Below are 72,089 nucleotides of genomic sequence, written 5' to 3'. Positions count from 1 at the left end.
CAGGTCCATGGTGAGGTCACGTCTGGGGTAATCTGTGCAGTATTCAGTTGTACAGATCAGTGTTGAGATCACGTTTGCCGTAATCTTTGCAGTATTCAGTTGCACAGGTCAGTGGTGAGATCAGTCTGCAGTGATCTGTGCAGTATTCAGTTGTACAGGTCAGTGGTGAGATCACATCTGCAGTAATCTGTGCAGTATTCAGTTGTACAGGTCCATGGTGAGGTCACGTCTGAAGTAATCTGTGCAGTATTCAGTTGTGCAGGTCAGTGCTGAGATCATATCTGCAGCAATCTGTGCAGTATTCAGTTGTACAGGTCTGTGGTGTGGTCACGTGTGCAGTATTCAGTTGTACAGGTCAGTGGCGAGGTCACGTCTGCAGTAATCTGTGCAGTATTCAGTTGTACAGGTCAGTGGCGAGGTCACGTCTGCAGTAATCTGTGCAGTATTCAGTTGTACAGGTCAGTGGTGAGCTCACGTCTGCAGTAATCTGTGCAGTATTCAGTTGTACAGGTCAGTGCTGAGGTGACATCTGCTGTAATCTGTGCAGTATTCAGTTGTACAGGTCAGTGGTGAGGTCACGTCTGCAGTAATCTGTGCAGTATTCAGTTGTTCAGGTCAGTGCTGAGGTGACATCTGCAGTAATCTGTGCAGTATTCAGTTGTACTGGTCAGTGGTGAGATCACGTCTGCAGTAATCTGTGCAGTATTCAGTTGTACAGGTCTTTGCTGAGGTCACGTCTGCAGTAATCTGTGCAGGATTCAGTTGCACAGGTCAGTGGCGAGGTCACGTCTGTTGGAATCTGTCCTGTATTCAGTTGCACCGGTCAGTGCTGAGGTCTCGTCTGTTGGAATCTGTCCTGAATTCAGTTGTCCAGGTCTTTGCTGAGGTCACGTCTGCAGTAATCTGTGCAGTATTCAGTTGCACAGGTCAGTGGTGAGATCATGTCTGCAGTAATCTGTGCAGTATTCAGTTGTGCAGGTCCGTGGTGAGACCATAAGACCATAAGACATAGGAGTGGAAGTAAGGCCATTCGGCCCATCGAGTCCACTCCGCCATTCAATCATGTCTGATGGGCATTTGAACTCCACTTACCAGCGTTCTCCCCGTAGCCCTTAATTCCTCGAGACAACAAGAATCTATCAATCTCGGCCTTGAAGACATTTAGCGTCCCGGCCTCCACTGCACTCTGCGGCAACGAATTTCACAGGCCCACCACTCTCTGGCTGAAGAAATGTCTCTGCATTTCTGTTCTGAATTGACCCCCTCTAATTCTAAGGCTGTGTCCACGGGTCCTAGTCTCCTCGCCTAACGGAAACAATTTCCAAGCGTCCACCTTTTCCAAGCCATGTATTATCTTGTACGTCTCTATTAAGTCTCCCCTCAATCTTCTAAACTCCAACGAATACAATCCCAGTATCCTCAGCCATTCCTCATATGTTAGATATGCAGATCACGTCTGCAGTAATCTGTGCAGTATTCAGTTGTGCAGGTCAGTGCTTAGGTCTCGTCTGAGGTAATCTATGCAGCATTCAGTTGTACAGGTCAGTGGTGAGGTCACGTTCTGCAGTAATCTGTGCAGGATTCAATTGTAAAGGTTAGTGGTGAGATCACGTCTGCAGTAATCTGTGCAGTATTCAGTTGTACAGGTCCATGGTGAGGTCACGTCTGAAGTAATCTGTGCAGTATTCAGTTGTGCAGGTCAGTGCTGAGATCATATCTGCAGCAATCTGTGCAGTATTCAGTTGTACAGGTCTGTGGTGTGGTCACGTCTGCAGTAATTTGTGCAGTATTCAGTTGTACAGGTCAGTGGAGAGGTCACGTCTGAAGTAATCTGTGCAGTATTCAGTTGTACAGATCAGTGGTGAGATCACGTCTGCAGTAATCTGTGCAGTAGTCAGTTGCACAGGTCAGTGGTGAGATCAGTCTGCAGTGATCTGTGCAGTATTCAGTTGTGCAGGTCAGTGGTGAGATCACATCTGCAGTAATCTGTGCAGTATTCAGTTGTGCAGGTCAGTGGTGAGATCACGTCTGCATGTAATCTGTGCAGTATTCACTTGTTCAGGTCAGTGTTGAGTTCACATCAGCAGTAATCTGTGCAGTATTCAGTTGTACAGGTCAGTGGCGAGGTCACGTCTGCAGTAATTTGTGCAGTATTCAGTTGTACAGGTCAGTGGCGAGGTCACGTCTGCAGTAATCTGTGCAGTATTCAGTTTTACAGGTCAGTGGTGAGGTCACGTCTGGGGTAATCTGCGCAGTATTCAGTTGTACAGGTCAGTGTTGAGGTCACATCTGCAGTAATATGTGCAGTATTCAGTTGTGCAGGTCCGTGGTGAGGTCACATCTGCAGTTATCTGTGCAGTATTAAGTTGTGCAGGTCCGTGGTGAGGTCACGTTTGGGGTAATCTGTGCAGTATTCAGTTGTACAGGTCAGTGGTGAGATCACGTTTGCCGTAATCTTTGCAGTATTCAGTTGCACAGGTCAGTGGTGTGGTCACGTCTGCAGTAATCTGTGCAGTATTCAGTTATACAGCTCAGTGGTGATGACACATCTGCAGTAGTCTGTCCAGTATTCGGTTATACAGGTCTGTGGTGAGGTCACGTCTGCAGTAATCTGTGCTGTATTCAATTGTGCAGGTCTGTGGTGCGATCATGTCTGCAGTAATCTGTGCAGTATTCAGTTGTACAAGTTTGTGGTGAGATCACGTCTGCAGTTATCTGTGCAGTATTCAGATGTACAGGCCTGTGGTGAGTTCACGACTGCATTTATCTGTGCAGTATTCAGTTGCACAGGTCAGTGGTGAGATGACGTCTGCCGTATTCTGTGCAGTGTTCAGTTGTACAGGTCAGTGCTGAGGTGACATCTGCAGTAATCTGTGCAGTATTCAGTTATACAGGTCTGTGGTGAGGTCACATCTGCAGTAATCTGTGCAGTATTCAGTTCTACAGGTCAGTGCGAGGTCACGTCTGCAGTAATCTGTGCAGTATTCAGTTGTAACGTTCAGTGCTGAGATCACATCTGCTGTAATCTGTGCAGTATTCAGTTGTACAGGTCAGTGGTGTGGTCACGTCTGCAGTAATCTGTGCAGTATTCAGTTATACAGGTCTGTGTTGAGGTCACGTCTGCAGTAATCTGTGCAGTATTCAGTTGCACAGGTCCGTGGTGAGATCAGTCTGCAGTGATCTGTGCAGTATTCAGTTGTACAGCTCAGTGGTGACGACACATCTGCAGTAATCTGTCCAGTATTCAGTTGTACAGGTCTGTGGTGAGACGACGTCTGCCGTATTCTGCGCAGTATTCAGTTATACAGGTCTGTGGGGAGGTCACGTCTGCAGTAATCTGTGCAGTATTCAGTTGTACAGGTCTGTGGTGAGGTCACATCTGCAGTATTCTGTGCAGTGTTCAGTTGTACAGGTCAGTAGTGAGGTCTGATCTGCAGTAATCTGTGCAGTGTTCAGTTGTCCAGGTCAGTGGTGAGATCACGTTTGGGGTAATCTGTGCAGTATTCAGTTGTACAGGTCAGTGGTGAGGTCACGTCTGCAGTAATCTGTGCAGTATTCAGTTGTACAGGTCCGTGGTGAGGTCACGTTTGGGGTAATCTGTGCAGTATTCAGTTGTACAGGTCAGTGGTGAGATCACGTCTGCAGTAATCTTTGCAGTATTCAGTTGTACAGGTCCGTGGTGAGGTCACGTCTGCAGTAATCTGTGCAGTATTCAGCTGCCCAGGTCAGTGGTGAGGTCACGTCTGCAGTAATCTGTGCAGTATTCAGTTGTACAGGTCAGTGGTGAGATCACGTCTGCAGTAATCTTTGCAGTATTCAGTTGTACAGGTCCATGGTGAGGTCATGTCTGCAATAATCTGTGCAGTATTCAGTTGTTCAGGTCAGTGTTGAGGTCACGTTTGCCGTAATCTTTGCAGTATTCAGTTGCACAGGTCAGTGGTGAGATCACGTCTGCAGTAATCTGTGCAGTATTCAGTTGTACAGGTCCGTGGTGAGATCACGTTCTGCAGTAATCTGTGCAGCATTCAGTTGTGCAGGTCTGTGGTGAGATCACGCCTGCAGTAATCTGAGCAGTATTCAGTTGTATACAGGTCAGTGGAGAGGTCACGTCTGAAGTAATCAGTATAGTATTCAGTTGTTCAGGTCTGTGGTGAGGTCACATCTGCAGTTATCTGTGCAGTATTAAGTTGTGCAGGTCCGTGGTGAGGTCACGTTTGGGGTAATCTGTGCAGTGTTCAGTTGTACAGGTCAGTGGTGAGATCACGTTTGCCGTAATCTTTGCAGTATTCAGTTGCACAGGTCAGTGGTGTGGTCACGTCTGCAGTAATCTGTGCAGTATTCAGTTATACAGCTCAGTGGTGACGACACATCTGCAGTAGTCTGTCCAGTATTCGGTTATACAGGTCTGTGGTGAGGTCACGTCTGCAGTAATCTGTGCTGTATTCAATTGTGCAGGTCTGTGGTGCGATCATGTCTGCAGTAATCTGTGCAGTATTCAGTTGTACAAGTTTGTGGTGAGATCACGTCTGCAGTTATCTGTGCAGTATTCAGATGTACAGGCCTGTGGTGAGTTCACGACTGCATTTATCTGTGCAGTATTCAGTTGCACAGGTCAGTGGTGAGATGACGTCTGCCGTATTCTGTGCAGTATTCAGTTGTGTAGGTCAGTGCTGAGGTGACATCTGCAGTAATCTGTGCAGTATTCAGTTATACAGGTCTGTGGTGAGGTCACATCTGCAGTAATCTGTGCAGTATTCAGTTCTACAGGTCAGTGCGAGGTCACGTCTGCAGTAATCTGTGCAGTATTCAGTTGTAACGTTCAGTGCTGAGATCACATCTGCTGTAATCTGTGCAGTATTCAGTTGTACAGGTCAGTGGTGTGGTCACGTCTGCAGTAATCTGTGCAGTATTCAGTTATACAGGTCTGTGTTGAGGTCACGTCTGCAGTAATCTGTGCAGTATTCAGTTGCACAGGTCCGTGGTGAGATCAGTCTGCAGTGATCTGTGCAGTATTCAGTTGTACAGCTCAGTGGTGACGACACATCTGCAGTAATCTGTCCAGTATTCAGTTGTACAGGTCTGTGGTGAGATGACGTCTGCCGTATTCTGCGCAGTATTCAGTTATACAGGTCTGTGGGGAGGTCACGTCTGCAGTAATCTGTGCAGTATTCAGTTGTACAGGTCTGTGGTGAGGTCACATCTGCAGTATTCTGTGCAGTGTTCAGTTGTACAGGTCAGTAGTGAGGTCTGATCTGCAGTAATCTGTGCAGTGTTCAGTTGTCCAGGTCAGTGGTGAGATCACGTTTGGGGTAATCTGTGCAGTATTCAGTTGTACAGGTCAGTGGTGAGGTCACGTCTGCAGTAATCTGTGCAGTATTCAGTTGTACAGGTCCGTGGTGAGGTCACGTTTGGGGTAATCTGTGCAGTATTCAGTTGTACAGGTCAGTGGTGAGATCACGTCTGCAGTAATCTTTGCAGTATTCAGCTGCCCAGGTCAGTGGTGAGGTCACGTCTGCAGTAATCTGTGCAGTATTCAGTTGTACAGGTCAGTGGTGAGATCACGTCTGCAGTAATCTTTGCAGTATTCAGTTGTACAGGTCCATGGTGAGGTCATGTCTGCAATAATCTGTGCAGTATTCAGTTGTTCAGGTCAGTGTTGAGGTCACGTTTGCCGTAATCTTTGCAGTATTCAGTTGCACAGGTCAGTGGTGAGATCACGTCTGCAGTAATCTGTGCAGTATTCAGTTGTACAGGTCCGTGGTGAGATCACGCCTGCAGTAATCTGAGCAGTATTCAGTTGTATACAGGTCAGTGGAGAGGTCACGTCTGAAGTAATCAGTATAGTATTCAGTTGTTCAGGTCTGTGGTGAGGTCACATCTGCAGTAATCTGTGCAGTATTCAGTTGTACAGGTCAGTGGCGTGGTCACGTCTGCAGTAATCTGTGCAGTATTCAGTTGTACAGGTCAGTGGCGTGGTCACGTCGGCAGTAATCTGTGCAGTATTCAGTTGTGCAGGTCCGTGGTGAGGTCACGTCTGCAGTTATCTGTGCAGTATTCAGTTGTGCAGGTCCGTGGTGAGGTCACGTCTACAGTTATCTGTGCAGTATTCAGTTGTGCAGGTCTGTGGTGAGGTCACGTCTGCAGTAATCTGTGCAGTATTCAGTTGTACAGGTCAGTGGCGTGGTCACGTCTGCAGTAATCTGTGCAGTATTCAGTTGTGCAGGTCCGTGGTGAGGTCACGTCTGCAGTTATCTGTGCAGTATTCAGTTGTGCAGGTCCGTGGTGAGGTCACGTCTACAGTTATCTGTGCAGTATTCAGTTGTGCAGGTCAGTGGTGAGGTCACGTCTGGGGCATTCTGTGCAGTATTCAGTTCTACAGGTCAGTGCGAGGTCACGTCTGCAGTAATCTGTGCAGTATTCAGTTGTACAGGTCAGTGGTGAGGTCACGTCTGCAGTAATCTGTGCCGTATTCAGTTGTACAGGTCCGTGGTGAGGTCACGTCTGCAGTAATCTGTGCAGTATTCAGTTGTACAGGTCCGTGGTGAGGTCACGTCTGCAGTAATCTGTGCAGTATTCAGTTGTACAGGTCAGTGGTGAGGTCACGTCTGCAGTAATCTGTGCAGTATTCAGTTGTACAGGTCAGTGGTGTGGTCACGTCTGCAGTAATCTGTGCAGTATTCAGTTGTACAGGTCAGTGGTGAGATCACGTCTGCAGTAATCTGTGCAGTATTCAGTTCTACAGGTCAGTGCGAGGTCACGTCTGCAGTAATCTGTGCAGTATTCAGTTGTACAGGTCCGTGGTGAGGTCACGTCTGCAGTAATCTATGCAGTATTCAGTTGTACAGGTCCGTGGTGAGGTCATGTCTGCAGTAATCTGTGCAGTATTCAGTTGTACAGGTCCGTGGTGAGGTCACATCTGCAGTAATCTGTGCAGCATTGTTTGCCTGATTTAAACAAGAATATAAATACATTGGAAGCAGTTCAGATAAACTTCATTAGATAAAGGATCTGATTTGTCGATTGTGGTGTTTTCTGTCTATGACTTGCAGTTGATGTTGCTCGCCATGCAGATAGTCCTGTTTGGTCGGTTCGTCAAATAGACGCCTCAGTTTCAGGCATTTCTGATGCTGCTCCTAGCATTCCCTCCTGCACTCTCCGTTGGACCCGGGTTGATCCACCGACGTGATAATAATGGAAGTGTGGAGGATGGGCTGATGCATTTGTTGATAGATTAGAGTTTAGTGCAATTCCGCTTCTACCCAAGATCCGAACCCTTCCTGGATGACCAGTATGTGGTTGCTCAATCAAAATCTATTCCATTTGGCAAGGTGATCATATCTGAACAAGGACTGGGCGGTGTAGTGTCTTCTTGATACCGAGATGGACAGATGAATCTGTGATCAGCAGATTGATGAGGACATGGTCCTCCTGTTCATTTCCTCACCAGTTGGCCACAGATCCCAGTTTGCAGTTGTATCCTTTCGGGCCAGACCAGCTCGGTCAGTAATGGTGCTACCGAGCTGGTCTTATTGCTGGGTATTGATGTTCCTCACTTGGAGAACATTGGTTCCAAAGGTGTTCTCATTGCCTTGGTCTCAGTCGTCTCCTCATTAAAATGTTAAGCCCTGGCTGCAGTCATGAGTGAAAGGGATTGCAAGTTTCTTTCCAAAACTTGTTGGGGAGAATACACCATCAGATTGCCTAGAGTGGGGCTAGGGAGGGTAGCACTATTGCCACAGCAGACATTACCAGTTCCAGTCCCCAAACAGTTAATCACAGCCATGGGGGAGAACCTAGCAACTGCAGGGCTACCTGTCTGAAGTAACATTCCTCGCTGATTAGATCCTGTCAGCCAGTATCAGACTGCACCATTGAGAACTCATGACTAATAAAGGAACCGGTAACTGTCGAACGGTGTGAATTGCGCTATCGGAGTACATGATTGTTAAAGCATCTGTTAATGTACCTACTAGAATGGATTCCCATCGAAACCCATGATAAATAATAATGATTGTTAATTCGCTTGCGGAAAACCATTGACTCTGTCAGACACATAGTAATGAGATCGATACTCTGAACAATGGACTATTGATTACAGGGTCGGAACTGCCGACCCCAGGATGGCTGGACCATTGTCCGGCACAGCGGGAGCTGGACAGGCACCTCGATATGGCCAATAGAGGCGCAGACCCCCTCGCTCTCAGGTGTACCGACCAATGAGGGGACGAACGAGGGAGAACGGACCGGGAACTCCTGGCGGCGCGAAGTATAATTGAGCCAGGTCCGAAGGGGAGGACAGAACGCCTTCTCCAATGAATTGCATGCTGTAGAATTCGTTGTATAGTTTGCCAGTTTTGATTCTGTAAAATAAACGGTGCTCTGCTCCAAACTAAAGAAGCTGGTGCGGTCTCTCCTTCCAAAGAACTCGCAAAGACCGGAATCCCGAGGTTCCGGCCTAACATCTGGTGAGCCTGACGCGGGAAGGGAAGAGACAACGGCAAGTTGGCCACGTTGGCAGGTCAGGGGGCAGACAACCTTCGGCAGAAACCTTCTAAGGTGAGGAAGCGCCTGTTAAACCTAAGGCTTCCAGCAGTTAAATTTCTTTAGTTAGTCTCTTGTCTGCTCTCTGACCCTCACCAACCCAAAAAACTGATCAGTTTGGCAGCAGCATCGCAGAATCCTGACTGGTAAGCTACTACTAACCTTTTAACTAAGTACCGGTTCGATTTCGCGTTGCTTTCGGAGCTGAGCGCGTCCCTAGTTGCCTGTTTAATCCGCGTTGCTTTCGGAGCTGAGCGCGTCCCTTGTTGCCTGTTTAATCCGCGTTGCTTTCGGAGCTGAGCGCGCCCCTGTTGTTCGATTTCGTGTTGCTTTCGGAGCTGAGCGCGTCCCTTGTTGCCTGTTTAATCTGCGTTGCTTTCGGAGCTGAGCGCGCCCCTGTTGTTCGATTTCGCGTTGCTTTCGGAGCCGAGCGCGTCCCTGAGATTACCTATTGCAGCGCTGACCGTACTTGACTGCTTGGATCCACGTTACAAAGCACTGAAGACCGACGAATCTTGCTATACACACTTGCTGCTAGCATCTACCAAACCCTGGGGTGACAGAGGTCGGATCTCATCTTCTGGACAGGGTTTGCCCGCACAGACGTCTGCCTTAGACCGGTTGTTAAGAGAAGAGATCTGCCACGCGAAGGTCAGGCTTTGAAAAGACGCTCTGTATTTACAGCGGCACCCACCAGGGGAGATCTGGCATGGGGGACTTGAATTTTGGACCACCAAAACTGACTCACCTCAGGATGGCACATCCCGGAGTGCCCTGGTGGCACCTCAGGGTGGGTACAGACCTAACTCTGCATGGTCGATAACTGTTGGACAGTGTAGCCGTACAGAAAGCAAGCCTAGACCAGGTGTTTAACCAAGCACCAGGTCAAAAAGAACTTATACCAACAAGACTGAAGGAGACCTTCACAAATACCGCATTAATGGTCAAAATACTAAACGGTCTCCATGGGTCACCACAATATTCGGTCCGTCAAACAATTGCGCTAGGGAAGCCCCCTATTGGCTGGGCGCCCCCGAGCACCGACAACTCCCTAGGGTGGAAAACCAAACTGCTCGTGACCCTTACCCCGCACTGGCAAGGCGGCCAGTTCGCCTCCCCCACTGGCACAGCCGTCTCGGACACCCCCACCCGAGACCTGCATAATCTAACTGCAACTATCACCATCCCGCCTGACGCATCTACCACCGAGTACACCCCAGTCCCAAAGGCACCAGAAGCACCACCACTTACTGGGAAGGTTTTAGAGGAGATTAGGGCTCAGTTTAGGGAGAATAACACTGCCAAAGAGGCTCAGAGAAAACTCCGCAACCTGGACAGCAGTCTCAAGCTGTGGTGGAGCAGGGACTGGTTCCCTCAGGATGACCAACCCTACTTTGCAGCCGGGGATTTCGAAAAATTCCGGACCAACATTCAGTCCTGTCTAAAAGAAAGAAAGGACGCGGCAAAGAAAGGGGTTTTCAATCTGTCCAAGCCGTTCACTAAAATAGAAGACGAAACCGTTTACCTACGGGAGCTCTTAGTAAGGTTCCAAACCCATTTGCCAACCCCGCCTGCTGACACACCAGTTACAGGTCAACAGGATCCCCTCCCAGAATACGAACCCAAATGGGTGCTCAACCAGACTCCCATCCACCCCCCTTCCCACTATACACCTCCTATTCCAGAGCTGATCCAAAACGACAGCCACAAGGGAAGCCCGCCGCCCCCCTACACCAGTCCACTGTCAGGGACACCTGGTCCCGAAGTACCCCCTATGACCCTGCCTGCAGTGAGCACCGCACCAGCGGCTCCATTTTCACCACGTTACGGGGGGCCGACTCTACAAGCCCCTGTCGTTAAGGTATTAGAAGGGAATTTCACATACGAGGACCCGGCCGCCGACCGCATGACGGAACGGTTAGAGAGCGTACTCAACAACCATGGACAGAAATTAAATGCCCTCACCAGAATGGTTGCAGCCGGGACAGGGATAGTACAGCCAGGTGCCGACCTGTGTGACCTTGGCCAGGCAGATACCTTGCCACAAAAGTGGGAAGTCCAGCCAGTGAAAGTCCAGGGGGATGGGTACACTCCTACCCCAGGTCATGGCGGCCCCCCGGCGTCCCAATTTCCTTCTTTAGGAAGACATGACGAACTGACCATCATGAAAGATCACTCCATCAGGCCCGAACTGCTGCCCCGTAGAGTTCACAAACCCCGACGGGGGGCCCCCCCCTCACTGCAGAGGACGACACTTTAATTGTCACAGGAGCCCACCTCCAGGGCAAACTTGTGAAGGGGGAAAGTAACCTCGCCTCCCCACCCAACACTACCTCCTCGGAGGATGAGGGTGAGATCCTGGGGGATTTCAATGAAGGGACCTACACCTCACTCCCACGCGCACACTGTAGCCCATTGCCAACAACCGCTGACACTGCCCCACTCCTCCAGGCGCCCCTCCTCGCCACTAGTGTGGGGGTAGAGAAGTACGTCCCTTGGTCACGAACAGACCTAGACGCCTTGGTCAGAAGGCTTCCCCCGATTACTAACGGAGCGTCTGCTTGGATAGCCACTTTCGAAAGGGAAACCTGTCACAAGAAACTGGCTCTAGCCAATTTCAGAACCATCATGGTGCGCATCCGTGCCGAAGAGGCGCTGATAAGGGCAGAGAGATTAGCCAGGTGCGCTAGGTCAGACGAGACTGCCTCTTTCGACCTTTTCCGAAACATAATATGGCGGTCCCTGCGGGACAGCTTCCCCACTACTTTCTCCCTCGATGCGCTCGGGACCCTCAGGCTAAAGGACGATGAGGACGTGCATGAATACCTAACAAGGGCCTGGGACCTGTGGGAGACGGACCGGTGAAAGGCCAGATAGCTCTCCGTTGGCCACAGCGCACTTTCGGAAGGGTGTCACCGAGGGACTCCCTGCCCCAGTTCAAAGCAAATTGCGGGACCTGGTAGGGGTGGACTCAATGAAAGACGACTTATGGAGGAAACAAGTCCATCATTTCCTGACAAGACACCGTACGTCTGAAAAAATGAAAGCCGAGGTTCAAGCCTCCAAGATGACGGGGCAGCTCATAGAACAACTTGGAAAGATTTTAGAGCAGGTGGGGGCAAAGACCGCGGCGCGAGACCTCGTCTCGCCCGCCACCCAGATGTACAGCTCTCAGCGACCTAGTTCACAAAGGGCCCTGCCACATACCACTCCTGACAAGGCAGATTTAGGGGCCTACGATATGTTACCCCATGATAGGCAAGCGCAGCTACCTCCAGGTGCACCTAGGAGATCCCGGGGAGGCCAGCAGCATGATCGTTGCTGGATATGTAAAGAAACTGACCATCACTCCAATGACTGCGATCATAGGGTGAGGTGCTGGTCCTGTAACAAACCTGGACATTTTGCCCGAGAGTGTCGTACGCACGGGGGGAACCACAGTATGACCCGATACCCGGCACGTCCCTCTGGAGAAAGAGACAGACGTGACCATGGTGACGGACTCAGGGACACAGGTAGAAGGGGGGGCTGGGTTCAGACCAGAGACAGAAGGATGCAAGGGGTAGCACAGGGCGTATTGGCAAGGCACGACGGGGGGTACGGCTACACCCAGTGGGATGGGGAAGACTACTGACGGTGCCCACGAGAATCTTGCAGTCCCCTGGCCTCCGAACCAACACCTCCCAATATGCCCCCTATGATTCGAGTATTGGTGTGTAGGGAGACCTTCCAATTTCTAGCTGACACAGGGGCATCTGCGTCCACGATTAATAAATCGCCGAAGGGCCTGACCCTGTCAGGCAGGGTGCAGGAGACTGTGGGATTCTTGGGGACGATTGAGCGACAGCCTTATACGGTGCCAGCCACAATAACCATAGGGGGACAAAAGATCACCCTGCCCCTACTCCTAGCCCCAAAATGCCCAGTGAACCTGCTGGCGCGAGATGCTCTCACTAAATTAGGGGTCTACATCCACTGTTCAACCGAGGGGTTGCGACTCCTCTGGCCTGGGGACCACTCCCCGGATCTGGGGGGAGTGGGACAATTTTTGCTCACCCCCACATCAGAGGACTCGCGTTCCACATCAGTAGACATATATTGGATTCGCCTGCTCTACGCTTCGCAGGGCAAAGGCATAATTGCAGAATTTGAGGACTGGCTCCTGTCCATCCCAGCCTCCCAGGCTTACCACCCCCCCAAAGACCCCTACCACGTTACGTTAAATTATGTCACCCATTATGACCTTGAGTATGACGATCGTTTCAATGCCCACCTGAAGGATAGAAGGGACATGGTTAATGTCACATATCTCATTGCCGGCAAGGAGGGGATTGCCGCTGCGGTCCGTTTGCATCCGGACCAGGCGGAATGGTATCAGCTAGGAGAGCGGGCCGCCCCACATATCACACTCGCAATAGCACCCACGTCCGAGGCCCCCAACCTGGGACCTATGGTCCTTGCCTCACTACAGAGTGAATACCAAAAGATAGGGGAAGGCCCCGATGAAGTGTCCCTTGACGGACGGTTTCAGAGATGACCTGTTGATATGTCAGAGGAAGGCATTTATGAGAAGATAGCTGTAGACAGGTCCCTCCTGTTAGACAACACCGACCACTGGAAAGCAGCACAACTGCTGCAGGATACGGACCCCGCCCTCTGGACAGTACACCCACAGGACACTGGTCGGTTGAAAGGGGCAGTTCATCTACAACTAAAGCCATCTGTGCAACACTGCATTTGGATAACACAATACCCCCTCACCGCTGACCAGAGAGAAGGGATTCGCCCAACAATCAAGGGGCTGCTAGAGGTGGGGGTTCTCAGGAAGATCAAGGGGGGAGGCTGGAACACCCCAATCCTCCCCGTCTCTAAGGGAATAGGCAAAGGCTGACGTATGGTCCATGACCTCCGCAAAATAAACGAGGCCATTGAAACTCTAAACTTGAAACTTCCAGACCCCTATGTTGCGCTACACGCGCTCACGCCCACCTACCGGTTTTTCTCAGTTATAGACCTGGCCAACGCTTTCTTTTGCCTCCCGCTCCACCCAGACTGTCAGGAATGGTTTGCCTTTACCTTTGACGGGGAGCGATATACATACAATCGCCTCCCACAAGGCTACAAAGACTCCCCGGGCCTGTTCAGTGCAGCTCTAACCCCCATACTTCAACAAATGTTGCTTCCTAACTGCACTACCATTATCCAGTACGTGGATGACTTACTAGTGGCCAGTGAGACAGACACCAAAATCTAGATGCAGTCCGCACCTTGTTGGATACCCTCGTTGTGGCAGGTTTCAAAGTCAAACGCGAGAAATGCCAAATAGCCCATAGGTCAGTATCCTTCATGGGGCGGTTAATAGGGAAAGGGGGCACCACCCTTTCAACAGCGCATAGGGAGGCGATCCTCTCCTATGGCACCCCTACCACTGTACAGGACATGATGGCCTTCCTGGGCCTTTGTGGCTACTCCCGGACTTACGCCCCAGATTTCGTGACTATAACTTCTCCACTCAGGGAAATGATCACAGAGGTTGGAGCTAAAAGGCTCAAGAGTCAATTACGCTGGAATAGGGAGAGAGAGCAATCATTCAGAGAAGTGAAGCAAGCGTTGGCAGCTGCGGCCACTCTGGCGCACCCAGACTATCAAAAAGATTTCCACTTAGATGTCGCTGAGACCAAGGGGATAGTGAATGCTGTCCTATACCAAAAGGACCGGGGCTGTAGAAGGGTGTTAGGGTATTACAGCTGCAGGTTGGAGCCAATTGAACAAGGACAGCCAGGCTGCGCCAGGTTTGTGGCAGCCGTAACGAAAGCAGTTACCAATACCACCCACTTGGTACTCTGCCATCCATTGACCATTAACACTGATCACAACATAGGTGCTTTCCTCGCCTCCAACTCGTTCAGCTTCTCGGCTGGCCGGCAGGTCAAGATTGAGGATGCCCTCTTAGCACCCCACATTACCTTTAAACCCGGAAGGGGCAGTACTAGAAATATGATGGTGGGAGTAAATGGGGGGTCCTTGGTACCTCACGACTGTGTAGCCAGAGTAGCCGAGGAACGAAGGATACGCAGCGGCTTGCACACAGAGCCTCTAGCTGACGCAGACTGGGACCTCTACACCGATGGCAGTAGCCGTCGGGAAACAGATGGCGTGTGAGCTTCGTATGCCGTGGTCAGGGACACAGGGGGTGCCTACGACACTGTAGAATCTGGGGAAATCCCACAGCCTGCGTCTGCACAGTTAGCGGAGATCACAGCCCTAACTAGAGCATTAGAACTTAGTGAGGGACACCGTGTTAACATCTACACCGATTCCAACTATGCATGGGCCGCGGTCCACATAGAGGGCACAGCGTGGATCAGGCGCGATTTTAAAACAACCACTGGCTGGCCAGTGAAGCATGACCAGAGTCTGCGGAGGTTACTCCGCGCGGTCCATCGCCCAGCGGAGGTAGCAGTGATGAAGGTGCAGGGACACTCTACCTTACGTACCAGGGAGGCGCTGGGAAACAATGCGGCTGATAGGGCAGCCAAGCTCGCAGTGCAGATGGTCACCCTCAGGTCAGGACGAAACACGCAACCGCAACCGGACACGGCTGAGCGGTCCAGTGACTCCCCCGGGGAGGTGGCTAGGGTCGATGCCCTGAGACACCTCTGTGAAATGCAGGAGCGGGCGACCAGCGCCGAGGTTAGGGAATGGGAGAACAAAGGCGCAGTCCGACAGTATTTAGAGATAGACGGGTCTAAACGGCCCCTTTGGCGATCCCCGAGGGGAGAGGTAGTGGCCCCACGGGCACTCCTGCCTGTCCTTTTCGCAGAGACACATGGGCCAACACACGTGGGGGTGGCCCAAGTCGTTAAGACCATCCAAAGACACTGGTGGGCACCCCGACTCCGGGAACACATCGAGAATCTAAGAGCTGAATGCAGGGTGTGCAACGAGTACAACACCAGGAAAGTTCTCCCCCACCCGATGCTAAAATTCCCAACGCCGACAGGGCCATGGCAGGAGATCTGCATGGACTTTACTGACATGGGGGTTAAATGGAGAACCCCAGACAAATATAGGTACATGCTGGTGGTGGTGGACAGGTTCTCCCGATGGATAGAGGCGACCCCTACCAAGAGGGAAGACGCTGACGTGGTTGTAAAATGGCTCACAAGGGACCTAATCCCTCGTTACGGTGTACCCCTCAAGATTTGCACGGACAATGGCACGCATTTCAAAAACCAACATCTTTCTCGGGTGGAGTCCACTCTGGGGATAGTCCACCGCTATGGTAGTGTCTACCACCCTGAAAACCAAGGGTTGGTGGAAAGGGCCAATCGCACTCTTAAAGAGAAAATCGCCAAGGTCATGGCTGGTACGGCTCTGACATGGGTGCAGGCACTCCCCTTAGCATTGCTCTCCATGAGACAGGAGAGGAACGGTGACACTTTCCTAACCCCCCACGAAATCCTGACGGGCTGTTCTATGCCCGGCCCCCGATCATCGCCACATTGGGAGACAAATTGGGATGCTATGAATCAGGACATGACCCAATACATGCAGGTCTTGGGTGAAATGGTCCGGTTGATATCCAAGCAGATCGAGGCCGCCCGACAGGACACCCCCGAGGGTCCCCAACCCCTTAAGGAGGGAGACACGGTTTACCTCCGACAGATGGGTCGTACTACCTGGGACGAGAAGCGCTGGCATGGCCCCTATCCAGTCATGGGGATCGCCGCCAACACCCTCAGGGTGAGACGGGAGGGGGACAATAACTGGCACCATTTCTCTCATTGCTCCAGGTCTGACAAACCTAACGCTACACTGACTCCAATTGTAGAGGTCGCGCCCGACAAGGAGCACGACAATGACGGGGAATAACACACTCCTAAGGTGCCTGGGTTTCTGCATGGTGGTAAGACTGTCTGTGCAGGGTCCAAGGGATCCATGTGGGGCAACTGTGGTCATTGACACAGACCCCATGCGGGATATGACCTTCCAATTCGATCTTTGCGACCTAATAAACTGTGGGGGGACTGACTCAGAAGCGGGATGGGCTGCTTACAGTGTCTACATGTGCCCCTGCTCATGCTCTCCCCGCATCTTGCACAAATGCTACGGATACCCTAAAGATATCCATACACGCCACATGTGTGCCTCCTGGGATGATGTTTGGTGGGGCCAGTCTCACACCACCGCCCCCAAACGCCCAGAATACCTGGACTTCAGTAAAAAACTCTCCCTGCGGAGGGGGCAAGTCTCTGTCTCACAAGCCCGTAAGAACCCTTTACTCCTCTGAATCAAGCCTGGCCTCTATAATCCCATGATCATGGCAGGGTGGTCAGCCGACACCTGTTGGGCACAGGGGCACCTTCCCCACCGACTGCCTGCCGGCCTTACTGCAGTCCTCTATCTGGCACTCGGGGTTGCGGTTACGGGCACAGATCCGGAGGGGGTGCTCAGGATAAATTTCGTGACGCCTGACACCTGACACCTCACAGAACCACATTCTACCGTCCTTCCATCGGGACGCCCATCCCCCACAGCCTGTACCAGGCGCGGTTGCGGGGTTTGATTCACGTACCCTCAATAAGCTGATTGATCCCCGGCAGCAAATTGCTCTCGCCACGGGATACATAGAGACAAACACCTGGCTAGACCGGGTCATCCAGTTTTCGCGGCAGGCAGGCCACGACCACTGCTGGGTATGCGCGGGGGGGGGGCCGGATTGATAATGAGTAGGACCCCATTTGAGGACGGCCACATCGCTGCGCGCTCGACCTCATGTCAAATACAATACCTGCGCCAGAGTGCAGGACGTGGGAACAGTACTTCCCAATGGCACCGGCGAATGTTACCCCTCCTAACTTTGTTCTACATCCCCTACTGAACTACACTTGCTTCATCAGCCCCCGACTGCTCGCCCAGGGATACCCAGTCGGCACAGTTGGCCGTGCCACCTGTAGCAGAACCTGGGTACTCACAGGGAACCAAGTGGCAGCATTGACGGTGAGCCGCGCAGATTTGTGGTGGTACTGCGGAGGGAAGATTCTGTACAATTGGTTGTCCCTAAGTTGGGAAGGCTGTTGTGTTCTGATAACCCTTAATATTCCACTCTCCATCTCCCCACGGGCCCCGGGGGACTATACCTTCCTTGACACTCCGCCACAGCCTGCCTCTCCGGTTCGGCACAAACGCGCGACTGACCCACTGTTGGATCTGACAAATTCTGACGGGGTCTGGATTGATGCCATTGGTCAGGCAAGGAACATCCCCGATGAGTTCAAATTAGTGAATGAGATCGCTGCGGGATTCGTAAGTTTTCCTCTCTTCTCTGCCATTTTTCCAATCACGGTTAATAAGAACGTTAACAGAATCAACCTCCTCCACTATAATATGCAGAGGCTCACAAATCTGACCCGGGGCGCAGTCGATGCCATCCATGAACAGCTTGCACAGTCTTCCCTCATGACCTTGCAAAACAGAATGGCTTTGGACATGTTGCTAGCCGAAAAGGGAGGTGTTTGTGCACTCTTTGGGGCCACATGATGTACGGCTATAGCTAACAAGACAGGCCCGGATGGCAAACTCACTACCACCCTCGTCAAACTCCGAGCCCCAGCTGCACAATTGAAGCATCAATCGGGAGTCTCAAATCCAGTTCTCAACTGGCTTAACGCCACATTCAGCAGATGGGGGTCCCTGCTAGGGCAAGCGACCATGGGGTTGTGCATCTCTGTAGCTATTGTTGTCACTTGTGCCTGTTGCTGCATTCCGTGTCTCAAGGCGCTTGTGTCACGCACTATTGATCGTACCCTCTCGGGAACGAGCACTCCCACACCCGCCTACCAGGCGGTGGTGCTACACCGGCTGCCCGCTACGTCCCTCCAGGACCACGTTCCCCTAGATCCTCGTACACCACTGGCCGCACCACCGCAGACGCCGCACAATACAGTCTACGATTTTCCGCTGTGACCCTGCATGTTCCCCATTCTACCCCCTGGTGTGAGTCTGGCATCTGGCGGGGCCCCGATTGTAACATCCGTCGCGTTGCCCTGCAGCCATACCCCACTGACCCTTCCTGTGTCCACCGTTTACACAGCTGCTGCCTGGGGGGGGGGGTTACTTCACGCACTCGCGGTTGCTTCTGTGTACACTCCTCGAGTCGGCTTAACCTTGGCGGTTTCAACGATTTTTGCATCCTGCTCACCACTGCCGGTCAGACGCTCTCTCTAACGGCAAGGGGGACTATTGTTGTCCTAATTCTAAAACAGTGCTCTTGCCTTGACTAATGTACACACATTGGCGACTACCTTTCATGCTCCTCTGTTCCGGACAGGTAGCCGGGTTCTATCTGTATGTGTTTACTCCTACTCCCCCTACCCCGTACTAACCCTGGGGTGGGTCAGTCTGCTGTCCAGGTACCCCTCCCATCATTGGCAACGTGCACACTAGCACTGTCCGCTACAGACCAGCATCAGGAACACTGTGTGCCCCGGCGACTCGCCTAACCATCATAGCGCACGGTCTCTATCAACGGATTCGCCTAACGACCACGAGGAACAGCCACGGGCCACCACCCTTCGCTGTAAGGATTGATGACTGGTTAGCCAAGGACGGGTGGGCCTCCTCGGATGAGAGGCTACCTAAAGCAGGCACAGTCAAACTGTGGGGCCCTACGATCGACTCGTACTCAACGCTCGCACCAATGTCTGCGACTCATGATGGTTCTATGAGACATTCCTCTCTGCACCAGACCCGGGTCACAGTACACCTGTTCGCTGCGTTTTGATTACTGCCGAGAACAAGACCGCTGCTAGTGTCCCATTTCGTATCCCTCACAAATTTACACTTGGGTGTTCCGTGGACTGCAGACCTAATCCCCCAGCCGATTTATTGCTCTTCTTCCCTCTAGAACTCTTCCGCCCATTATTATACTAATCTGTGATACCTTCATACCTTCAACCACTTCCCCGACCTCTCTCTGTCGTTTTACCATAATTGATTACTTTGTCCTTTTGTTCCCTTTGCAGAAGAACCCTCCTGGAGTGACACCTTAGTTTAGATTTACATGCTTTTGTTTAATTCTCTGTATGTACCTTGTTACGCGGGCGTCGCGATGGGGGATGTGTGGCCTCTAAAAGAGGCCAAGGGAGGGAATGTTGGGGAGAATACACCATCAGATTGCCTAGAGTGGGGCTAGGGAGGGTAGCACTATTGCCACAGCAGACATTACCAGTTCCAGTCCCCAAACAGTTAATCACAGCCATGGGGGAGAACCTAGCAACTGCAGGGCTACCTGTCTGAAGTAACATTCCTCGCTGATTAGATCCTGTCAGCCAGTATCAGACTGCCCCATTGAGAACTCATGACTAATAAAGGAACCGGTAACTGTCGAACGGTGTGAATTGCGCTATCGGAGTACATGATTGTTAAAGCATCTGTTAATGTACCTACTAGAATGGATTCCCATCGAAACCCATGATAAATAATAATGATTGTTAATTCGCTTGCGGAAAACCATTGACTCTGTCAGACACATAGTAATGAGATCGATACTCTGAACAATGGACTATTGATTACAGGGTCGGAACTGCCGACCCCAGGATGGCTGGACCATTGTCCGGCACAGCGGGAGCTGGACAGGCACCTCGATATGGCCAATAGAGGCGCAGACCCCCTCGCTCTCAGGTGTACCGACCAATGAGGGGACGAACGAGGGAGAACGGACCGGGAACTCCTGGCGGCGCGAAGTATAATTGAGCCAGGTCCGAAGGGGAGGACAGAACGCCTTCTCCAACAAATTGCATGCTGTAGAATTCGTTGTATAGTTTGCCAGTTTTGATTCTGTAAAATAAACGGTGCTCTGCTCCAAACTAAAGAAGCTGGTACGGTCGCTCCTTCCAAAGAACTCGCAAAGACTGGAATCCCGAGGTTCCAGCCTAACAAACTGAATGGCTGATCTTGAAAACAATGTGTAAGAGGGTCATCCTAACGAAGTGGTGAGATGATTGGTTGTTGAGTGACTGCTAATGGGATGACATTTCAAACCATGTAGATTTCTGAACTAGCTCAGTGAAATTCAGAACTGGTCAGAGAGGAGAGAGCTGATTTGTGATTAAGGTTGAATTCGTTCTGCTCATCTTTAACTTATAGGCAATAATATAAGAGTAACATTAAAGTAAGTTAAAACAAGTAAAAGTAATCAAAGTTAATGTGAGTAAAGTAACCTAAAAGTTTAAATGACAGACGAGACAAGTAAGGCAAATAATACTGCACAGATTACTGCAGATGTGATCTCACCGCTGCTCTGTCCACCTGCGGACAGTTTGGTGCCTCCCCGGTGCTCGGGTCAAGGCTGTCACAGACTGGCGGCAGGGCATTCTCCAGGGGGAGGGCAAACAGCCAGAAGTCTCAGAAACACAGAATGACTGTCGCACAAGGAAGGGCCATTCTGCCCATTGCGCAAGTTCTGTTACCTAGTGCCCATCTCCTGCCTTTTCCTTACATTCCTGCAAACCATTTAATCCAAATAATTGTCCAATGCCCCCCTGGAATGCCTCAGCTGAACCAGCCTCCACCACATTTCCCGGCAGTGCTTTCCAGATCCTAACTACATGAGCAAAAAGTTTATTTACATTTAACATCACTTCAACTGTATGACCTCTAGTTATAATTTCTAGTCAACCTTTTCAAAAGTATCATTATACACTTCTAGAGCAGATGGGAATTGAACACAGATCTCCTGGCTCAGAGATAGGGACACTACCATTGCACCACCTGACCTCTCCACTGTGCCTTCTTGGTTTTTTTAACATTTAGCCTATTTATCTAATTCACCTGCTCAGAGACGCTGGAGCAAGCAGGACTTGAACCTGGGCCTCTCAGCCAAGGGTTACGGACACTACCACTGAACCATAAGCTGATCTTATGTCTGTGTTATTTTAGTTTTATATGGGTGAACAGTTGCTTTCTCCCATGCTCTCCCCAGCCAGCTCATGGCTTTGAACATCTTTAATAAACCCTGGAGGCTGAGGGGTGACCTTATAGAGATTTACAAAATTATGAGGGGCATGGATAGGGTAAATAGATAAAGTTTTTTTCCTGGGGTCGGGGAGTCCAGAATTAGAAGGCACAGGTTTAGGGTGAGAGGGGAAAGATACAAAAGAGACCGAAGGGGAAACCTTTTCACACAGAGGGTGGTGCGGGTATGGAATGGGCTGCCAGAGGAAGTGGTGGAGGCTGGTACAATTGCAACATGTAAGAGGCATCTGGATGGGTATATGAATAGGAAGGGTTTGGAGGAATATGGGCCGGGTGCTGGCAGGTGGGACTAGATTGGGTTGGGATATCTGGTCGGCATGGACGGGTTGGACCGAAGGGTCTGTTTCTGTGCTGTACATCTCCATGACTCGAAGATCTCCTTTCAGCCTCTTTCCAAGGAGAACAGTGCCAACTTCGGAAATCTAGCCTCATGCCTGAATTTTCTCATTCTTGGAAATCTCCTTCTGCAATTTCTCCGATACGTTCCCATCTTTCCCACATCTGTTCACCAAACATTGGTATGAATGATGGTCATGATCCTGCGCTGGGTGGACACGGCTTGAGGACTGATCATGAGGACAATCCACCAACAGCAAGCGCAAGGCCTCCGGCTACACCAACAGCCCCTGACCTGGCCAACCCCTGGACTCTGATCGGATTGGCTGAGTTTGGTGGCAAACCCTGAATGACTTTAGCTCCACATTCCATTCCATTGAAGATTGCTCCCCTTTGTCTATCGGACCCAGCTCTTCAGTCAACAGGAAAGCATATGGGCTGCCGGCTCATAATGAGAGGATTTGAACATGAGGAACATAAGAGTATTATATTCCAGTGATAGGATATTGACCAAAATGTACCTGAAAAACTCTGCTGTATTGGTTTCCTTGTTGGAGTCATTGAAGATCCATCAGACTGATAGAGCAAGAATGAGCAGGTTGTATTCCAAGGACAGGTTGATAGACTGGGCTTGTTTCCACATGGGCTATGGAGGGACATCCCCTCTGGGGCCAATAGACATCAGGCCCTTGTGGAGTCCTCCAGGACCAGAGGACCAAGTAGAGCCAGCTCCCTCTACCCAGCTGCAGAGGTGGGGACTGCATCCAGATTTATTGGGTGACAGAGGAGACAAATGAAACATGCTCATTAGACACCGGTGGGACAGGTGAAATATCCTGCATCTTTACAAATATACGTTCACTTGCACATCTATATTAGACCTGGTTACATTACATCCATTGGACAATGAGTAGCCTCTTCAGACCACCCATGGCTGAAGAAATTGTAAGAGTTATGTACTACTTACCTCGCACAAATAATGGTTCTCCTTCACTGCAGGAAGTCTCAAACATCAAGGATTCCTGAGCCATCACAGTGATAACTGCAGCCATCACACTGAAATGTCAATAACACTGAGCCTAAATGCAATATACTCGGGACGGTCCTGCACCCATCATCATATATCTATACCCATCATCCTATATCCCCACCCATTACCCTATATCCAAACCCATCATCCTATATCCACACCCATTACCCTATATCCAAACCCATCATCCTATATCCACACCTATTACCCTATATCCACACCAATTACTCTATATTCATCATCCTATATCCACACCCATTACCCTATGTCCACACCCATCATCCTATATCCACACCCATTACTCTATATCCACACCCATCATCCTATATCCACACGCATTACTCTATATCCACACCCATTACCCTATATCCACACCCATTACTCTATATCTACACCTATTACACTATATCCAACCCACCATCCTATATCCATACTCATTACTCTATATCCACCCCCACCATCCTATAACCACACCCATCATCCTATATCCACACCCATCTTCCTATATCTATAACCATCATCCTATAATCACACCCATTATCTTATATCCACCCCAATCATTCTAGAGTCATAGAGATGTACAGCATGGAAACAGACCCTTTGGTCCAACCCGTCCATGCCGACCAGATATCCCAACCCAATCTAGTCCAACCTGCCAGCGCCCGGCCCATATCCCTCCAAACCCTTCCTATTCATATACCCATCCAAATGCCTCTTAAATGTTGCAATTGTACCAGCCTCCACCACTTCCTCTGGCAGCTCATTCCATACACGTACCACCCTCTGTGTGAAAAGGTTGCCCCTTCGGTCTCTTTTATATTTTTCCTCTCTCACCCTTAACCTATGCCTTCTAGTTCTGGACTCCCCCACCTCAGAGAAAAGACTTTGTCTATTTATCCTATCCATGCCCCTCATAATTTTGTAAACCTCTATAAGGCCAGCCCTCAGCCTCCGATGCTCCAGGGAAAACAGCCCCAGTCTGTTCAGCCTCTCCCTGTAGCTCAAATCCTCCAACCCTGGCAACATCTTTGCAAATCTTTTCTGAACCCTTTCAAGTTTCACAACATCTTTCCGATAGGAAGGAGACCAGAATTGTATACAATATTCCAACAGTGGCCTAACCAATGTCCTGTTCAGCTGCAACATGACCTCACAACTCCTGTACTCAATACCCTGACCAATAAAGGAAAGCATACCAAACGCGTTCTTCACTATCCTATCTACCTGCGACTCCACTTTCAAGGAGCTATGAACCTGCACTCCAAGGTCTCTTTATTCAGTAACACTCTCTAGGACCTTACCATTAAGTGTATATGTCCTGATAAGATTTGCTTTCCCAAAATGCAGCACCTCACATTTATCTGAATTAAACTCCATCTGCCACTTCTCAGCCTATTGGCCCATCTGGTCAAGATCTTGTTATAATCTGAGGTAACCCTCTTCGCTGTCCACTACACCTCCAATTTTGGTGTCATCTGCAAACTTACTAACTGTACCTCTTATGCTCACATCCAAATCATTTATGTAAATGACAAAACGTAGAGGACCCAGCACCGATCCTTGTGGCACTCCACTGGTCACAGGCCTCCAGTCTGAAAAGCAACCCTCCACTACCACCCTCTGTCTTCTACCTTTGAGCCAGTTCTGTATCCAAATGGCTAGTTCTCCCTGTATTCCATGAGATCTAACCTCGCTAACCAGTCTCCCATGGGGAATATTGTCGAACACCTTACTGATGTCTACATAGACCACATCTACCGCTCTGAGCTCATCAATCCTTTTTGTTACTTCTTCAAAAAACTCGATCAAGTTTGTGAGACATGATTTCCCACGCACAAAGCCATGTCTACACCCATCATCCTATATCTACACCCAACATCCTATATCCACGCTGATTATCCTATACCCACACCCATCCTCCTATATATACCTATCATCCTATAACCACACCCATCATCCTATATCCACACCCATCATTCTATATCAACACCCATCATCCTATATCTACATCCATCATACTTTATCAATACCTATCATACTATATCCACACTCATCATCCTACATCTATATTCATCATTCTATATTTCCCATATCTACTCATCATCCTCTATCCACACCCCTTACCCTATATCTGCATCAAAAAGTAAAAAATGAGGTCTGCAGATGCTGGAGATCACAGCTGCAAATGTGTTGCTGGTCAAAGCACAGCAGGCCAGGCAGCATCTCAGGAATAGAGAATTCGACGTTTCGAGCATAAGCCCTTCATAAGCCTTCCTGATGAAGGGCTTATGCTCGAAACGTCGAATTCTCTATTCCTGAGATGCTGCCTGGCCTGCTGTGCTTTGACCAGCAACACATTTGCACCTATATCTGCATCTATTACCCTATATCCACCCCATCATCCTATATCCACATCCATTATTCTATATCCACACCCATTATTCAATGTCCACAGTCATTACTCTATATCCACACCCATTATCCTATATCCACACCCATCATTCTATATCTACACCCATCATTCTATAGCCACCCCCATCATTCTATATCTACACCCATCATCCTATAGCCACCCCCATCATTCTATATCCACACCCAGTACCCTAAATCCACATCCATCATCCTACATCTATAACCATCATCCTAAAACAACACCCATCACCCTATACCCACACTTATCCACCATATATCTATACCAATCACCCTAAAGCCACATCCATTATCCTATATCCACACCCAGTATCCAATATCCATACCCATTACTCTATATGGATGAGGGAGAGCACAGAATGATAGAGTCATACAGGACAGAAGAGGGTCTTCAGCTTCCCAACTTTGGACTTCCGAAACTATACCATGGTCTACTGTGGTCCTACTTTCCCGCACTAGATCCTTGGTTCTGAATGTTATGATATGTTGAGTGCTCTTCCAAGCACTTGGTTGAAGATTGTGAGCATTCCTGTCTCAGCTACCCTCCCAGGAAGTGCATTCAACACCCTCACAACCCTCTGAGTGGAAAAGGTTTTCTCAAATACTGTCTAAACCTCTTGCTTTTCACTTCAAAGTTATACACCATGTTATTGACTCTTTGACTAAGGGCATGGAGCAGGTAAATAGACAAGGTCTTTTCCCTGGGGTTGGGGAGTCCAGAACTAAAGGGCATAGGTTTAGGGTGAGAGGAGAAAGAAATCAAAGGGACTTAAGGGACAATATTTTCACACAGAGGGTGATGCGTGTATGGAATGAGCTGCCAGAAGAAGTGGTGGAGGCTGGTACAATTGCAACAGGTCCTACAGTGTGGAAGCAGGCCATTCAGTCCTTTGGGTCCATATCACCCTGAACCTATGCTCTCTAATTTTAGGCTCCCCTACCCAGGGGAAAAGCTGTTGGTTCTCTCCCTTTTCTGTGCCTCTCATGATTTATAGATGTTTATAAGGTCGCCCTATGCTTCTATGCTCCAGGGAAGAAAGCTATGACATGATCCTTGAGTTTTTATTATGGTAGGAACTATAAATCAAAACATTCTTGTAACTGCACAGTTTCAAGTATCATGATGTTGCTGCAGCTGGTGTATACCATGGTCAGGTTGACAGATGAAGACGAGTTTATCCATTTGAGGAGCGCGTGTTGTTGTTGGAATGTTATTGCAGCCTGAGTCATTCCTGAGTGTGCTGAGAGAGGAGGAGATGGTGAGGACAGAGAGGATGGAGGGAGGAGAAGAAATGTGGAAGAAGTCTGGACTGAGAAGTAGAAAGTAGTAGGCAGGGAAAGGAAGTGAGTGAAAAGAAGGGAGACGAGGGACTGAGATGGGTGTCGAGGGAAGTGAATGGAAGAAAAGAGGAGGGGAGATGAGGAGGAAGAGGTTGAGGAAGGTTATAAGGTAATGGAGTGGGAGAAGGAGTGCAGTGGCAACAGTGGGGACAAAAGCACAAGGGGCATAGGAGGCTTTTCATCATTTATATCAATGATTTGGATGTGAACATAAGAGGTACAGTTAATAAGTTTGCAGATGACACCAAATTGGAGGTATAGTGGATAGTGAAGAGGGTTAACTCAGATTACAATGGGATCTTGGTCAGGTGGGTCAATGGGCTGTGGAGTGGCAGGTAGAGTTTAATTCAGATAAATGCGAGGTGCTGCATTTTGGGAAAGCAAATCTTAGCAGGTCTTATACACTTAATGGTAAGGTCCTAGGGAGTGTTGCTGAACAAAGAGACCTTGGAGAGCAGGTTCATAGCTCCTTGAAAGTGGAGTCGCAGGTAGATAGGATAGTGAAGAAGGCATTTGGTATGCTTTCCTTTATTGGTCAGAGTATTGAGTACAGGAGTTGTGAGGTCATGTTGTGGCTGTACAGGACATTGGTTAGGCCACTGTTGGAATATTGCATGCAATTCTGGTCTCCTTCCTATCGGAAAGATGTTGTGAAACTTGAAAGGGTTCAGCAAAGATTTACACGGATGTGGAGGATCTGAGCTACAGGGAGAGGCTGAACAGGCTGGGGCTGTTTTCGCTGGAGCGTCGGAGACTGAGGGGTGATCTTACTGAGGTTTATAAAATCATGAGGGGCATGGATAGGATAAATAGACAAAGTATTTTCCCTGGTGTCGGGGAGTCCAGAACTAGAGGGCATAGGTTTAGGGTGAGAGGGGAAAGATATAAAAGAGACCTAAGGGACAAATTTTTCACACAGAGGGTGGTATGTGTATGGAATGAGCTGCCAGAGGAAGTGGTGGAGGCTGGTACAATTGCAACATTTAAGAGGCGTTTGGATGGGGATATGAATAGGAACATAAGAACGAGGAGCAGGAGGAGGCCATCTGGCCCCTGGAGCCTGCTCTGCCATTCCATAGTATCACAGCTGGTTTTTCCATGGACTCAGCTCCACTTACCCGCCTCCTCACTATAACCCTTAATCCCTTTACTGTTCAAAAACTAACTACCTTAGCCTTAAAAACATTTGCTGAGGAAGCCTCAACTACTTCTCTGGGCAGGGAATTCCACAGATTCACAACCCTTGGGGTGAAGATGTTCCTTCTCAATTCAGCCCTAAATCTGCTCCCTCTAATCTGGAGGCTATGCCCTCTTGTCCTAGTTTCACCTGCCAGTGGAACCATCCTCTCTACTTCCATATTATCTATTCCCTTCATAGTTTTATATGTTTCTGTAGGAAACATCTTAGTGTCATCCACAAACTTTGACACATAACATGTAGTCTCCAACTCCAAACCATCTTTGTAAATTGTCAATTATTGTTGTCCCAACACTGATTCTTGAGTTACATCACGAGCTACCGATACCCAACCAGAAAAGCACTCAAATATCTCCACTTTTTGCTTATTAGGTTAACCATTCCCCTCTCCATGCTAACGCATTGCCTGTAATGCCTTGCATCTTTATCTGATGCAGCAGCATTTTGTGCGGCAAATTGTCAAATGCCTTTTGGAAATCTAGGTACATCACATCTAACGGGTTCCCATTGTCCACTGTGCTCATCATGGCTTCATATAATTCCTGTGGATTACTTAAGCATGACCTGTCTTTGAAGAAGCCATGCTACATCTGCTTAATGGACAGTTTCTATCTGGGTTGGCTATTTCTTCCTTGATGATAGATTCTTCCTTGATGATAGATTCTTCCTTGATGATAGAATTCCCCACTACAGAAGTTAAGCCAACCAGCCTATAATTCTCCACTTCTTTTCCGTCTCCTTTTTTAAACATTGGCTGTTTTCCAATCTGCTGGAACTGCCTCAAAGTCCAGCAAATTTTGGAAAACTACCACAAATAGGAAGGGTTTAGAGGGATATGGGCCAAACGCTGGCAAATGGGACTAGATTAATCTGGTTGGCATGGGCAAGTGAAACCAAACAGTCTGTGTCTGTGCTGTACATTTCTATGACTGTATGACTCTGTGGTTGTATATCTCTATGACTGTTTGGCTCTGTGACTGTATGGCTCTGCAACTGTACATCTCTATGACTGTATGACTCTGTGACTGTACATCTCCCACTGTATGACTCTGTGACTGCACATCTCTATGTCTGTACAACTCTATGTACGACTCTAAGTGAAAGATGGCTGGAATAGTGAGAAGGTAGGAGGAATGGTTTGTTTGACCAACCTCACTGTGCAGAGACAGTTTCTATTTATCTGCACATCTTTACTGGCAGGAAATGTGGCCAGCAAGTGGAAATTTTTGTGGACCTTAGTGACGTGAATATTGCAAAACATTCTCTCAAGAAACCAATGCTTTAATTAGTTTCAAATGTGATTATGCAAATGATATATTTACTGTACATGTACAAATAAACATTGTTTTTTTCATGCGCATCTCCAGGTCAGCATAGGTGCTAATCTTTCATTCGAGGCCAGGATTTGGAGTAGCATGGTGACTCAGTGGTTGGTACTGCTACCTCACAGCGCCAGGGACCCAAGTTCAATTCGACTCTGCCTGGAGTTTGCATGTTCTCCCTGTTCTGTGCAGGTTTCTCTGGGAGCTCCAGCTTCCTCCCAGTCCAAAGATGTGTAGGTAAGATGGACTGACCATGGTAAAATGTCGAGGAGAAAGTGAGGACTGCAGATGCTGGAGATCAGAGCTGAAAATGTGTTGCTGGAAGAGCGCAGCAGGTCAGGCAGCATCCAAGGAACAGGAAATTCGACGTTTCGCGCGGTTTATGCCTGAAACGTCGAATTTCCTGTTCCTTGGATGCTGCCATGGTAAAATGTCTCATAATGTCCAGGAATGTGTAGACTAGGTGGGTTAGCAAAGGGAAATGTAGGGTTCCAAGGGTAGGGGTTGGGTCTGAATGGGATGTATTTCCACAGGATTGGTGTGGACTCAATGCACTGAATAGTCAGCTTCCTAGAAACCAAAGAGTCTCATTTTGACTCACGCACTCATTTACAAAGAGCAACCCATAGATACAAGATTTCTTCACAGAACTTTAGAGACTTTTCTGGAATTTTTACAAAGTCTAGTTAGTAATATATTTCAGAATTCTGAAGTGTCATGGAACTCGCAAAATTACATTGCTTTCTCTCACCGCAAATGCTGCCAGAAATTTCTGTTTTGATTTAGATTTTTGATATCTGCGGTTTTAATGAATGAAGGAATGTGCATTTTGCATTAAGAAACAATGAAATACCGTGAAAAGCTTTCTTTTGTTACCACAATTTGGTGCTGTCTCAAATAATTTAAGAATAAAGGGGGGGGAGAAAAGGAAAAATAACTTAGAGACCAGCAGGGCCTGAGCCAGCTCATCAACAATGCCGCCTGTACCACCATCCCTCCTCCATCACCTCTACACCAGACCCAACCAAGGCTGAAGTCAGGTACTACCCTGGCCCCAGACCCATACTGCTCTGCTACCACCTCACTATCCATTCAGCCCATCAACCTGCATCAGTTAAAAACAACACCTAACCATTTTAATCCCATTCTCCAGTATGTGGTATATAGCCTTCTATGCTTTGACATTGCAAGTACACTTCAAAATACTTCTCCGATGTTCTGAGGGTTTCTGTCTCTCAATGCCAGGTGCATGGTTTTGCATGTGATGTACAGCACCCTGACAGGGATTCAAAGTGGAAGCAATGAACTCTCCAGCTTCCAGCTCTTCAGTGACATTCTGATTTCATATCAGCAAATTGTTCTGGTGTGTTTCTCACCTGTCAGAAACTATGTAGATGTGAAGTGTTTTAAGAGATCTCAACAGGTATGCTGCCATGGGCTCTGTAGTTTACCTGTTTAGGACTTGAAAGAATTAGCCAAATTTTTGTATCGCCTCCTGGCTCTTGTTTAGCATATGATGACGCTTTGTGATGAGAGATTTGGTTGCATGAACCCACTTCACCACAATATAATAATCCGTCACGAAATGTTACCCATTTCCACTATAGTTAGAAAAGAATACAATTTCCTAGAAACTCAACATTCATCTTTGTATGTTGTAGTGACATGACAGTTAATTTCAACATTATTTGAAGTGCTTCTTAGTAGTCAGCGTAACTGACTGGGTGACGGGAGGAAAGAATATCCTTTAATGGACTTCCTGGCTACGCTTAACCAATTATGAGACGACTGGTTTTAGCTCTAAATCACGTTTGAATCACCCTGTAATTAACCCAACATCTGTGAGGAAAAACTATAAAAGCCACAGGGAGAAAGCCAGAGATACAATTTCCTCTCTCAATCTTCAGTTGAGAACAGAATGATGAATTGCCTTTGGTTTTCAGTTTTATTTATTGTACTTTATGTTAAATTTTCCTCCACTATTCCACTACTTTCAGAAGTGGAGAAAAATGAGCAGGACTGGCAATTTGCAGAGGTATGGCGTGGAGTGCAATTAGCAAAATAAAATTTGTGATCCCTTTAAGTCTAAACATTTTCTTCTTTCACAGCTAATATCAAGTTTAATAATGTGAATATTTATTTTTCTTGAAGACATATTTGAACAGATTTTACAAGCTTGAAGACAGTTCACCAACGTTTGCAATCAATCTGCCAATAAACTATGTATCAAAGAGGTCCCTATCAGATAAGATTAAGAAAATGCAAGAATTCTTTGGTCTTCAGGTAACTGGGAATCTGGATTCGGCAACAATGGAAGTCATGGAAAAGCCTCGATGTGGAGTCCCCGATGTTGCTGAATACAATCTCTTTCCAAGAAAGATTAAATGGAAAAAAAACAATATCACATACAGGTAACAGTTTTTATAATATTTCATGGCATTATTTCCGTGAGTGATTGGGTCAAAATTTGCTAAAAAGTCAGCTTATGCTAAATATGCTAAGTATGCATGTTCTTATTAATGCACAAAATTGACAGCAAGTTTAGGGAATGGTTGTGGAGTGGAATCTCTCGGGTTGATTTGTTTTATTCAGTCATTTCTTGAGAGAAACAGCGTCTAGTTCTTAGCCTACATTTTGGCTAAATTTACTTTAAAAATGGCCATTAATAGGATCATAAAAATTGGTAATTAAAAGTATAAGTAATCTCTTCTTGATCTGATATTTCTGAATTAATCAGTCTGTGTCTCAGAAGGACACAATGTCAACTGTTCAATCTCTTCATCATTGTTCCAGAAACATTGCAATTCTTAAGTTCAATGAAGGTCTTAAAGTTGTTACTTTTTCATTTTGTTATTTTCTGTCCTCTCCGAATTTAACTTTCCTTTCACCATCTTTTCTCTTTCTGTAACTGATTGACTCTAATTTACAACTTCTTCATTGTTCCTTTCTTCATTTCCAATCCTAAAGTCTTGTTGGTTGAGTGGATGAACTCTCGCTCCATTACCCTTTATTCTCACATAGCATTTCCAGCAAGTTATTGGATAAGTGATGTTTTTATAATCGGAAAGGTGTCGTAAAATGCCTAATTTGCAGCATTTGCTACAAAGTGCCTGTTCCACCAAAATGTAGTTGTTATTTTTATCCCAATACCTTTATTTTCTATTTTCTTTCATAAAGAATAACAAACTACACCCCGGATCTTCAGTCTGTGGATGTGGACACAGCAATTTGGAAAGCTTTTTTGATTTGGAGTGAAGTCACGCCGTTGAAGTTCACAAGAGTCTATGAAGGAGAAGCTGATGTCATGATCTCTTTTGGAACTCGAGGTACAGAGTGATAAAATCATACAGCCATCCAGCAGGGAAACAGACCCTTTGGCCCAACCATGTTCCCAAACTAAACTCGTCCAACTTGCCCACGTTTGGCCCATATCCCTCCACACCTTTCCTGTACATGTACTTATCCATCTGTCTTTTAAACTTTGTAATTATACCGGCATCTCCCACTTCCTCTGGTAGTTCATTCCACACACGAACAGCACTCTGTGTAAAAACGTTGCTCCCTCATGTCTTGTTTAAAACTTTCTCCTCTCACCTCAAAAATATGCCCCTGGTTTTGAACTCCCCTACTCTCGGGAAAAGACCCTTGCTATTCACTTTATCGATGCCCCTCATGATTTTATAAACCTCTATAAGTTCACCACTGAACCTCCTATGCTCTAGTCAAAATAGTCTCAGCCTATCCAACCCATTGTTTTTATAAATCAAACCTTCCAGACCCAGCAAAATCCTGGTTAATCTCCTCTGAACCCTCTCCAATGTAATAGTATTCTTCCTATGACAGGGTGACCAGGACTACACACAGTACTCCAGGAGCGGCCTCACCAATGATCTGTATAAACCTCAACATGATGTCTCGGCTCCTTTACTCAATGATCTGAACAATGAAGGCGAGTGTGCTAAACAACGTCTTCACCACCCTCTCTACCTGTGGCACAAACTTCAAACAATTATTTACCTGAACCCCTAGGTCTCTGTTCTATAACACTCCACAGGGCCCCACCATTAACTGTGCAAGTCCTGTCCTTGTTTGTTTTACTAGAATGCAATAACTTGCATTTATTCAAATTGAAACTCCATCTGCCACTCCTCAACCCATCGACCCAATTGATCAAGATCTGTTTGTAATCTTGGATCACCTTCTTCATTGCCCACTATACCAACAATTTAGACATCATCCACAAATCATTCTCATCCAAATCATTTATATCAATGACAAATAAAAGTAGACCCGACACTGATCCCTGTGGAACACTGCTGGTAACAGCCCTCCGGTCTGAAAAACAACCCTCCACCACTCTCTTCTCCTCCCATTAAACCAATTTTGTATCCAATTGGAAAGCTCATCCTGAATCCCAATCCATCTAACTTTGCTAAATAGTTTGCCATGTGGAGCTTTGTCAGAGTTTTACTAAAATCCATGTAAATGAGATCTGCACCGCACTGCCGTCATCAACTTGATTTGTAGCTGACTTCAGAATAAATGCAGAAATCAAAATCTTTTATCATCAGTCTGTGGGTGATGTCACAGTGAAATGACTAGTCATAAAACTTTAGGAATTGAATTCAAATATATACTCATGAATATTTGCTTTAGTAAATATTCCCAGTTTCTAATCATGGGCAGCACGGTGGCTCAGTGGTCAGCACTGCTGCCTCACAGCGCCAGGGACTTGAGTTCGATTCCAGCCTCAGGCAGTTGTCTGTGTTGAGATGTGTAGGTTAGCGTGGAATGGCGGTGCTAAATTGCCCATAGTATACAGGGGTGTGTAGGTTAGCATCAGTCAGGGGTAAATGTAGAGTAATGGGGTAGGAGAATAGGGCTGGGTGGATTAGTTTTCAGAAGGTCAGTGTGGGCTTGTTGGGCTGAATGGCCTGTTTCCCCACGGTAGGGATACAGTAACAAAATACATAACGAGACCTCTTAGCGACATATTGCAATATTTACTAAAGCAAATATTCATGAGTATATATTTGAATTCAATTCCTAAAGTTTTATGACTAGTCATTTCACTGTGACATCACCCACAGACTGATAAAAGATTTTGATTTCTGAATTTATCAAAGTTTTCTTTTCCTGTGATTAGGTTTTCCATTTGAAGAAAGGGATTCAGAATTTCCAGATGGTTTAGGGTGATGTACTGATGAAAGCAGCGGAACATATAGGATTCTGAACTCACTCTCTCCCCGGTGTTGTTAGTTACAGCAGTACAGTTCACTTCTTCACACTGAGGTTAAGTTGGGGGAGATCAGGAAGAAATCATCCAGAAATTCTCATTTCTGCTCAAACAACCACCAATGAACCGTTGGTGAAATATCATTCACTATTTAGTGACAAACGGACAATTGTCCTGATTTCTGTGGAAATGAGCAAGTGTCATTGGGTGGCTGAGAACTTCAATGACCTTATATAGAGAAATCCATAGTCACTGGAAAATGGGCCCATTGACAACAACGGTGTGGTCATCGTCAATTTACAAAATGTCTTCCATTGGATAGTCCCTGTTTGTGTCATGTGCATGCAATTTTAGGAAACAAATTGTGGTACACAGCAGGGTGAGTGCTTTCTGGGGACTCAAGTTCCTGCAAGTTTCATTAAAATGTTCAGCAGCAACAATAAGGTAGATGTACAGTGACCGCTGACAGGCTGGAAGGAGCAGGATTTCTCTCTCAGACTCCACGGGAATGGTGCTGGCTGCTCCCACGGCAAGCTCCAGCTGTTCGATAATCACCTTTCCTTAGAACATGTCCACATCGAGAAGGTTAAACTGGCCTTGAGTAGATGAGCTATAAAATACCCTGATCTCTCAGCTCGCTGAAGGGCCAGACTCCCTCAAAGTGGACAAGGCATCCCATCACCTGAGTTGTACCTCAAGTTGGCTTCTGATTGGCCCAATCTATCCTGAGAGCTCATTTGTGAAAAGGAGGACTTGTTACACCATGAACAGTTGCTTTAATTGTTGGTGTTGGTTTCACTTTGCAGTGTTTAGCATGTTACCAGCTAGTCACAGGCTCGGGATTAACTCTGATGATTCTTTGTTCCATTATTTCCAGAACACGGTGATAGTTATCCCTTTGATGGAGCTGACGGATTATTGGCCCATGCTTTCCCCCCTGCAGCAGGCATTGGAGGTGACACGCACTTCGATGAAGATGAGACCTGGACAATTGGGGCAAACGGTACATAAACTGATCACAGTTATGAAAGTGATTCAGCAGAGAAAATCTGAACAAGTTAATAGGGTATTTCTAGTCAGAAAAGAACTTAGTTATTAACTAGCAATATTAATTTTGAGAGGTTTATTTTGCAATATCTTAATGTTAGAATGTAGAACCTTCCAGCGCAGTACAGGCCCTTTGGCCTCGATGTTGTACTGACCTGTGGAACCAATCTGAAGCCCATCTAACCTACACTGTTCCATTTCCATCCATATGTTTATCCAATGACCATTTAAATGCCCTTAAAGTTGGTGACTCTATTACTGTTGCAGGCAGGGTGTTCCACGCCCCTACTATTCTCTGAGTAAGGAAACTACCTCTGACATCTGTCCTATATCTCTCACCCCTCAATTTAAAGCTATGTCCCCTTGTGCCAGCCATCACCATCGGAGGAAAAAAGCTCTCACTCTCCACCCTATCTAACCCACTGATTATCTCATAAGTCTCAATGAGGTCACCTCTCAACCTTCTTCTCTTTAACAAAAACAGCCTCAAGTCCCTCAGCCTTTCCTCATAAGACCTTCCCTCCAGCCAGGCAACATCCCAGTCAATCTCCTCTCAACCTTTTCCAATGTTTCTGCATCCTTTCTATAATGCAGTGACTAGAACTGTACGCAATACTCCAAGTGTGGCCGCACCAGAGTTTTGTACAGCTGCAGCATGACCTCATGGCTCCAAAACTCAATCCCTCCAACAATAAAAGCTAACCACTAGTAACTGAACTCCAGGATAAACATTTCCCATCAACCAACACCCTCTGTCTTCTTTCAACTAGCCAATTTCTGATGCAAACCACTAAATTACCCTCAATCCCATGTCTCTGTATTTTGTGTAATAACCTACCGTGGGGAACCTTATCCAATGCCTTACTGAAATTCATATACACACATCAACCGCCTTACCCTCATTCACCGGTTTGGTCACCTTCTTAAAGAACTCAATAAGGTTTGTGAGGCATGACCTACCCTTCACAAAACCGTGTTGACTATCCTTAATCAACTTATTCCTTTCTAAATGATTATAAATTCTATCTCTTATAACCCTTTCAACACTTTACCCACAACCGAAGTAGGGCTCACTGGTCTATAATTACCAGGGTTGTCTCTACTCCCCTTCTTGAACAAGGCAACAACATTTGCTATTCCTCCAGTCTTCTGCATTATTCCTGTAGACAATGAAGACTTAAAATCAAAGCCTGAGACTCTGCAATCTCCTCCCTGGCTTCCTAGAGATCCTTGGATAAATCCCATCCGGTTTCAATGACATTTCCTAATGGCTATAAAACTACAGCCCGAAGGATTACAAATCTACTCTAATTGCCCTGAGAAATTCAATGTCATTAATTTGTTATGCCAGTCCTAAAGAAGTGTTATATTGAAGTCACAGCCTCAAATTGATATCTCTCACTGCAGAGGCTGCCAGATCTGCTACTTTTCACCATCACTTTCTATATTTCATTTATATTCCCAACATCCACAGTTCTTTGCTTTGCTTCATTTCTGGAAGTTTTACACGGGTGTGATGTTCTGAATGTTTGTCCAATTACCTTTAAATAATTTATTATTTGTAAATGTATTGAAAATGTTTAAAAGCTATGGTAAGGCATGATTCACTCACAACTAAGACAAAATATGAATACAATACAGGTTATTGAATATTTGAGTGAATATTTCTGTTGTGTTCTATTTGATTAATAGATAGTTACTTGGTTTATGATTTTAAATTTTCAGTGGAGATAAATGTGTTGGAATTGATTTTAAACAGGCTGCTTTGTGATTGTTTCATTTAGGTTATAACTTGTTCCTTGTGGCTGCCCATGAATTTGGCCACGCACTCGGACTGGCTCACTCTCGGGATCCAGGTGCATTAATGTACCCGACCTACACATATACAAATATGGATGAGTTTCGCCTTTCTTGGGATGATGTCAAGGGAATCCAGGCTCTGTATGGTAGGTTCACGTCTCAAAGAAAACCGTGCATTCTCTTTCTACAGCTTGCTGGAATTTCTTCCTCTCTCTGTAAATTTACTGGAATAAGTAATAGAATGATTTAGAATTTCTCTCATCCTTCCTTTCTGGGACCTTGACTGCTCCCTCCCGCATAAATTCCTCCCTAATTTGACACAATCAGCATTTCGAGAAGAAAGTGAGCTCTGCAGATGCTGGAGATCAGAGCTGCAAATGTGTTGCTGGAAAAGCGCAGCAGGTCAGGCAGTATCCAAGGAACAGGAAATTCGGGCATAGGGCTTATTTCCTGTTCCTTGGATGCTGCCTGACCTCCTGCGCTTTTCCAGCAACCCACAATCAGCATTTCACCAATCATTTAAGTTCTGTAACTTTTACAGAGTTAATGTACTTTAAGTAAAATTGGACAGTCGTGATGATTTGCATATCTCTGGGAGTATGGATAATGCAGCAAACAGTATCTTTCTACTTTGCTTACCAATTACTTAGGTGCATCAAATCAGATAATCACAAATCGCAAACCACCACAAAAGACACCAAAGAAATGCAGCCGCAAGTTGTCATTTGATGCAGTCGTTAGTCTTCGAGGAGAGATGCTTTTCTTCAAAGACAGGTAAGAATAATGTCGAACAAACCAGACTATTTTTAATGCCTGCGTATTTATCGTTGATAGTTTTATGTAGGAAAATTATAACAGAACTTCAGGTACTTGAGGAGAAATTGCACAGATTAGACCTGTTTGTTTTGAGAATTTAGAAGGTTACAGGTGATTAGATTAAGATCAAGAAATTAACTGTAAAAGTCAGGGGAGATAAACTATTCCCACTGGTTGGGAATTTGGGAAACAGGGGTCATTGTCTGAGAGTTAGGGCCAGACCGTTCAGAAGAGATGTTAGGAAGCATTTCAGCTCATCAAAGAGTGGGAGAGGTTTGGAACTCTCTTTCACAAATAGTAGTGGATGATGGATCCATTGCTAATTTAAATCCAAGACAGATGATGTTTTGTTAAGCAAAATTATTAAGGGACACGGGCAGAGGCAGGTGAATGAAGGCAGGTCACAGGTCAGCTATGATCCCACTGAATGAAGGAACAGGCTCGAGGGGCTGAATGGCTGACTCCTGTCTCTGTGTTCTTAAAATGTTTTGCAATAATATTTGGGTGCGTTTTCGGTAAACATCCCTGATCACTTTCTTTTCAATTCTCGGACTTGTTCTAGAGTCATAGAGTCATACAGTCATAGAAATGTTTAGCACAGAAACAGACACTTCGGTCCAACCCGTCCATGCCGACCAGATAATCCAACCTAATCTAGTCCCACCTTCCAGCACTTGGCCCATATCCCTCCAAACCCTTCCTATCCATATACCCATCCTTTTAAATGTTGTAATTGTACCAGCCTCTGCCACTTCCTCTGGCAGCTCATTCCATACACATTCAACCCTCTGTGTGAAAAAGTTGCCACTTAGGTCTCTTTTATATCTTTCCCCTCTCACCCTAAAGCTATTCCCTCTAGTTCTGGACTCCCTGACCCCTGGGAAAAGACTTTGCCTATTTACATTATCCATGCCCCTCATAATAGAGTTAAGGAGAATCCAAAGAGTTTTTACAAATATGTTAAGGACAAAAGGGTAACTAGGGACAGGATAGGGCCCCTCAAAGTTCAGCAAGGCGGTCTTTGTGTGGAGCCACAGAAAATGGGGTAGATACTAAATGAATATTTTGCCTCAGTGTTTACTGTAGAAAAGGGTGTGGAAGATATAGACTGTAAGGAAATAGATGGTGACATCTTGCAAAATGACCATATTACAGAAGAGGAGGTGCTGGATGTCTTGAAACGGATAAAGGTGGATAAATCTCCGAGAACTCCGTGGGAAGCTAGAGAAGTGATTGCTGAGCCTCTTGCTGAGATATTTGTTGCTTACAATTCTCCATATGCAAGAATTTACAGAAGTGATGATCAAAGCCAAAGAGTTTTATTGGATGAGATAATAAAACTGGTGCCAATGCAGTCTGGATAATCTGGTACAGATTCCATTGGCTGGTTACAAAGTGGAATAAAGACAATTGTATCATTTCTTTCCTGATCTCAGGACATGCTAAAGTGCTTTACTGCCAACTTGAGGCTGTCACTGTTTCAACTGAAGTCATATTTGTACTGGCTTGGAACCCAACATTCCCCTGGTAATTTTGGCCAGAGAACATTTCAGGACATGTGCTGCTTACCTAAAAACCAAAAAAAAACCTGTCGATGCTGTAAATGGAAAACAAGCACAGAAATTGCTGGAAAAGCTCAGCATCTCTGGCAGCACCTCTGCAGAGAAATCAAAGTTAAGTTTCGGATTTGGTAGCCCTTCATCAGAATAGGAAGGGTCACTGGACCTGAAACTGTGATTTCTCTCCACAGATGCTGCCAGAGCTTTTCCAGCAATTTCTGTTTTAGTTGTTGGTGTTTATCTATGTTGGGTTCCAAAATAATTATGTATAATAGAAATGGGTTATTTGAATGTGATGGAATAAACCCTTGTTATTTATTAGGTTTTTCTGGAGAAGACATCCAACAATGCCTGAGGTTGAATTGACTTTAATTCGGTCATTCTGGCCAAAGTTACCTGCACGGGTTGATGCAGCCTATGAAAACCAGGAGAGGGACCTCCTGATTGTTATTAAACGTGAGTGCTGCTACTTCGATTTTGTGAAGAACACAGGAATTTTTAAAATACAACTGTTGGGAAACAGCAAAGCTACAATTGGGACATAGTTTTTTGGAACTTGAATTGAAATCACAATGAACTTTTACAAGACTTTCTCAGTTTTAAATTTAAAGAAAACTTTTTAGAAAGTGTTTGAGTCTTTGCTCATGTCTGCAGTTATATATTGTTACGATACACACAATGGGCTGAGCGTTGCCATCCAATGAACACGAGGCAGTAAAGCACAACTCTGGAAAAGTACCTCTTGCAAAATGAACCACAAATGTACGATTAGGAGGGAGTTGTGATTGGTCTTAGCTGAGTTGATGAGATTGTGGATTTGAAGAAACAACAACATTTATTAATGTGCAGATACTAATCGATTTCCTGTAATCCCACAGGGAACAAATACTGGGCCATCAATGGCTACGATATCATGCCTCATTATCCAAAGTACATCTACCAATTGGGTATTCCGAAATCCGTCAGGAAAATCGATGCAGCTGTACATATTGCGGAGACATCAAAGACTCTATTCTTTGCAGGAGACCGGTATTGGAGGTAACGGTTCATTCCGAACCAAAATATTCATCAATGTTTCTTATCACCAACATGTCACTGTTTACATAGAGAATGTACCTCTCTTTCCAGTTATGATGAAAGGAAACGAGTGATGGATGAAGATTCCCCACGCCTGATAGCAGATGACTGGCCAGGAATCCCCGGGAGAGTGAATGCAGCATTTGCACAAGATGGTAAAGTTAAAAACAAATAATCAATAAACTATTGAGACTGTCAAAGTATCTATGTGCTGTTTGCATGGGCTGAAGTTCAATTTTAACTGACTTTGCAATGAAAAGAAGCACGTCTTTAATGTTGAGTAAATATTGCAGAACACTTCCAAGTGCTCAGTGTGTTAACCCCAAAGTACATGAAGCATGAAAACAAACAAATTGCAGGGAATCACAGCAGATCAGAGAAAGCAAGCTAATGTTTCGAGTCTAGATGACTCTTCAGTAGAACTGGACTCGAAATGTTCACTTGTTCGCTCTCTCTCCATGGATTCTGCCTGACCTGCTGTGACCTCCAGCATTTGTTGTTTTCAGTCCAGATTCCAGCACCTGCAGTAACTGGCTCCTGTATGAGACATGAACCAGACAGACAATGCCTATTGCAGCTGAGATCACCAGCTTGAAGGGGATGTGATCGGAGATTGGCCAGTAATGGGGTCAGTCCAGTTACATTGCCTCTTGTGTTGCCACTAGCTATTTGTTGACCCATGAAAGCATCATGTTCCTGGTCGAATAGGGGCAGAAATGATTGGCATTTAATTCCAATGTCTGTTAGAGATTTACAGAAGGACAATATTTATTCAATTTCTTTTTAATATTACCTTCAGAAATATGAAAAAAATAAGTCACTTGATCCATTTCAGTGAACATTGTTTCTGAGCTCTGGCATGAAGCTGTTCTTTTAATTGTTGTTCATTTGTTCAAATGTAAGGGTAGAATTTCGATAAGAGTCCTCATCTCCCACAGAACCTCAGCAGGATCTTGTTGGAGCTTGAGTAGATGCTATAAATGCTGTTTCACTGGGCTTTCCACTGACTGGGAATGTTAGTATGAGACATCATGAGAAGGTTTATGGGAATTCCTAATGACAGCGATGATACAGTAAAAAGCTGGGAACAAGGATGAAGGTAGTTAGGGAAGAAAATTGTTCGGATAAGCCAGCTTCAGTTTGGATGGGTTATCTTCCAAGAACTATTGAAGGTAGTCATGTGTTTAAACAAGGAGGATCCACTGGACTGAGCTCATTTGTTAAACATTTAATTGCAGTTAATTTTTCAGTCAAAGGAACAACATGATGTTCAGACTTTCATTGTGATCTTTCTCAGAACATGAAATGATGATTGTTGGTGATTACTTTCATTTATGTTCATCCAGAAAACATTTAATGTTTCCCTGCTGTTTCCCACAGCTCCTCTGTACCCAACTGTTTGTGACAATGTTGTCACTTTGTGAGATTATTTTCTCCTGGCCTTTGTTTGAAGAGAGATTGTAAGTAGAGGTGCCGAGCTGGGCAACTAAACAATTTGTGAGGCTTTGGGGATGTGTGAAGCTGGGAGTGTGGGAGGAGACTGGGTGTGGCCAGCTCTCACAGACCAGGCTATAGACTCTTTCTTTGTTTTTATGTTTAGTTTTAAGCAGAAGCCTAAAGAGCTGGAGGTTTCAATGAATGTCTCTGAGCTGCTAATCTCACCTGGTATGAGGATCTGTGTCTGAACTTGTGGTTTTCCCCAAGGGTTTGTGATGGGATATTACTATATTGGAACAGTTACTTTGAAATAGTTATTGTATCTATTATTCAATTAAGTTTTCCAATTAAGTTATTCTAAATTCTCTTTCTTTTGTTTGTTTTTTAACTAAAGTGTTAAAATAAATTGTGTTTGGCCAGTCACATCCCGTCTGGAACATGGAACTTCACATCTATTTTTAAAATAAGAAAATGTTAGGGTCTAGGCCACCTTTGTAAAATGTTTTGAGGAGTCAGGTCTGGTCCATAACATGGTTCTTAAACAATTTCAGGCTTCTCTCTCAGATGTGTTTGTCTTGGTGAATGCACAGAAATGAATTTTTTGTTTATTTGCTCTAAATTTACCAATTGCCAGTTGGAGCCTTTATCCTTTTGATTTAGTCCCGTCAGTTATTTTGAAGTGGTGTTGGATATTTATTGCCTGAACATCCCGTTACAATCATTTTGTTGTCACTTTCTTATCCCTGGAACTCTCATTATTTTTACATGTTCTGTATTCTATTGGTGCTCTATTAGTCTGGCAGCTCACAGTTTTAAAGAATCCTTTGTGTTTCTGTTTTCAGGACTTGGTACAACAAGTGCTTGACCCTCATTTTTTCTAGTTTGTACTCTGTTGTTTGGACATTATATTTCAGCATCTTGTTAGCTTTTTTTGATTGTTATCTATATTGATTTAACATATTGATTGTGAAACATACTAAGATCCAAATTCACGCAGTATGTACATTTTTAATTAATTTAGTGTGTTACAGTTATCCTCAATGAACTTTTTCATTGTTCCGTATAATTGCAAATTTTGCCAGACTCTTTAAAGTTCCTGAGCGATTTCTCCCGACCTTATTGTCCTTCTTGGTTTGTCTATGAATTTAATCTTTTTCTGAATGTTGCAAATTGACAATATCAGCAGACTAAGAGCAAACTCTTTTCCATAATATGTCTTCAATTAGTATCTTTAGACAATTTATTTAATTCAAGTTCATTGATATTCCGTACATCTGTTTTAAAGCAATTATTAAAAAAGAAAATATTGTAACGTATAGAAACAATAAATGTATCTGAGAAATATGTTGGATTTGTTTTATTTTCATTTGTGATGCATTGATTGAAACTGTTTATTGACCCTGAAGTAAGACCTCTATTTTGCATTCTGTTTTATAGGATATATTTATATTTTCCATGGACCACATCATTTCCAGTTCAGCATCAGAGAGCAGCGAATGACTGGGATGCACAGGATCAATCAGTGGCTGGGCTGTTAGATCAATGCATTCACACATTTATCACATTGATAGTGCACTCCGTACTAAACCATTGTGAATAGATGATATGCAAAATACCTCTCAGCATTAGATGGTCCTTAAATGTTATTACAATCCAATGTAATTATTGTAAACAAACAAGCTAATTGAAACAATTCGAAATCATTCTCGTATTTTTTGTCATTTATTATTCAACGCTGGAAGCAAAATATGTTTCCAAAATTTGATGTTATTTATTTTCCACAACAATGCTGCAGTGCATGTAAATATGGTAGATCTTGAGATATGCCAATGATGTGTTTTTATTAAATGTTAAATGATATCATTCTGTACATGTTTGAACAGTGAGGGATTAAATTGGGGTAAAAACAGTGTATGACTAAAATGAAGTGTAGAGATGTTGTACATCCTGATCATTTTTCAACAAATATGTTGTAAACAAAATTAAAAGACATGAAATTTAATTTGCTGACTGATTTTCTGTGTTTTGCGCTTCTCATTCCAATGTTATAATGTTAAGTGAACATGAAACTACCTTTAAAACATAGTCAATCTTCTTTTCAACAAGCTATTAGAGTAGGATCCCTATGGTGTGGAAACAGGCCATTTGGCCCAACAAGTCCACACTGACTCTCCAAAGAGCATCCCACCCCTACCCTATTACTCCACATTTACCCCTGACGAATGTACCTAACCTACATATCCCTGAACACTATGGGTAATTTAGCACAGGCAAATCACCTGACCTGCACATTTCTGGACCGTGGGAGGAAACCCACACAGACATGGGGAGAATGTGCAAACTCCACACAGATAGTCACCCGAGGCTGGGATCAAACCCAGTCCATGGCGCTGTGGGGCAGCAGTGTTAACCACTGAGCCACCGTGTCACCCAATTGGCTTCACATTGGAACCTTCATAACCTAGAATCTTCAGCACACGAGCAATTTTCAAATTTTAGGGGCTTGTTATCAAATACTGCACCTTTTGTTGTGTCTATGGTGTTTTCGTTTTAGTTGCATATGTCTCAGAGAAGGCTGTATCCTGCAACAGGGGTTGGAGGCTGTGGAAGTTAATGTTTAGCTGTTATACAGTATCAGGATGGCCATCCATCACATTTAACTTCTGATAGTCCATTCCATTGATTGCAACAGAAATAATTCTTGTTCTGTAGTCAGCAGCTTTATGTGATTAGATTAGATTAGATTACAGTGTGGAAACAGGCCCTTCAGCCCAAACCGACCCGCCAAAGCACAACCCACCCATACCCTTACATTTACCCCTTAAATAACACTACGGGCAATTTAGCATGGCCAATTCACCTGACCTGCATAGCTTTGGACTGTGGGAGGAAACCGGAGCACCCAGAGGAAACCCACGCAGACACGGGGAGAATGTGCAAACTCCACACAGTCAGTCGCCTGAGTCGGGAATTGAACCCAGGTCTCTGGCGCTGTGAGGCAGCAGTGCTGACCACTGTGCCACCGTGCTGAACATCTGCACCTTTGTTTCAATGAGAAATTCCCTGGTGTGACAAGCTTTTCCCAGGCTAACTCACTGTGATAGTGACAGCAGAACACTCTTCTTGAACTTATTAAATTTGTGATACTTCCTGATGCAGGTAAAGTGGGCTACTCTTGTGCTGTGCCCCAGTGTCTGTGGTGGGTGATAAGCTGAAGGATGAGACCTTTTATTTGCGAATGGAGAAGGATAGATTGTAACAGAATGATTTAAATGAGATGGCGTAGATTTCCGTTGCAGTAGCCGTCTCTATTCATTCTTTTATCCCCATGACCTCTTGTATGACCTGTTCACCGCAGCTCAGGTTAGCTGGAACTCCTCGAGTAAAACGAAGATATATTCAAACCACCAGAAGAGGGAGCTATGTCCTTTATTAACAGATTCACAGATGTACAGTGGAAACAGACCCTTCGGTCCAACTCATCCATGCTGACCAAATATCCTAACCTAATCTAGTCCTGTTTGCCAGCATCTGGCCCATATCCCTCCAAACCCTTCCTATTCATATACCCATCCAGGTGCCTTTTAAATGTAATTGTACCAGCCTCCACCACTTCCTCTGGCAGCTCATTCCTTACCCCATACCACCCTCTGTGTGAAAAGGTTGCCCCTTTGGTCCTTTTTATATCTTTCCCCTCTCACCCTAAACCTTTGCCCTCTAGTTTTGTACTACCCCACCCCAGGGAAAATACTTTGCCTATTTACCCTATCCATGCCTCTCATGATTTTATAAACCTCTGTAAGGTCACCCCTCAGCCTCCGACGCTCCAGTGAAAACAGCCCCAGCCTGTTCAGCCTCTCCCTGTAGCTCAAATCCTCCAATCCTGGCAACATCCTTGTAAATCTTTTCTGAAACATTTCAAGTTTCTCAACATTCTACCGACAGGAAGGAGACCAGAATTGCACGCAATATTCCAACAGTGGCCTAACCAATGTCCTGCAAAGCCGCTACATGACCTCCCAACTCCTGTACTCAGTACTCGGACCAATAAAGGAAAGCATACCAAACACCTTCTTCACTATCCTATCTACCTGTCACTCCATTTTCAAGGAGCTATGAACCTGCACTCCAAGGTCTCTTTGTTCAGTAACACTCCCCAGGACCTTACCATGAAGTGTATAAGTCCTGCTAAGATTTGCTTTCCCAAAATGCAGCACCTCGCATTTATCTGCATTAAACTCCATCTGCCACACCTCAGCCCATCGGCCCATCTGGTCCAGATCCTGTTGTAATCTGAGGTAACCCTCTTTGCTGTCCACTACACCTCCAATTTTGGTGTCATCTGCAAACTTACTAATGATATCTCTTATATCATTTATAAATAATAAAAAGTAGTGGACCCAGCACCGATCCTTGTGACCCTCCACTAGTCACAGGCCTCCAGTCTGAAAACAACCTTTTGGAAAGAGCAACAGGAATGCAGAGTCCTGAGCTAATAGTAAGGTTCTTGGTAGTGCAGATGAGCAGACAGATCGCAGTGTCCATGTACATAGATCCCTGAAAGTTGCCACCCAGATTGATAGGGTTGTTACAAAGGCATACAAGGACAGAACGCCCCTGGTGCTCACCTCCCACCCTACCAAACCTTCGCATAAACCAAATCATCCGCCGACATTTCTGCCATGTCCAAAAAGACCCCACCATCAGGGATATATTTCCCTCCCCACCCCTTTCCACCTTCCGCAAAGACCGTTCCCTCCGTGACTACCTGGTCAGGTCCATGCCCCCCTACGACCCACCCTCCCATCCTGGCACTTTCCCCTGCCACTGCAGGAACTGTAAAACCTGTGCCCACACCTCCTCCCTCACCTCTATCCAAGGCCCTAAAGGAGCCTTCCACATCCATCAAAGTTTTTCCTGCACATCCACTAATATCATTTATTGTATCCGTTGCTCTCGATGTGGTCTCCTCTACATTGGGGAGACTGGGCGCGTCAGAGCAGAGCGCTTTAGGGAACATCTCCGAGACACCCGCACCAATCAACCACACCACCCCGTGGCCCAACATTTCAACTCCCCCTCCCACTCTGCCGAGGACATGGAGGTCCTGGGCCTCCTTCACTGCTGCTCTCTCACCACCAGACGCCTGGAGGAAGAACGTCTCATCTTCCCCCTTGGAACACTTCAACCCCAGGGCATCAATGTGGTCTTCAACAGCTTCCTCATTTCCCCTTCCCCCACCTCATCCTAGTTTCAAACTTCCAGCTCATCACTGTCCCCATGACTTGTCCGACCTGCCTATCTTCTTTTCCACCTATCCACTCCACCCTCTCCTCCCTGACCTATCACCTTCATCTCCTCCCCCACTTACCCATTGTACTCTATGCTACTCTCTCCCCACCCCACCCTCCCCTAGCTTATCTCTCCACGCTTCCAGCTCACTGCCTTTATTCCTGATGAAGGGCTTTTGCCCAAAACGTCGATTTCGCTGCTCGTTGGATGCTGCCTGACCTGCTGTGCTCTTCCAGCACCACTGATCCAGAATCTGGTTTCCAGCATCTGCAGGCATTGGTTTTACCTATACAGTGTGTTAGCTTTTATCAGTAGAGGAATTGAGTTTCAGAACCATCAGGTCGTACTGCAGCTGTACAAAACTCTGGTGTGGCCATACTTGGAGTATAGCGTACAGTTCTGGTCACCGCATTATAGGAAGGATGTGAAAGCTTTGGAAAGTGTTCAGAGGAGACTTACTGGGATGTTGCCTGGTCTGGAGGAAAGGCTGAGGGACTTGGGGCTGTTTTCCTGAGAGAGAAGGTTGAGAGGTGACTTAACTGAGACCTATAAGATAATCAGAGGGTTAGATAGGGTGGACAGTGAGAGCCTTTTTCCATGGATGGTGATGGCTAGCATGAGGAGATATAGCTTTAAGTTGAGAGGTGATAGATATAGGACAGATGTCAGAGGTAGGTTCTTTAGTCAGACAGTAGCTGGGGTGTGGAACACAGTGCCTGCAACAGGAGTAGATTTGTCACCTTTAGGGGCATTTAAGTGGTCACTGGATAAATATATGGATGAGAATGGGATAGTATAGGATAGATGGTTTCAGATTGGTTCCACAAGTGGGCGCAACATCGACGGTTGAAGGGTCTGTACTGCGCTGTAACTATGTTGTATGTTTTATGTAACTCTCCTCCATCATCCTCTATCTTGACTCCACACCCACAGCAACATAACTCTTTACTGCCCTCTGAAATTACCTTGCAAACCATTCAGTTGTATTAATTGTGACAAAGAAATGAAACCAGAGAGATCACCCAAAGTTAATCTAGGCATCAGAAAAGACCACAGCCCTGTCCTCCTCACTAACATCTGTGGGCTCGTGCCAACATTGGGAGAGCTGTCCCACAGACTAGTCAAGCAACAGCCTGATACAGGCATACTCACGGAATCATAGCTTATAGACAATGTCCCAGACCCTACCGTCACCATTCCTGAATATGTCCTTTCCCACCAGCAGAGGGGGTGGCACAGTGGGATACAGTCAGGAGGGAGTTAATCTGGGAGTCTCCATCATTGACTCTGGGCCCAATGAAGTCTCATGGGTAAGGAGCCCTCCTGCTGATTACCATGTACCGCCCTCCCTCAGCTGATGAATCGGTACTGTCCCATACTCCTCCTACAACACGGAAGGAGGAAGCACTGAGGATGGCAAGGGCACAAGGTGTACTCAGGGTAGGGGATCTTGCTGTCCATCACCAGGAGTGGTTTGGGAGCAGTACCACTGATCGAGCTGGACAGGTCCTAAAGGATATTGCTGCTAGACTGGGTCTGCGGCAGGTGGTGAGGGATAAACATACTTTACCTCATCCTTACCAATCTGCCAGCTGTAAATGCATCTCTCCAGGACAGTATTGGGAAGAGTGACCATTGCACTGTCCTTTTGGAGACAAAGTCCTGCGTTCACATTGAGAATACCCTCCATCGTGTTGTGTGGCACTATGACTCTGCCAAATGGGACAGACTTCAAACTGATCTAGCAGCTCAAGGTCTGGTATCCATGAGGTGCTGTAGACTCCAGCACAATCTATAATCTCATGGCCCGGCATATCCCCCACTCAACCATTACCATCAAGCCAGGGGATCAACCCTGGTTCAATGGAGAGTGCTGGAGGGCATGGCAGGGGAGCACCTGGCATACCTGAGGATGAGGGGTCACCCTGGGGAAGCTACCAGACAGGACTACTTACACATCAAATAGGATAAGCAGTAAGTGATAGACAGAGCTGAGCAATTCCACAGCTAAAAAAAATCATAGCGAAGCTCAGCAGCCCTGCCATATCTAGTTGTGAATATTGATGGATAATTAAACAACTTGCTGAAGAAGGAGACTCCACAAATATCTCCATCCTCAATGATGGAAGAGCCCAGCACCTCAGGGCAAAAGATAAAACTGCAGCAATCTTCAGTCAGAAGTGCGGAGTAAATGATCCATCTCGGCGTCTTCCAGTGGTCGCCAGCACAGAGTGGGAGTACTGAAGATTTCCAGAGACAACCACAAAACGCTGCAGGCCAACTTAGAGTACACTGCCTCACCCTGCCCTCTCGCCAGGTCTGGGAACAGGAGCATGCTCTCATCGGTCAGGAGGCATCAATTTCCTTTCTTTGTCAAATTAACTCATCCACCATATCAAAGCTGCTACCTCTCAGTTAAAGATCAGAAAATAGTTACAGTACAGCAGACTTAATTGGCTAAAAGGCTTTATTCTGCTTTTTTATCACACCATGTTATGCTCTAAGAAGATTGACACCATCCAGGTCAAAGCAGCCCCCACTTGATTGGCGCCATATCTACAAACATTCACTCTCTCCTCAGTGACGCTTAGTGGCAGCAGTGTCTACTATCTATAACACACACTGCAGCAACTCACCAAGGCTCCTCAGACAGCACCTTCCAAACCCACCACCACTTCGACCTCGAAGGATAAGGGCAGCAAGTACATAAGAACACCAACCCTTGCAAACTCCCTCTGAGACACTCCCCATCCTGAGTTGGAAACATATCGCCATTCCTTCAGTATCACTGGGTCAATACCCTGGAAGTCCCTCCCTAAGGAATATTGTGGGTCAACCTATGGGACATGAGCTGCCGTTGTTCAAGAAGACAGCACCTTTTCAAGGCACAACTAGGGACAGGCAATAAGTGCTGGCCCAGTCAGTGGTGCCCACATCCCATCGGTCAGTGAAAAAAGTCTGTTAAGTATCAGATGCATAGTGTTTTCTCACTGGGAGGCCCTCATGAGATCTCTCACCATATTTAATCAAAGACACTTCATTATTCACCTCCCTTGCCCTGAAATGGCTAACCCCAAAAAAGTGAAATCACATGACCTTTCTGTTAGTAAATGTAATAAACTGTGATAGCTTACATTTCTATAGAGAATAGCACCCTTTCTTGATGGTTATGAAATATTAGGTGTCAGCCCATTATACTCAATTAATCTTGTTATGTTACATTTACAGTGCCGCCTACAAGTTAATTACTTGAGAACAGTTGCCACATTTAATGTAGAATAGATTTTGACATTTTTGTGGCTTGTGGTAAATGTTGTGAAACTGGGTGGGAAACTGACTGGTTCTGCTTGGGATGATCCCAAAATCCACCCAGAGATAGTCACCTGAGGGTCAGCCAAATCATCATCATCCTCATCCGCACTCCATCACAGACTCTATCCTTCTCTCAGGGTCAGTCTGTTGGTGGCGGAACAGACCCATACAAGCAAGACAGGAAGCTGGAAGAACACAGCAAGCCAGATGGAGAGGTCTTGCTTGTCACAGGCTCTGTCACACTTGGGGTAGTAGGTGCCCAAGGGAAATGGACGGTGAGATTCTTTCCCCGCCTTTCATTTCTGCCCAACAGCAAGTCTCAAGGTGCTCAGCACCTTCCTGGATGCTCCTCCCCCACCCTGAACGGTCTTGGCCCAGTGATTCCCAGGTTCCAGTGGGAATGCTGCACTTTCCCATTGGAGCCTTGAGGTATCCCTGAGGCACTTCCTCTGTCCACCTGGGGCTGGTCTGCTGTTTCAGAGCTGGGAATGCAGCACCTGCTGGGGGAGCCTCACATCAGTCATAGGAAGAATGTCCCCAGCCCATCACAGCTGATCAAGGGGGTGGGGGGTGGGGAAGGTCAGTGCCTCAATGCTGGCAATGTTGCCCTGGTTGAGGGTGTCCCAGTGGATTCACATGATCTTGTGCAGGCAACATTGTTGGGAATGCTCCAGCACCTAGCAGTGTCTGCAGTAGACAGTCCATTTTATTTGTAAAGCAGCAGTCCCCTTGCCCCCATCCCAGCCCAGTCTTTAGATCACCCCCAGTAATTGTATAACAGCCCACAGTTTGACCTTCATTAGCACGGAACCAGTAAACTGTGAGCATCAGCTGGCTTTCCTCAATTGGCTGCATGGATATGAGTCAGATTGACTCCATTTGAGATTAAATATACCGTTCTTAGAAAACAATTTTCAGCTGAATCAAATGAGCGTTAACAATGTTCTTTTTAAACTGTGGGGGTAATTGCTCAGTTAAGTACCACTGGTCAGACCTTGCAAACCCAAACAACTGAATGAACCACACACAGTAACCTTCAGCCAATGCCTGCTAAATCTCAACTGGGGTTGTCCCACCAAAATGAGAGTCCCAATTTAAGTCTGTAAGTATTTCATTCAAACATTCAGCCACGATTGAATGGCGGAGTGGACTCGATGGGTCGAATGGCCTTACTTCCACTCCTATGTCTTACGGTCTTATTCCTAGAGTTCACCACCTACTGAGTGCTCTCTTTCTACCATCGTTGGGATTAGGGGTCAGATGTTGGTGAGTCCATCTTGCTTTTGTCTGCTATTATGTTGGTATTGTTGAGCTGATCATGTCACAAAAGTTAACCAGATTCTTTGTTAATGGCATTCTTCTCACAACCTAAAAAGCAATTAATTATTTGTGGTTTCTACTTGCTTTGAATAACAAAACAAAAGATCTCAAACAATATTAGTGCTTATCAAGGCCCAATTATACCCACCCATAAAATTGAATAAAATACTGATCTATGGGGATAATAAACATGTGTCTTTCAGTTAAATAACACAAAGAACTGCAGATGCTGGAAATCTGAAACAAAAATACAAATTTCTGGAAAAATGTAGCTGCACTTCACAGCTTCAGTTCTGAGGAAGGGTTAACTCCTACCAGTCAGGGTCACACCACATACACCAACCACCCGGTAGGGGGAAACAAACACCGAAAACAAATCAATGAAAAATAATAATGTCAGCCATCCCTTAACATTAACTTAGAGATTAAAGATAAGCACTCGATCCATCCTGGACATCATCTTACACAATTATTCCCAGAAAGGACACTCCATCAAGTCCTTTTGAAAGAAGAACAACTCGAACAGCTCTGTCCCCTACACCTGTTCAGCTGCTCAACCTAGACAATGTGTCCACAAAATTTTTCTTTCTCTGGCAAGTCGACCAAAGGTATGGATCCATTATGACTGACACGAAGCACCACTGGATAGTTTAAAGAATACTGGATCCTGAGCGCTCTCTCAATCTTCTCTTGGTACCACCATAGGACTTCCTTTTCTGACCACTGCCACCAAGAAGTCTTGAAGAAACATGACCCTAGAGCCACCACATACCAATGCCCTTGAATCCCTCCCCTGGGCTCAAGAGGCTTCCGTGACCCTTTGCTTGAGTTTATAACGATGAAACCTTACCAGGACAGGGTGTGGCACTAATCTGCACCTGGCTTTCATGCTGTGAGCCAGTGGGCTCTCTCAATTGTTATCCTCCCCTCTCAGCCTCCAAACCAAGGAATTCTGGGAATCACTTCTCGAAGAACTCCCCCGGCCGCTCACCTTCTGTCCCCTCTGGTATGCCAACAAAGCACAGGTTCTTTCTTCTGTCTCTGTCTTCAAGATTGTCCACCAGATCCACCAGGCCCAGGCCCTGTGTTCCAGGGCTTCAATCCAGCTCTGGGAGGGCTCTGTCTTCGCCTGTACCCCTGCAACCCAGAACTCGAGCTCATTGGTTCTTTTTCCCAAGTCTTACAGCAATGCAGATACAGGAGCCAGCTTCTCCTCGATTTTTTTTTCCTGGATCTGCCTCCCCAGGACCTTGCGAGATTTGGCCAGCTCCTGATCCAGTGTCTAGTGAGTAAGCAAGCTTGCTGCTTCAGTGGGCTGGGCCGTGGCCCTGCCCCAGGTGAGCTTCCTCCTGCCTTTGGCCTTCTCCAGCTGCAATGACAAAGGTAAGTAGATTTTTTTTTCATGTTTCTAGCTCCTTTACTGTGTTGTTCCTCAGAGTGAGGTGTTTGGGATAGGTCCTGTCTCTGTCAGAGTCAGTGTTGCAGCACAGAGCCCAGCAAACGCGATCCTAACAGGATGCCGCCATCTTGGATTGCCATGGGGATCCTCTTTGGAAAAAAAAGTAACTGGAAGAGTGAGCCATGCTCGGCGCTGTCAACCTGGGCAGGTGTCGGGGTGGGCTGTCCTAGAGGGGGCCGGAAGGTGGGGAGGAGTGGGAAAGAGCCAGATGGTTGGTAGGTAGGGGCAGACCCAGAGCCGGGCGATGGGTAGGCCGTACTCAGTGCTGTCAGTCCGGGCAGGTACTGGGGCAGGCTGTCCTAGAGGGGGCCGGAAGGTGGGAGGGCTGGCTGGTTTGCAGGGTTGCCTGGGGTGGCTGTGATGTATGCACTGTGTTTTATCGTTCAGTTTATCAGACCGTTTTGTATGTGTTTGCGTTTACAGTTTCCTTTTTGATAAGATAAGGTGGGATTTGAGGTTAGTCCTGGGAACGGGTTATACAGTGGGGTTTGGAGTTTGTCCCCTGTAAATCGCTGTATCTTGTAGACTGCTGCTTTGTGTTCATTGTTAACTCTTTGGTTGTATTTTGTACTGTTGCATAAAATTAAAAAAAATGACCAGGACAAAACTATATATCTAAGCAGGAGATTCTGCACCTGGGCCTGGCCAAACTGGCCATAAACAGGTCCAGGCAGCGGGTACGGATGTAAATCAGGAAGACTGGGTGATGGGAAACCGGCCTCTATGCAGTTACTTCAAGTCCAGTGACCCTTCCTCAAACAAACGGTTTGTTTGACATCCATAATAACCATTTAGCTTTCACCAGAGTTGTGTTCGGTTTAAGATACTTTCAAAAGATTTTGAAGGCCACGTGGAATGGTACAAATGGGAAGAGGGTTTACAAATGTGTACTGAAGGATGTTCTTCAAGTGTTTATTGGTGATGTTAAAAATTCTGAAGTGTGTGGGGTGTTTGAGTTATGAGGAGAGATAGGTTGAGACCTTTGTCATTGGAGTGTAGGAGGTTGAGGGGTGACCTTATAGACGTTTATAAAATCAGGGGTATTGATAAGGTCAATAGCAAGGGTCTTTTCCCTTGGGTGGGGTATTTAAAGACTAGGGGGCATGATTTTATGGTGAGATGAGAACTTTTAAAAAGGACATGAGGGGCAACTTATTTACACAGCGTAGTTTGTGTGTGAAACAAACAGTGGTAGGGAGTGATGGATGCAGGGAGGAGACAGTGAGTTCTGCAGATGCTGGAGATCAGAGTTGAGGGTGTGGTGCTGGAAACGCACAGCAGGTCAGGCAGTGGCCGAGGAGCAGGAGAATCGACATTTCAGGCCAGAGCCCTTCATCAGGAAAGGGTGCAGGTACAGTTACAACATTTTAAAAGATATTTGGATAAGTACATGAATAGGAAATGCTTGATGGGATATGGGTCAGGAGCAGGCAGGTGGGACTAGATTAGTTTGAGATTATGTTGGACATGGACTGGTTACACTGGAAGGGTATGTTTCTGTGCTGTTTGACACTCTGACTCTTAGACTATAAGCAGCTTCCACTTGTAGAACAGTCAGTAATCATGGTAATTACCAAAAATAGAGTTGGTGAGGGATTGGAGAGGAGTTGGGATGGTTCTTCTGAGAAGATTTAAATTGAGGTGTTTAAAACAATGGGGAATTTTTTGAGAGCAAACATTTAAGAAAGTGTTTCTACAGGGCAGGAGAGTAGCCAGTTAAATGACACAGACTTAAAATGAGTGGTTTGAGTCCCATAGGACTCTTCTTCAGTTCCGAGGAAGTCATAACAACTTAATGTTAAAGCTGTTTCTCTCTCCACAGATGCTGGCAGACCTGCCGACCTTCTCCAGAATTCCCTGTGTTTGTTTCAGAATTTCAGCATTAATTTTGTTTTTTATTTGACAAAAGTTTAAAATCATTAATAACTTAAAGCACAGGGAACATCTTGACACAACGGATTGTTAAAAGCTGGAGTACACTAGCTGGTGGGAGTCACTCAAAGGAAAGGTTCTGGATGGAGAAGAGATTGTAAGGTTTGGGGATAAGAATATTAAACTGGGAATAATAGAATAGTTCCTGCATAATGATGTTTCCAACAATATTGTTTGAATGGCTGCTGTATGATTCCAGGAATCCATGTGTTGGTACGGCTTGTTTAGTGGATATGAGGCAGCCAGCACCTGTTTCACCAAACACTTCTACGTGCCAATGTTCACCGGTTTCTGGTCACACAGCGACGGTAATGCAGGAGGAAATGCCAAACCTTCCTCGTATTCCCGAAAAGCAAAAAGAATGATTCTCCATTTCGTTATTTGCTGCTTTTGTGTTTGTCTCTCCTATACATACTAACATACATGAACAAAAGAAATTTAACTGATCTAACGATTGAAAGGTTACAAAAGTATGTAATTAAAGTAATATCCTATTGCTGCACACATTCCTTCTTGACTCTATCACCCAGTCACTAGCCCATTACCCATGAGAATACTCCGCACCATGGAATGAGCTGCCGGAGGCCGGTGTAATTACAATGTCTAAAAGGCAAACAGATGGGTATACGATAGGACGGGTTTAGAGGAAATGGGCCAAATGCTGGCAAATGGGTTTAGATTAGTTTGGGATATCTGGTTGGCATGGGCAAGTTGGACTACTGGGTCTGTTTCTGTGCTGTACATCTCAATGACTATGCTTCCATAACGTTACTAAACTGCACTTTTGGAAAAAAATCTTGTCTATTACGAACAAGTATTGGCAAAGTGCCACCATACTCACCGTGATTTTCTATACGTTAGTTTAACAGTTGGAAAACTGTGCAAAGGGGTGCTTATGAACTTGTGATAACTACTCCCAGGGGATGAGCGCCCGCATTCATAAAATTGATGCCATGTTGTTTTGCCTGATATTTTTTACTTTCTTAAAAATACTGAGCAAAGAAAGAACTATCCCATGGTACAGAAGACTGAAGATCAAGCTGTCAGCAGCTTGTTGTTGGTCAGCTCCCTGTAGCTGGTACAAACCTGCTCTGTCTAAAGCCTATGTCAAAGATGGTCCATCACCAAGAGTCAGAGCTGGGCTGATCTGGGAACTGCATCAAATTTAAAGCAACAAATGATGTGGTTTGAATTCAGGACCGAGCTGAAGTAGAAGGATGGATATCAAATTCTCTACCACAAACAGGCCAGCAACTGACCTCTCTTTTAAATTCAAGATTTTTAAACCAGGAATGTAGCTGTGCTTCACAGACACTGTAGCACTTTACCGTAGAGACAGCGATGCTCCTCCTGCTCAATGTCATCATCTTCCTGCCACTCTCCCAGCTCAATGACATCCTCCCCTTTGCTTGCTCCAGTTGTGGAGAGCACAGTACGCTGGGATTATGTGGCACACGCTGCCTGGAGTGGACTGTAAGGGTCTATCAATCCCACCTCTGGGTGGGATTAACACCTGTGGGATGCCCGGACCAACCAACCCAACCACCCCACGGCTTAACACTTTAACTCTCCCTCCCACTCCACCAAAGACATGCAGGTCCTTGGACTCTTCCATCGCCAGAACATAACAACACGACGGTTGGAGGAAGAGCGCCTCATCTTCCGCCTGGGAACCCTCCAACCACAAGGGATGAACTCAGATTTCTCCAGTTTCCTCATTTCCCCTCCCCCCACCTTGTCTCAGTCGATTCCCTTGAACTCAGCACCGCCCTCCTAACCTGCAATCCTCTTCCTGACCTCTCCGCCCCCACCCCACTCCGGCCTATCACCTTCACCTTGACCTCCTTCCACCTATCACATCTCCATCGCCCCTCCCCCAAGTCCCTCCTTCCTACCTTTTATCTTAGCCTGCCTGGCACCCTCTCCTCATTCCTGATGAAGGGCTCTGGCCCGAAACGTCGAATTTCCTGTTCCTTGGATGCTGCCTGACCTGCTGCGCTTTAACCAGCAACACATTTTCAGCTCTATCAATCCCATCCAAGCACTGCAACCTGCTGCAGGAATTTCAGGATCTGATAGTCACCCTCCTAACCTCTGACCTTTATCTGTAGAGAGTGACCAGACAGAGATCAACAGAGTGTTAAAATGACCATTTTTAATTCCCTGTAACAAGGACTCTCGAGTATCTAAAAATGATTTGCTGGAGACCTCAAACAATGGCTCAGAATCAAAAGCCACACCATACCAGGTTACTGTCCTATAACCTGGTGTTGTGTGACTTCTGACTTTGTCCACCCCAGTCCAAAACAAACACCTCCATATAAAGGGTTCCAGAGATAGATAAGGGGATTTGGTCATGAGAAATGAGTATATGCCAGTTAAAAGGTGTACAATTGTCTAAATCAAATTATTACAAATGATTAGGTTTACATCATGCAGAGAACGAGTATGGTTAACCTATCATTAAATAGGTACACTGACCTAATTGTAATATATGAGTAGGATGAAAGCATGTATATACGATCAGGTCTGCTTGCACTGTGGGACGGCTAAGTGGCTCAGTAGCAGGGTCCCAGATTCGATTCCAGCCTCAGGCAGCTGTCTGTGTGGAGTTTGCACATTCTCCCCGTGTCTGTGTGGGTTTCCACCGGGTGCTCCAGTTTCCTCCCACAATCCAAAGGTGTGCAGGTTAAGTGACTTAGTCATGCTAAATTGCCCGTAGTTAGGGGTAAATACAGGGTAGAGGAATGGGTCAAAGTGGGTTACTCTTCAGAGGGTCAGCGTGGACTTGTTGGGTCGAAGGTCCTGTTTCTATAAGGTTGGGAATCTAATCTATATGCCTCACTCCAACCCCATCTGGAGATCCCTCTGTACTGGATATATTAGCTTCTTTGTAAATAAACGCAGCAGAAACCTTCAATTACTCCAGTTATATATATCACTGTGTTGCATTTAGAACTCATCTAATTCTTTGTGTGTCCCTCTATTCCTCATAGACATGTTGTCTCTTGATTACATCATCTGAAGGTACACTGTTGACATTGGCAATACCCATTTCAACTCCACCAGCACCTCTCTTGAGTTTCCACTGTGGATCCTTCTCAGTCTGGTTAGCTGGCATCCAGTACCAAATTAGCAAAAATATTCCTCCAATTAAATGCTGGGAATTCTGAAGTTATGGTTTTGGACTTTGCTCCAAACTCAGTTTCCTGGTGTGTGATTCCATCTCTCAAATCTGGGAACTGTCTGAGATTCAGCGTAACCTTGCTATTGTATTAGAGCTCAGAGTGAGCTCTTGTCATCACCAAGTCAGCCTCTGTAACATTGGTTAACGTTGCCCTGAGATCACTCTCATCTCCTAGAACATCCTAACAGGACTAGACAGGGTAGATGCAGGGAGGATGTTCCTGATGGTGGCTGTGTCCAGAGCTAGGGGTCACTGTCTGAGGATTCAGGGTGGACAATATAGGACAGAATTGAGGGAGACATTTCTTCACCCACAGAGTGATGAGCCTGGGGAATTCATTACCATAGGGAGGAGTTGATTCTAAAACACTGAATGTATTCAGAAAGTGGCTAGATATAGCAGAAGAGGTAAACTGGATCAAAGGTTATGGGGAGAGAGCATCATTAGACTAGTGAACTGGGCATTCAAGCATGATGGTGATGAATGGTGGAGCAGGTTCGAAGGGCTGAATGGCCTCTCCTGCTCCCATCTTCTATGTCACTATCTGTTGCTAAAGCCTCATTGGTGCCCTGGTTACCTCCAGACTTGATCATTCCAGTGCATTCTGGGCTGGCCTCCCTCCCTGGAAACCTCAGGGTAGCCAATACTCTGGTGCCCATGTCTTAACATGCACCACATCCTGTCCCCCCATCCCCACTATCCTCACTGACCTTCATCAGCTCTGGGTCAAGGAATGATTAATTTTAAAATGCTCATCCTTGCTTGCAGATCTCTTCACGGTTTCACCCCTTCCTGCTGTTGGAATCTCCTCCAGCTTGAAAAATCGCAGAGCTATCTATGTTCATCAAATTCTGGCTTTTGGATCATCTCTCGTTGTAGTCACGGCACCATCAATGAGCACCCCTTCAGTGCCAGGGCCCGAATCTCTCATCACCTCTATCTATATTGCTTTTCCCTTTTAAGAAATTCCTTAAAACTGACAGCTTTGACCACGTTTTCAATTATGAAACGTCGATTCTCCTGCTCCTCGGATGCTGCCTGACCTTCTGTGCTTTTCCAGCAACACACTTTTCGACTCTGATCACCAGCATCTGCCGTCCTCACTTTCTCCCATGTTTTCAGTTATTTGGCCTAACGTTGTTCCCATGCAGCCTGATGTCACATTCTATTTTATAATGTCCCTGTGAAGTATCTTTAATGTTTAATACATTTGAAACATGATAGAAATATAGGTTGTTGTTATAGTTTGATCAATAGTAATGGTCCCTGGAGTTCAGGGGTTAAGTTACGAGGAGAAATTAGGCAACTAGGCTGTTTTTTTCTACAATTCAGAAGGTCAGGTGATTTGATCGATCTTTTCAATTAACAGGAAAAGAACAAGATAGATAAAGATAAATTATTCCCACTGATTGGAGATTCTAGCACGAGGGGCATAGTCTGAGAATAAGGGCCTGATTGTTGAAGAGAGACGTTAGGAAGCACTTCCACGCACAAAGGATGGGAGAAGTTTGGAACTTTCTTTCACAAACGGCAGTGGATGATGGACCGATTGTTCATTTTAAATCTGAGATTGACACATTTTTGTTAAGCAAAGATATTAAAGATTAGGGACAATGGCAGGTATAGTTAGACCAAAGGCAGTTAGATCACCCAGATCAGCCATGATCTCCGTGAACGATGGGACAGGCTTGAAGGGCTGTTCCCAATTAACCAAACCTGGTACATTAATAGCCTTTTGTCAGGTATGTCAGAAACAATGGGCAGACCTTTCCCAGATATAGAGCAAGGCAAATGGTGATCCAATGGAAACATATGGCAATAGAAAGAATGCCAATGCTCTGACGAAGGGTTCAATGGTGGGCATCATGCTGGTGAGTGGCAAGGGGCTGGTTAGAACATCTTTACTTCTTATTATTGCCTCCTCTCACCTTACTGACATGCAGTCTGCTGTTCTCCCACATAGAAGAGAGTTATTAGACAGTGACAATTCGCGCTATGAATGTCAGAGGGTGTCCCTGGCCTGCTACTCCAGGTCTCCTCCTGGGACAGCAGTCCTCCAGGTACAGCCCATGGCCAGTGGCCTCACCCATCCTCAGACTTTGGCATTACCAGCCTCACTGTATCATCATGGCACAGCCTGACTCTGTTAGGATACAGCTGACAACTTTGAAACAATACCAACATGACACAGTGATGTTGCTTTGTGTGTCATGACTCCCCAGAGCAGGGTGTAGCTGAGAGCTCTTCACTTGCTCATTTGCTGGCCCACCAAGTCTGTGATGGACAAGGCAGTCTGCACACCTTGACTCTACTGGGGGCCTTTAAACGCCACTTCCCATCCGGCCTGAACCTTGAAGCCAGCAGGAGAAGATCCCAGGCTGGGGAAATTCCAGCAGACGCCCTGCTCTAGTGGTCATCAGGTGGGAAGGGAATGTGTTGCTCTTTCCCTGCCAGGCAGCCACTCAAAGGTGGCCAGGAGTTCTACCTCTACTCCACTGGCTGTGATGCTGCTGTGAGCAGAGCCCAGGGGCTCGTCTTGGGAATAAATGGTGAGGGTGAAGTGGAAGTCCTCGTTATCCCAGAGACACATGGATGGAATGGCTGGTAGTGGGTTTAACCCAAGCCTCAGGCACAGGGGGAGGTTTGAGAAGAAGGGGCCTCTTTTGTAATGGAAATGTGAATTTATCCACATTAAAATGCAAATGCACTTTCAATTCATGAGTAAGAACAGAATAAATAACGAATCTCTCTGTCTCTCTCTCTCTCTGTCTCTCTCTCTCGATGTCTCTGTCTCTGTCTCTCTCTCTCTCTCTCTCTCGATGTCTCTGTCTCTCTCTCTCTCTCTCTCTCTCTCTCTCTCTCTCTCTGTCTCTCTCTCTCTCTCTCTCTCTCTCTGTGTCTCTCTCTCTCTCTCTCCCTCTGTCTCCCTCTGTTTCATGGATTTCTGACCAGTCGCTGAGGCAGCACCAAGTTCACCCACTGGCAATGGTCCCTGATAGAAAGTAAACTGACCAGCTTAACCCAAACCTGTAACCTTAAGGCATCCTCTAACTGTAACTCACACCAAGGTAAGTAAATATGATGGCTATTAGAGTCCAGGATTTTTCATTTCGCATCAAATCCCAATAGTCAGATTGACTCAAACCCAACCGGTTCCCTCTGCATCGATAATAGCAGTGATTACAGAGCTGCATTGTTACTGGTGTGGTTGGGCTGGGTTTAGCATGGAGCAAACAGGCAACAGCAATGTGCTCATTGCTATTTAGTTGCTGCACTCAGCAATTTCCTTCTTAAGCACTTGCATTATGTATCTCAGAACAAAACCCACACAATACTTCTCAGGTTGGTGTGTGGCCAGGAAGCCAGTACCTTGCTAGAGGAATTGGTGGTTAAACCAGGATTTATAAAGAAATATTGCCAAGGATAAAATCTTTTAACCCATTCAGCTGTTTTACAGAATTGATATTGCCCTGAACATCTGCCCATTTCCAACTTTAGCAACAAGTGACAGGAACTTGTAGCCACAACATTCATGACCCGAACATGTTAAAACACACAGTCCCACCAGCAATAAAATCCTTTTGTGAAAGCTGTTAGAATTTGAAAACTAAATCGTCTGAATGATTTACTTTCTTGTACCTCTTACTTACAACATTACGAACATTAACCAGAATTACTATATTGTAATGTAGATAGCATAAGGTAGATATTAATTGTGAGAAGAACTAAAAATACGACCCAGTTCCTGCCAGAGATTAGACTCGGGACTCCACTGAAGCTAAGTGATCCTGACTACAGTTTACAGATAACTTAAATAATACTTATGATGCATGATCTGTTGAAAAACTATGATTCAACTTTAATTAAAGTTACACCATCAAACAGACACACCCTTCAATAATTAGCCTTGGCTGTGAAACTATTAAAATATTAAGGTGTAAAAATTGGATTGTGATGTTGTTTGGCTGAGAACACTACAATTCACAATTTACCTGTACTAGTCCTAATCAATAAATATCTTCCTGCCTTTTCATTCATGTGATAGTGGTATGTAACCATGGTGTGCCCAGGCCGGTGGGCAGACTTATAAGATGGCCTGAATACCACATGGGGCTGTGTGGTGTTCTAGCCAGTTTTCAGCTTGTTTGATTTGATTTATTGTAGTCACATGTACCTAAGTACAGTGATAAGCTTTGTTTTGCAAGCAGTACTGGCAGATCATACTGAACAAAACGTGAAGGAGTTGCTGTTGGACTGGGGTGGACAAGGTTAAAACTCACACAACACCAGGTTATAGTCCAACAGGTTTATTTGGAAGCACTAGCTTTCAGAGCACTGCTCCTTCGTTGGGTAACTACTTGATGAAGGAGCAGCATTCTGAAAGCTTGTACTTCCAAATAAACCTGCAGGACTATAGCCTGATGGTGTATGATTTTTAACTATAGCATACAAGGATGTAGAGATCATAGCGTGCTTAGACAGAGCAAGGCACACAGGAGGCGCTCAAAGCAAAATCAACATTAGGTTTGAAGTTAGAGAGTCTGCCCATCAGTCTGATAACGGCAGGGAAGAAACCTGTTGGCACATGTGTTCACGTTTCTGCATCTTCTGCCTGATGGACAAGGTGATAGGAGAAGATTGCTGGGATGGGAGTGGTCTTTGATGTTGGCAGCCTTTCTGTAGCCAGGGTCTGTGTAAATGGAGTCCATGGATGGGAGGTTGGTCTGGGCTGTGCACACCATCTTCTGCAGTTTCTTAGTCTGGGACAAAGCAGTCGCCGTCCCAGGCTATTAAGCACCCATACAGAATGTTGTCGATGGTGTATTTGTAAAGGTTGGTCAGGGTCCTTTTGAAAACGCTGAATTTCCTGAGCTGTCTGAGGAAGCAGAGGCGCTGTTGTACCTCCTGGACCATCACATCGATTTGAGAAGTCCAGGGCAGATTGTCGATCATCGTCACTCTGAGGAACTCGATGCTCTCCATCCTCTTCACCTCCGCTCCGTTGATGTAGACTGGGGCATGTTTCCCTCCTTTCATCCTGAAGTCAACAATGAGTTCTTTAGTTTTGCTGACATTGAGAGAGAGAGAGAGAGAGAGAGAGAAGTTGTCCTCATTGCACCACATCACCAAGCCCTTTATCTCCCTTCTGTAATCTGATTCATTGCTGTTTTTCTGAGCTGCAATCAGTTCTGCGAACGGATTACCATACCTGAAATGTTGACTGTGCTTTCTCTCTACAGATGCTGCCAGACCTGCTGAGTTTCTCCAGCACTTTCTGTTTGTGTTTCTGATTTCCAGCATCTGCAGTTCTTTGTTTTTTCTCATTCACCTCTAGTTTTGCTGTTTACTCAACATCCCTGAAACCCTTCCACTTCCCAGAAATTCCTCTCCATTCTTACGGGCAGCTGTTTGTATCAGGCACGTGTAACCAACTACTAACCATCAATTGCAAAGACATCAGTTATGAAACATTGGGCATGATAACGATGATGGTTGGGCCTGTATTTTCAATTATAATTAAAGCTGATTTTTAGAGAACATCACTCCATATTTCAGGCTTTGTTTGAAAGTTAGGATTTTTATGCATTTGGAGAGGCAAAGATTGATTCAGGATAGTCAGTGTGGTTTTGTGTGAGGGAAATCATGTCTCACAAACTTGATTGAGTTTTTTGAGGAAGCAACTAAAGAGATTGAGGGCACAGCAATAGATTTTGTTTTTCTTGGACTTTAGTCAAGTCTTTGGTAAGGTTCTGCATGGTAAACTAATTAGATTAGATTACATACAGTGTGGAAACAGGCTCTTCGGCCCAACAAGTCCACACTGACCCGCCAAAGCGCAACCCACTTATTCCCTACATATACCCCTTACCTAACACTACGGGCAATTTAGCATGGCCAATTCACCTAACCCGCACATCTTTGGACTGTGGGAGGAAACCGGAGCACCCAGAGGAAAGCCACGCAGACACGGGGAGAACGTGCAAACTCCACACAGTCAGTCGCCTGAGTCGGGAATTGAACCCAGGTCTCTGGCGCTGTGAGGCAGCAGTACTAACCACTGTGCCACCGTGCCACCCACATTTACTTTAATTAGTAAAGTTAGATCACGTGGGATTCAGGGTGAGCTTGCCAATTGGATACAAAATTGGATAGATGGTAGGAGGCAGAGGGTGTTGGTGGAGGGTTTTATTTGGACCAAGGGCCTGTGACCAGTGGTGTTCCACAGGGACCAAGGGCCTGTGACCAGTGGTGTTCCACAGGGACCAAGGGCCTGTGACCAGTGGTGTTCCACAGGGAATGGCACGAAGCCCACTCTTGTTTGCCATTTTACAAATGATTTAGATGAGAACAGAGAGGCATGGTTAGTAAGGTTGTAGATAACACCACAATTGGTGGCATAGTGGACAGTGAAGAAGATTATCTCGGATTACAACAAGATCTTGATCAATTGGCTCAATGGGCTGAGGAATAGTAGATGGGGTTTAATTGGGATAAATGTGAGGTATTGATTCTTGTAAAGCAAACAAGGGCAGGACTTATACAATGAATGGTTAGAACCTGGGTAGTGCTGTCGAACAGAGAGATGTAGGAATTCAGGTACACAAATCTGTGCCATAGATAGACAGGGTATTTCACCCAGAGAGTGGTGGCTGTGTGGAATGCTCTGCCCCAGAGGGCAGTGGAGGCCCAGTCTCTGGATTCATTTAAGAAAGAGTTGGATAGAGCTCTCAAGGATTGTGGAAGCAAGGTTATGGAGATAAGGCAGGAACAGGATACTGATTAAGGATGATCAGCCATGATCATATTGAATGGTGGTGCAGGCTCGAAGGGCAGAATGGTCTACTCCTGCACCTATTGTCTATTAAGAAGGTACTTAGCATGCTTGGCTTCATTGGTCAGACCAATAAGTATCAGAGTTGGGATGTCAAGGTGAGATTGTACAGGACATTGGTGAGGCCTCTTCTGGAGTTTGGTATGCAGTTCTGGTCACTGTTCTAGGAAGAATATTATTAAATTGGAAAGGATTCAGAAAAGATTTACCAGGATCTTGCTGAGAATAGAGCATGTGAGTTATAGGGAGAGGCTGGTTAGGCTGGGGCCTTTTACATTGGGGTGTAGGAGGTTGAAGGTTGACCTTATCGTGATTTACAAAATCATTAGGGGTGTAGGTAAGGTGAATAGCAAAGCTGTTTCCCCTGGGGTGATGGAGTTCAAAACCAGGAGCATATTTTTAAGGGGAGAGGAGAAAGATTTAAAAAGGACATAAGGGGTAACCTTTCTGCACAGAGGATGGTTTATGTGCGGAGTGAACTGCCAGAGGAGGTAGTGAGGGTGCAGTTACAACACTTAAAAGGCATTTGGATCAGTTCATGAATAAGAAAACTTTGGAAGGATATGGGCCAAACACAGGCAGGTGGGACTGGTTTGGTTTGGGAATACGGTTGGCAAGGACTAGTTGGACCAAAGGGTGTATTTCCGCACTGTATGACTCTGTGTTAAAGTTATTGATTTTAATTTTGCAAAGGAAGCATTGCAGTCACCAAACAGAAAAGCACTTTATTATAAACCATGAAGTGGTGTAACTTTTTAATTCCTCACTATTGATTTGTGCTAATGAGAGGCCTGTCAGAAATGCCTGGTTTTCCTTCCTGTCCAATCAGCAGGATGGAGCTGCCCAAGGTGGGACTTATCTTCGCTTTCTATACATTTCTGTGTCGCAGCTTCTGACCACTTTCTTTGTTCACTCATCCTGAACTAGGCCACACCTTAACCAAACTGTTCAGATAATTTTGCATCAAAAACATTAACTTTTATAAATTAGATTTTAAAACATTCCATTCTATTTTAACCATTTTCTCTGTCACACTAATTTTATTATTCAATGACACTTACCAAAGACTACCACGCCAAACAGTTAGAATCAACAAGGATTTCCTTACTATGGGAAATAGGTCAGGTGAGCCTTGAACTGTGTCTTGTTTATTTTGCCTCATCCTGTAGTTGCCTGTTGTAAGGTCTTTCCATGTCAATCAAGCAACCCTTATGATTTTATGGACAGCCTGTGTTAATTTGCTGCTATATGTGCAATGGAGGGGACAAGGTAGAGGATGACTAGCCCTCATGTGCACACCTACCTGTTCGAATGGCACTTTTGCTGTCTGGTGCTGTAACTGCATCTCAGGCAGAGCAGTTGCTTCAGGAATCCGGTGTTAGACATATGGAAACATAGGAGGGAGGAAGTGGTCGAGCGAGGGAGCCGTGTTTTACTAAAGAAGTTGAATCTCTTGTCAAGAGGATAAAGGAGGTTTGTGAAAAGATGAAGTGTGAAGGCTCATTTAGAGCACTTGAGAGATATAATTTAGCTTGGAAAGACCTAAAGAGAGAGCTAAGGAGAGCCAGGAGGGGATATGAGAAGTCATTGGCAAGGAGGTTAAAGGAGAACTCTAAAGCTTTCTATAGGTATACCAGGAATAAAAGAATGACTAGAGTAAGATTAAGGCCAATCAAGGATCATAGTGGGAGATTGTGTCTGGAGTCCAAAGAGATAGGAGAAGTGCTAAATGAATGTTTTTCATCAGTATTCACACTGGATAAAGACAATATTGTTGAGGAGAATTCTGAGATACAGACTACTAGACTAGATGGGATTAAAGTTCATATGGACGCGATGTTAGAAATTATGGAAATTGTGAAAATACATAAGTCCCCTGGGCCAGGTGGGATTTATCCTAGGATTCTCTGGGAAGCCAGGGAGGAGATTGCTGAGTCTTTGGGTTTGTTTTTTATGTCATCATTGTCTTCAGGAATGTACAAGAAGACTGGAGGATAGCAAATGCTGTTCCCTTGTTCAAGAAGGGGAGTAGAGACAACCCTGGAAATTATAGACCAGTGAGACTTCGTTCGGTTGTGGGTAATGTGTTTGAAAAGGTTATAAGAGATAGGATTTATAATCATCTAGAAAGGAATAAGTTGATTAAGGATAGTCAACACGGTTTTGTGAAGGGTAGGTCGTGCCTCACAAACCTAACTGAGTTCTTTAAGAAGGTGACCAACAGGTGGATGAAGGTAAACTGGTTGATGTGTATATGGATTTCAGTAATGCATTTGATAAGGTTACCCACAGTAAGCTATTGCTGAAAATAGAGGCATGGAATTAAAGGTGATTCAATGTTTTGGATAGAAATTGGCTAGCTGAAAGAAGACCGAGGGTGGTGGTTGATGGGAAATGTTCATCCTGGAGTTCAGTTACTAGTGGTGTACCACATGGATGTTTTGGGGCCACTGCTGTTTGTCATTTTTGTAAATGGCCGGATGAGGGGGTAGAAGGATGCGTTAGTAAATTTGTGGATGACACTAAGGTCGGCGAAGTTGTGGACAGTGCTGAAGGATGTTGTAGGTTACAGAGAGACATAGATAAGCTGCAGATCTGGGCTGAGAGGTGGCAAATGGAGTTCAATATGGAAAAGTGTGAGGTGATTCACCTTGGAAGGAGTAACAGAAATTAAGAACTAATGGTAAGATTCTTGGCAGTGAAGATGAGCAGAGAGACCTCGGTGTCCATGTACATAGATCCCAGAAAGTTGCCACCAAGGTTTATGGGATGTTAAGAAGTCATATGGTGTGTTAGCTTTTATTGGTAGAGGGATTGAGTTTTGGAGCCATGAGGTCATGCTGCAAATGTACAAAACTCTGGTGCGGCCATACTTGGAGTATTGCGTACAGTTCCAGTCACTGCATTATAGGAAAGACACAGAAATATTGGAAAGGGTTCAGAGGAGATTTACTACGATGTTGCCTGGCATGGAAGGAAGGCCTTATAAGGAAAGGCTGAGGGACTTGTGGCTATTTTCATTAGAGAGAAGAAGGTTGAGAGGTGACTTAACTGAGACGTATAAGATAATCGGAGGGTTAGATAGGGTGGAGAGTGAGAGCCTTTTTCCTTGGATGGTGATGGCTGGCATGAGGGAAAATAGCTTTAAATAGATGGGTGATAGATATAGACAGATGTTAGAGATAGTTTCTTTATTCAGAGTAGTAGGGATGTGGAATGCACTGCCTGCAACAGTACTACACTCGCCAACTTTAAGGGTGTTTAAATAGTCATTGGATAAAGATATGGATGAAAATGGAATAGTGTAGGTTAGATGGGTTTCAGATTGGTTTCACAGGTCAGTTCAACATCGAGGGCTGAAGGGCCTGTGCTGCGCTGTAATGTTCTATGGTCTAATGCACTGGAAACAATTCACTTAAGAATATTTATGCGACTTTGTTTTATATTCTCTTGAAGGTTGAGACGAATGATAGTCTATGTTCATTAAAATTGAAATATAAAAATAATTCAGATCTAATTGTGATGTATAATTTAAGGTAGGATTGCAAACTAGAAGACACACAAATGCAAATTAGGAAGCCTCAAACCTCAGGGGAGACTTGAGTGTAATTTCAGAGGGTTATTGGTGAGTTTGTCACTCAGGTAATAATGTGGTGCATCTGGCTTTACATAAACCCTGATCAATTCTCATTCCATTGGCTGGGTGGTGAAGTTAAGAAGATGAGCTCCTCTGACCACAGAGTGTCTTGGTTGTGGAAGCCACTCCCATTAAATCACAACATAACCACTCCCAATAAGTCACATCGTCAAATGGCTCCATTGAAAGGGTGTTGAATAACCTGAGGTTGCGTATGGGACTGAAAGTTGTCAGGATCACTTTAGACCATGACACTGTCGTAGATGACGGATGTCTCCTATTGGTCTTTAAAACTGTTCAATGTGAATTTGCCTTGCTGTGTCCAATGCAGGTAATGTGGTGGAAATTGGATTCCAACCGAGGAAAGTTGGGTGGAAGTAATTTTTTTTTCCCCCTTGCATATCTTCAAATCACTTCCTGGACATTTCCTTGATCATTTTTGGGTCCATCTGAAAAGGAACTGATTAACCTGGTTGAATTTTTCAGATAGTCATTAACACTGCTGCGAGGGGAGAACATAACTGAAAGGAATGGAGTAGGAAGAATCCACACAGTCTCTCAAACTGGCCCCACTATTTAATATGATCACGGTTTATCTTCTGTCTCAACTCCATTTTCCCACTCTTGCCCCATATCCCTTAATTCCCTGAGACTAAAAATCTGTCTATTTGGCCTTAAAATTATTGAACAGTGGCACATCCACACGCATGTGCAAGAGGAAATTCCAAACATTTAAAACCATCTGCAAGAAGAAATTTCTCCTCATTTCAGTTCTAAATGATCGATGTTTTATCCTGAGATGAACGGTTAGACTCTTCCTTGGTTAGGCTGGCTCTATAGGCATGGAGAAGTGGTGAGAGCTGCCCAATTCTGTCAGTTCCACCCGATTCCTGGCCCCAGCATCATGCCCGTTATCTGCATCCTGATGGCTATAGGGACATGGAAGGGCTATAGGGACATGAAGGGCTATAAGGGACATGGAGGGATTTAAGGGGCATGGAGGGCTATAAGGGGCATGGAGGGCTATGGGGGATGGAGGGCTATAGGGGGATGGAGGGCGTCAGGGACATGGATAGGTATAAGGGACATGGAAGGGGATATAGGGACATGGAGGAGGCTATGGGGGCGTGGAGGGGTATGGGGACGTGGAGGGCTATAGGGACATGAGGCTATAGAAACATGGAGAGCTATAAGGGGCATGGAGCAGGTCAGGGACATGGAGGGCTATAGGGACATGGAGGGGTATAAGGGACATGGAGGGATATAAGGGACATGGAGGAGACAGGGGCATGGAAGGCTATAGGGGCATGGGAGGGTCAGGGACATGATGGTTATAGGGACATGGAAGGGTATAAGGGACATGGAGGGGGATAGGGGCATGGAGGGGGATAGGGGCATGGAGGGGGATAGGGGCATGGAGGGTATAGGGGCATGGAAGGATATAAGGGGCATGGAGGGCTAAAGGGTCATGGAGGGGTATAAGGGACATGAAAGGGCTATAGGGACATGGAAGGGCTTTAGGGACATTGAAGGGGGATAGGGACATGGAGGGGGATAGGGACATGGAATGGCTATTGGGTCATGGAGGGCTATAGGAGCATGGAGGGCTATAGGGATGTGGAGGGGGGCAGGGACAGGAAGGGGTATGGGAACATGGAAGGATATAGGGACGTGGAGGGGTACGGGGATGTGGAGGGGTACAGGGATGTGGAGGGGTATGGGGATGTGGAGGGCTATAGGGACATGGTGTGGCTATAGGGACATGGAGAGATATAGGGACATGGAGGGGTATTTGGGACATGGAGGGCGATAGGGACGTGAGGGCGAGAGGGACGTGGAAGGGTTATAGGGTCATGGAGGGGTATAATGGTCATGGACGGATATAAGGGACATGGAGGGCTATAGGGACCTGGAACGGCTATAGGGGCATGGAACGGCTATGGGGTCATGGAGGGGTATAAGGAATATGGAGGGGTATAGGGACATGGACATGGAGGGCTATAGGGACATGGAGGGAGGTAAGGATGTGGAGGGCTATTGGGATGTGGAGGGCTACAGGGACATGGAGGGGGGCAGAGACAGGAAGGAGTATGGGGACATGGAGGGAGATAGGGGCATGGAGGGGTACGGGGATGTGGAGGGCTACGGGGACGTGGAGGGCTACGGGGACGTAGAGGGGTACGGGGGCGTGGTGGTTTATAGGGACGTGGTGGGGCTATAGGTACATGGAGAGATATAGTGACATGGAGGGGTATTCGGGACATGGAGGGGCTATAGGGAAATGGAGGGGCTATAGGGACATGGCTGAATATAAGGGACGCGGAGGGCGATAGGGACGTGGAGGGAAATAGGTACATGGAGGGGTATAAGGGGCATGGAAGGGAATGGGGGCATAGAGGGGGATAGACACATGATGGGGTATAAGGGACATGGTGGGGTATAAGGGACATGGTGGGGTATAAGGGACGTGGAGGGATATGAAGGGCGACAGGGACATGGGGGGGGGACAGGGACATGGAGGGCTATAAGGGCATGGAGGTCTATAGGGACATGGAGGGCTATAAGGGATGTGGAGGGCTATACGGGACATGGAGGGCTATGGGGACATGGTGGGGCTATAGGAACATGGTGGGATATAAGGGACATGGAGGGGCTATACAGGACATGGAGGACGATAGGGACATGGATGGCAACAGGGGACATGGAGGACTATAGGGGACATGGAGGGCTATGGGGACATGGAGGGATATAGGGGACATGGATGGCGACAGGGGACATGGAGGGGCTATAGGGACATGGAGGGCTGTAGGGTTATGGAGGGAGCAATGAGGTTCTCCTGGGGAGAGAGAAAGGCAATGTGAAAGGGGATGCCAGATGAGCTAACAGCCTTTAAACCAGTGGGGAGTATCT

General features: G+C 46.0%; 1 protein-coding gene across 1 annotated transcript; it reads left to right on the top strand.

The window, feature by feature from the left end:
- Positions 1-31,462: 31,462 nt before the first annotated feature.
- On the top strand, positions 31,463-61,120 carry LOC132816610 (collagenase 3-like). Its single transcript, XM_060826425.1, has 11 exons — positions 31,463-31,647; positions 32,414-32,562; positions 35,350-35,475; positions 37,304-37,469; positions 37,719-37,747; positions 38,009-38,093; positions 40,017-40,150; positions 40,573-40,732; positions 40,823-40,926; positions 53,185-53,469; positions 60,933-61,120. Exons 1-11 carry the CDS (start codon positions 31,496-31,498, stop codon positions 61,118-61,120), a joined length of 1,578 nt encoding a protein of 525 aa, XP_060682408.1. The 5' UTR covers positions 31,463-31,495.
- The last annotated feature ends 10,969 nt before the right edge of the window (positions 61,121-72,089 follow it).

This window comes from Hemiscyllium ocellatum, chromosome 6 (assembly GCF_020745735.1).
Source record: "Hemiscyllium ocellatum isolate sHemOce1 chromosome 6, sHemOce1.pat.X.cur, whole genome shotgun sequence".
Lineage (NCBI taxonomy): Eukaryota > Metazoa > Chordata > Chondrichthyes > Orectolobiformes > Hemiscylliidae > Hemiscyllium > Hemiscyllium ocellatum.
This window is presented reverse-complemented; position numbering and strand designations above follow the sequence as displayed.

Bases quoted from the DNA above. Each gene is read 5' to 3' on its own strand.
- LOC132816610 (XM_060826425.1), top strand. From the start codon at position 31,496: ATGCAAGAATTCTTTGGTCTTCAGGTAACTGGGAATCTGGATTCGGCA. The intron at 40,151-40,572 runs GTGAGTGCTGCT...GTAATCCCACAG, and splicing joins CCTCCTGATTGTTATTAAAC to GGAACAAATACTGGGCCATC. The intron at 40,733-40,822 runs GTAACGGTTCAT...CTCTCTTTCCAG, and splicing joins GCAGGAGACCGGTATTGGAG to TTATGATGAAAGGAAACGAG.